Source organism: Henckelia pumila, chromosome 1 (assembly GCF_033568475.1).
Source record: "Henckelia pumila isolate YLH828 chromosome 1, ASM3356847v2, whole genome shotgun sequence".
Taxonomy (NCBI): Eukaryota; Viridiplantae; Streptophyta; class Magnoliopsida; order Lamiales; family Gesneriaceae; genus Henckelia; species Henckelia pumila.
In genome coordinates this window covers 45,720,399-45,792,487 of record NC_133120.1, presented here as the reverse complement: position 1 = coordinate 45,792,487, position 72,089 = coordinate 45,720,399, and the positions used below count along the sequence as shown (strand labels likewise).

At 37.9% G+C, this 72,089-nt stretch overlaps 2 protein-coding genes across 3 annotated transcripts; both read left to right on the top strand.

The window, feature by feature from the left end:
- Nucleotides 1-34,199: 34,199 nt before the first annotated feature.
- Nucleotides 34,200-37,465, top strand: LOC140875008 (uncharacterized). 2 transcript variants are annotated; one of them, XM_073278517.1, is made up of 9 exons: nucleotides 34,200-34,354; nucleotides 34,436-34,620; nucleotides 35,446-35,627; nucleotides 35,713-35,997; nucleotides 36,094-36,152; nucleotides 36,254-36,290; nucleotides 36,397-36,468; nucleotides 36,571-36,895; nucleotides 36,968-37,465. In XM_073278517.1, the coding sequence occupies exons 1-9, from the start codon at nucleotides 34,234-34,236 to the stop codon at nucleotides 37,304-37,306; spliced, it is 1,605 nt and encodes a 534-aa protein (XP_073134618.1). In that variant the 5' UTR covers nucleotides 34,200-34,233; the 3' UTR covers nucleotides 37,307-37,465. The 2 variants fall into 2 exon arrangements, with proteins under 2 accessions (XP_073134618.1, XP_073134619.1); XM_073278518.1 differs by lacking the exons at nucleotides 34,200-34,354; nucleotides 34,436-34,620 and adding an exon at nucleotides 34,675-34,985.
- A 3,271-nt stretch (nucleotides 37,466-40,736) lies between these two features.
- LOC140861935 (uncharacterized) lies at nucleotides 40,737-41,327 on the top strand. The gene has a single exon (XM_073264936.1). The coding sequence runs from the start codon at nucleotides 40,737-40,739 to the stop codon at nucleotides 41,325-41,327; it is 591 nt and encodes a 196-aa protein (XP_073121037.1).
- Nucleotides 41,328-72,089: the final 30,762 nt, after the last annotated feature.

Genomic DNA, 72,089 nt, shown 5'->3' with positions numbered 1-72,089 from the left:
CAAATGATACTACTATCATTATAGCGCTCTAAAAGCCTTAACTAAGCTAAAGCATACTCTTAAATATTTTTAGGAAGCAAAAGCTATACCTTCGTCCGTCGTTAGCCCTTTGATGCCGATGCCTCCAGAACTTGGGCACAACTCCGCTACAACTATCGAACGCCTCGACGACTCCCGGGGCAAGCCTAGGAAGGCTAGAACAACTCGAATACAACTAGAGTAGAGAGAAAATCCGGAATTGGCAATTGAAAATGAATTCTCGGCCTTCTATTTATAGACAACGATCGGAATCTCCGATCCTCGGTCGGAACGTCCGAACCTCGATCGGAACGTCCGATCCTGCCATTGGAGCTTTCGAAGATCCTGATCTGCCACGTGTCAAAATATCACTTGTTGACTTCGGATAGGGGTGATCGAAGCTTCCGATCCTGATCGGAGCTTCCGATCTTGCCACACGTCATGCCTGACGTAATACCATCGGAGCTTTCGATCCTGTTCGGAGCTTCCGATCCTGTTCGGAGCTTTCGAACTCACCTTCGGAGCTTTCGAACTCTACCCAAGTAATTATGATTAATTCCTTAATTACTGATTTTGGGTTACGGGCTACTACAAAACCAACAGTAAAAATACTCAAGAGTAAATAAACATAAGTACTAAAGTAATAAAAGGTTGCACATACAAACAGATTCAGATGTTGTCACTAGGTGTTGACAACATCTTCAATAACACCTTGATTAACATGCATCAGAATTTTTTAAAGCATGAATAAAATAAATAAACAACCAAATAAATCAGACTCAAATATTTAAGCAAGAGTATAAAATACTCTTGCAGCGCCTCAGGGCAAAACTTTCACTAGAAAATAATCAAAGAGTTTTACAAACCCTAAAACTAGTGAATTATTTCAAAAATCAATTTTCTCAATCATGTGAGAAAATAAAGAATAAATAAAAACAACTCCCTTAAAAGTCTACTGAAAGTAGAACAAGAAAACCCAAGATAGGAGTTGATCCTTGATGCCAAAATACGAGAACAACACAGCTTCGATCACCAATCTTCAATGCTCTCAAACCTTCAAGGCATCAACGGAAATCACGAAAAGCAAAACGATAAAACCAAAAAGAATTGATCCTGATTGCCGAAATTCGAGAACCACAAAAGGTCTTTCGATCAACACTTTTGCAAGTGTAATCTTCAAGTGTTCTCGAAAAGCTTCACGGCAATACAGAAAACTTCAATCTTCTTATGTAATTCAGAGCTCTTGATTTCTCATGAATGAGTCTTTGAATTTTCTACGTGAAACTCTCTCTTGTGCAGTATATGTGTTTCTCTGCTCTCGCTCGCTCTATTCTGCACTACGTTCTGCACCTCATGCTTCTCGATCAGCTCTCCTATTTATTCAACGTGAAGGACACCAAATTAAGCTTGAACAATCTTATCTCCAATAAACCTTGATCTTTTTTCCTTTCAAAGTCGAATCAATCTATAAAGATAAGGAAATAAAGATAAGTTAGGAGATACAGATATATTATGATAAGTGAATAATATCTCCTACAAAATAATAGAGTAAATACATAAATATTTAAACTCTTTCAAATATAGGAAATATCATTCTATAATCCAATCAACCATATTTTAAATCTAGGAATATTATATTATCTCAATTCAAATAAAAACTATTCCTAGTTTAAAATATATCAAGCATATAAATAAGAAACACAATATTAACTATCAATCATAGAAAGGCAAAACACAATATTATAATATTTTAAAACCTAGAAAGATATCAAGGAATAATTAATTCCTTTCAATCTCCCCCTTTTTGCCTTTCTGGAAAAAACACCTAAAAGCAATTCAGCAACTCCCCTTGAATATTAATTCTCAGAACTCCCCCTGAGTTCAAACTTATCAAATCAGTTCTCCCCCTGAATTTGATCTTTCAATTCTGAGTGTTGTCAAGGATGTTGGCAACATCTGAACACAATACTTAGCGATATCAGAAAATACTTAATACCTATTCAAAAGTGAATCACAAAACACATTTAATCAATTCAGTACACATCACAACTCCTCTGAATATCAATTCTCTCCCTGAATACGAAAATACATTCTCTCCCTTAGTCTAAGCACAGATGTTGTCGAGGATGTTCCCAACATCTCCTCACAACACTTAAGTCAGGGCAGAAAAAAAACTTAGAACAAATCAGAGAATCATAATCAAACAAGCTAACATTGATTAGAACCAGATCAGAGCAAAAACATAAAGACAAATCAGAGCAGAGCAAAATAAACCACAAAAAATTAAACTTAATGCTCTATGATGATCTATCATTTGCTTCGCCAGAACTAGCTTCTTCTCCTTCAGAACCAGAGTCACTATCTTCTCCATCAGAGCTAGAGCCACCAGATTCAAAATCTTCTCCCCCTTTTTGTCCAGAAGAGGTACCTACACCAAGAAAAATTCGATATTAAGACATAAGAGATTCATAGTAAGCAATGTATTCTTTGGCTTGTAAAATCTTCTGTTCAACATGCAGCATATGAGATTGAATAAAGATAGAATCCCGTTGTTGAAGTAGGAGGAACAAATATGGCAGTGGCAGGGGAGTTGTTGGCAACATCTGCCACAGCATCTGCAGCAGCACCTGTTTCTGACCAAGGTAGGTCCAATTTCATGTTACCTCTAAGTAATGCTGGTGCAAGATTCAGTACCTCAACAACAGCAGATAAAGGATCATCATCATGGTTTTCAAAATATTGAGATACTAGCACATCAAATATCAAATAAGGAAACATGAGCATGTAAGATACCAATCCACAGTTTTCATATTGCATAACTGTAGTAAAACACAAGCTTTCCAAAGTTCAAAACTGCTCCAGTTCCTACAGCAAATATCACACCAGTTTGTTGTTTGGTGACAAACGTGAAATTTGTGGACGGAGTCCAAGTCTTGATTGCAGTCTTGTAAAGAACATAAGCTATCTTATAAGAGCAGGCTGCACATCTTTTTCCACCTTTGGTGAGTTAAAGAATCCATTAATCACAGTAGGACTAAACTCGAAAATATGAACCCTCACATGAATTTTCCCAAATTTTGCAAAAGAGGGTTTGACACAGCTTTAGTCAAATTTCAGTATAATTCCAAGACCATAAGTCTAAAGTAAAGAGTAGCATATATCACAGTAGCGAACATATTTCTGAGTTGGAAAATTCTTACCAGACTTTGTGCGCCATATGCTTTCAAATCAATGGTGTGGTCCTCAAAGAAGTCACAATTGGCATAGTGTTGACAATCGTTTGCAGCATTCTCAAAAAAAAAAAAAAACAGAGGAATAGGATTGGCTTACTCGGTATTTTTCATCTAAGGTGTTGTCCAGGGTGTCAGCAATACCTGCAAAAACATCTTCCGCAGAAACAGCAACACCGGCTTCCTACAAAAAGGTGTAATAACAGTGACAGTAGCCAGCAAATTCCGAATTCTGAAAAATTCTACAATATTCAAATACTCCTCATCTAAGATGCCAGCAAGAATGTCAGCAGCATCTGATGAAACATCTGCTTCTGAGGCAGATTCCTCAGAGCCTTCATCAGAGAATGCAAGGGATGGATCAGCAGCAGTAAAAATGACCATCAAAGATGAATCAACAGCAGTAACAATGACCATCAAATATCTCAAAAAAAATCATCCTCTAAGATGTTGTCAGATGTGTTGTCAACATCTGGCTCAACATCTTCTTTGTAGCCCATCTCTGTTTCAAAATCAGTGAATCAAAATTCTTTCCATAAAATATTCTGATGATAAGATCAAATCTAAACACAAACCCTTCACCTCTTAACACTCGGTCGCAGTTAATATTCTCTAACAGTAACAATTGCCAACGTTAAAATGGAGTTTGAAATCATTATGGCAACAAATTTCCGAATTAAGGAAATAACTCAAGCCAATTGATTTTCACAAGATTTCCATAAAGAAACTCCACATCGAAATAAACTCCACTAAAAACACTTTCAATCACAAATCAATTCGAAATATTAGTGGATTGAGCAAATCACTAAATTTTGCTTATTTCGAAATTCAAACTTCTCAGCAAGATATATTCACCATAAAATAAATATGCATGTCCTAATTATGTCTAAAAACAGAGTGTAACAATGCAATAAAATGCAATCACATGCAAAAAAAATATGTTGACAAATGAGGTGTTATCCACGATGTTGGCAACATCTTCCAGCAACACTTCAGGATCAAATTTTTTTTTATTATTTCCAGACAGCCATTAAATTCATTATTACAGAAGTGGTAGCCTGCACACTAAAGGAACGATCTTCAACGGACCCCTTTAGGTAGCTTTTTCCATTTGCTTCTGATTTTCAATCAAATTTGATGATTGAGATGATCTCTTTTAACCATTTTTTTATTTTGAGTTTCTGAATTTGCGAAATCACTTTTCACTTGGGACAGGATCATGGAATACACGAACATCCCTCCACTACTTCGTGATTTAGTCAGAACTCTTCTTCAATTAAATCTCATTAAACTGTAAAACAATTTGCAAAGAATCCTGAGTGAAAACTGGTCAATGATTACAAAGTATCAAACACTTCACAAAACAGAGTGTATGCATGAATGCAACATGCCTAATGATCCTAAAGATGCACATGCATGAAAAGGTGTTGTCGCAGGGTGTTGGCAACACTCCAGACAACATATCAGTTATGTCTATAATGCACACAAACTGAGAGACTTCCTTAGACTGGAAACTCTCTCGAAATACAATGCTTTGGTGAAAATATCAGCTAATTGGCTATCAGTTCTAATAAACTCAATACAGATCATGCCATTCTCGACCAAATCTCTAATGAAGTGATGTCAAATGTCTATGTGTTTGGTTCGAGAGTGTTGTACTGGATTTTTGCATATATCAATAATGCTTGAATTATCACAGTACACATTGAACTAAGCATGATATCTAGCCCAGTAGCACAAAAAACAAGATACTTCCAATTATGCTTCTATAGAGGGTGTTGTCAACACCTTCGACAACATCTTCCCTCGACAGTTTTTCACTTGGCCTCATTGGTGTACGCATGTGTTTACAATTTTCATTCAAATACTTTTTCAAAAGATTTCTAGCATACTGTATTTGACACATAAATATTCCACCATGCATTTGTTTCACTTGCAATCCCAAGAAATAATTCAATTCACCAACTATACTCATCTCAAAATTAGACGACATGCACTTCACAAATTCATCAAGAAGTTTTTCACAAGAAGCACAAAAGATTACGTTATCCATATAAACTTGACAAATAAGAATATTACCTTGAGACTTTTGCACAAACAATGTCTTACACACCTCATCTTTTTTGAATCCAAGATTGAGCAAGTATTTGATTAATCTTCCATACCATGCACGTGGTGCTTGCTATAATCCATACAGTGCCAACCTTTTTGGGTTCACTGTTTGACACAAACAATTATAAAATACTCTTGCAGCGCCTCAGGGCAAAACTTTCACTAGAAAATAATCAAAGAGTTTTACAAACCCTAAAACTAGTGAATTATTTCAAAAATAAATTTTCTCAATCATGTGAGAAAATAAAGAATAAATAAAAACAACTCCCTTAAAAGTCTACTGAAAGTAGAACAAGAAAACCCAAGATAGGAGTTGATCCTTGATGCCAAAATACGAGAGCAACACAGCTTCGATCACCAATCTTCAGTGCTTTCAAACCTTCAAGGCATCAACGGAAATCACGAAAAGCAAAACGATAAAACCAAAAAGAATTGATCCTGATTGCCGAAATTCGAGAACCACAAAAGGTCTTTCGATCAACACTCTTGCAAGTGTAATCTTCAAGTATTCTCGAAAAGCTTCACGGCAATACAGAAAACTTCAATCTTCTTATGTAATTCAGAGCTCTTGATTTCTCATGAATGAGTCTCTGAATTTTCGACGTGAAACTCTCTCTTGTGCAGTATATGTGTTTCTCTGCTCTCGCTCGCTCTATTCTGCATTACGTTCTGCACCTCATGCTTCTCGATCAGCTCTCCTATTTATTCAACGTGAAGGACACCAAATTAAGCTTGAACAATCTTATCTCCAATAAACCTTGATCTTTTTTCCTTTCAAAGTCGAATCAATCTATAAAGATAAGGAAATAAAGATAAGTTAGGAGATACAGATATATTATGATAAGTGAATAATATCTCCTACAAAATAATTAAATAAATACATAAATATTTAAACTCTTTCAAATATAGGAAATATCATTCTATAATCCAATCAACCATATTTTAAATCTAGGAATATTATATTATCTCAATTCAAATCAAAACTATTCCTAGTTTAAAATATATCAAGCATATAGATAAGAAACACAATATTAACTATCAATCATAGAAAGGCAAAACACAATATTATAATATTTCAAAACCTAGAAAGATATCAAGGAATAATTAATTCCTTTTAATCTCCCCTTTTTTGCCTTTCTGGACAAAACACCTAAAAGCAATTCAGCAACTCCCCTTGAATATTAATTCTCAGAACTCCCCCTGAGTTCAAACTTATCAAATCAGTTCTCCCCCTGAATTTGATCTTTCAATTCTGAGTGTTGTCAAGGATGTTGGCAACATCTGAACACAATACTTAGCGATATCAGAAAATACTTAATACCTATTCAAAAGTGAATCACAAAACACATTTAATCAATTCAGTACACATCACAACTCCTCTGAATATCAATTCTCTCCCTGAATACAAAAATACATTCTCTCCCTTAGTCTAAGCACAGATGTTGTCGAGGATGTTCCCTACATCTCCTCACAACACTTAAGTCAGGGCAGAAAAAAAACTTAGAACAAATCAGAGAGTCATAATCAAACAAGCTAACATTGATTAGAACCAGATCAGAGCAAAAACATAAAGACAAATCAGAGCAGAGCAAAATAAACCACAAAAAATTAAACTTAATGCTCTGTGATGATCTATCATTTGCTTCGCCAGAACTAGCTTCTTCTCCTTCAGAACCAGAGTCACTATCTTCTCCATCAGAGCTAGAGCCACCAGATTCAAAATCTTCTCCCCCTTTTTGTCCAGAAGAGGTACCTACACCAAGAAAAATTCGATATTAAGACATAAGAGATTCATAGTAAGCAATGTATTCTTTGGCTTGTAAAATCTTCTGTTCAACATGCAGCATATGGGATTGAATAAAGATAGAATCCCGTTGTTGAAGTAGGAGGAACAAATATGGCAGTGGCAGGGGAGTTGTTGGCAACATCTGCCACAGCATCTGCAGCAGCACCTGTTTCTGACCAAGGTAGGTCCAATTTCATGTTACCTCTAAGTAATGCTGGTGCAAGATTCAGTACCTCAACAACAGCAGATAAAGGATCATCATCATGGTTTTCAAAATATTGAGATACTAGCACATCAAATATCAAATAAGGAAACATGAGCATGTAAGATACCAATCCACAGTTTTCATATTGCATAACTGTAGTAAAACACAAGCTTTCCAAAGTTCAAAACTGCTCCAGTTCCTACAGCAAATATCACACCAGTTTGTTGTTTGGTGACAAACGTGAAATTTGTGGACGGAGTCCAAGTCTTGATTGCAGTCTTATAAAGAACATAAGCTATCTTATAAGAGCAGGCTGCACATCTTTTTCCACCTTTGGTGAGTTAAAGAATCCATTAATCACAGTAGGACTAAACTCGAAAATATGAACCCTCACATGAATTTTCCCAAATTTTGCGAAAGAGGGTTCGACACAGCTTTAGTCAAATTTCTGTATAATTCCAAGACCATAAGTCTAAATTAAAGAGTAGCATATATCACAGTAGCGAACATATTTCTGAGTTGGAAAATTCTTACCAGACTTTGTGCGCCATATGCTTTCAAATCAATGGTGTGGTCCTCAAAGAAGTCACAATTGGCATAGTGTTGACAATCGTTTGCAGCATTCTCAAAAAAAAAAAAACAGAGGAATAGGATTGGCTTACTCGGTATTTTTCATCTAAGGTGTTGTCCAGGGTGTCAGCAATACCTGCAAAAACATCTTCCGCAGAAACAGCAACACCGGCTTCCTACAAAAAGGTGTAATAACAGTGACAGTAGCCAGCAAATTCCGAATTCTGAAAAATTCTACAATATTCAAATACTCCTCATCTAAGATGCCAGCAAGAATGTCAGCAGCATCTGATGAAACATCTGCTTCTGAGGCAGATTCCTCAGAGCCTTCATCAGAGAATGCAAGGGATGGATCAGCAGCAGTAAAAATGACCATCAAAGATGAATCAACAGCAGTAACAATGACCATCAAATATCTCAAAAAAAATCATCCTCTAAGATGTTGTCAGATGTGTTGTCAACATCTGGCTCAACATCTTCTTTGTAGCCCATCTCTGTTTCAAAATCAGTGAATCAAAATTCTTTCCATAAAATATTCTGATGATAAGATCAAATCTAAACACAAACCCTTCACCTCTTAACACTCGGTCGCAGTTAATATTCTCTAACAGTAACAATTGCCAACGTTAAAATGGAGTTTGAAATCATTATGGCAACAAATTTCCGAATTAAGGAAATAACTCAAGCCAATTGATTTTCACAAGATTTCCATAAAGAAACTCCACATCGAAATAAACTCCACTAAAAACACTTTCAATCACAAATCAATTCGAAATATTAGTGGATTGAGCAAATCACTAAATTTTGCTTATTTCGAACTTCAAACTTCTCAGCAAGATATATTCACCATAAAATAAATATGCATGTCCTAATTATGTCTAAAAACAGAGTGTAACAATGCAATAAAATGCAATCACATGCAAAAAAAATATGTTGACAAATGAGGTGTTATCCACGATGTTGGCAACATCTTCCAGCAACACTTCAGGATCAAATTTTTTTTTATTATTTCCAGACAGCCATTAAATTCATTATTACAGAAGTGGTAGCCTGCACACTAAAGGAACGATCTTCAACGGACCCCTTTAGGTAGCTTTTTCCATTTGCTTCTGATTTTCAATCAAATTTGATGATTGAGATGATCTCTTTTAACCATTTTTTTATTTTGAGTTTCTGAATTTGCGAAATCACTTTTCACTTGGGACAGGATCATGGAATATACGAACATTCCTCCACTACTTCGTGATTTAGTCAGAACTCTTCTTCAATTAAATCTCATTAAACTGTAAAACAATTTGCAAAGAATCCTGAGTGAAAACTGGTCAATGATTACAAAGTATCAAACACTTCACAAAACAGAGTGTATGCATGAATGCAACATGCCTAATGATCCTAAAGATGCACATGCATGAAAAGGTGTTGTCGCAGGGTGTTGGCAACACTCCAGACAACATATCAGTTATGTCTATAATGCACACAAACTGAGAGACTTCCTTAGACTGGAAACTCTCTCGAAATACAATGCTTTGGTGAAAATATCAGCTAATTGGCTATCAGTTCTAATAAACTCAATACAGATCATGTCATTCTCGACCAAATCTCTAATGAAGTGATGTCAAATGTCTATGTGTTTGGTTCGAGAGTGTTGTACTGGATTTTTGCATATATCAATAATGCTTGAATTATCACAGTACACATTGAACTAAGCATGATATCTAGCCCAGTAGCACAAAAAACAAGATACTTCCAATTATGCTTCTATAGAGGGTGTTGTCAACACCTTCGACAACATCTTCCCTCGACAGTTTTTCACTTGGCCTCATTGGTGTACGCATGTGTTTACAATTTTCATTCAAATACTTTTTCAAAAGATTTCTAGCATACTGTATTTGACACATAAATATTCCACCATGCATTTGTTTCACTTGCAATCCCAAGAAATAATTCAATTCACCAACTACACTCATCTCAAAATTTGACGACATGCACTTCACAAATTCATCAAGAAGTTTTTCACAAGAAGCACAAAAGATTACGTTATCCATATAAACTTGGCAAATAAGAATATTACCTTGAGACTTTTGCACAAACAATGTCTTACACACCTCATCTTTTTTGAATCCAAGATTGAGCAAGTATTTGATTAATCTTCCATACCATGCACGTGGTGCTTGCTATAATCCATACAGTGCCAACCTTTTTGGGTTCACTGTTTGACACAAATCATGAAAATCTTACCTGTGAAAACGTGGAGCTCATGCAAATTAGTCCAGCCATATTTCGATAATCCACATTTTCTTTCCTTCGGGTTTGCATATCTCCATGCACATCTCCAATTACTTGTGAGGTTGGACGATTCTTCTGAATTCTGCTTGGAACATTCTTTTCAACTTCGTTTACCTCATTGTCCTTATCAATATTCTCATCAGTAGGCTTTTCAACTTTTGTTTCTGGAATCTCAGCAGGAGGTGTTGTCGGAGGTGTTGGCAATACTCCTTGGTCAACATCTGAATTTCCAGATTTATCCAGCATATCATCAACTTCATCATCAGCTGTTTTCTTCTTTAGATCTGCAAAATCATCAAATACAACATTAATAGACTCAAAAAATTTTCGAGTTCTTAAGTTAAACATCATGTGAGCTTGAATATCCGAAGAATAACCTAAGAACAAACACTTGTTACTTTTAGCATCAAACTTTGCAAAATGATCAATATCATTCAAAACGTAACATACACAGCCAAAAACAAGAAAGTACTTAAGGTTCGGCCTCTTTCCCATGAGAGTTTCATAAGAAGTCATAGTAGAACCATTCCTCAAGTATACTCAATTTGAAATGTGACGTGCTGTGATTAAGGCTTCTGCCCAAAAATGTTTTGAGATATTTTCAGAACTTAACATCACTCTATCCATATCTTGCAAAGTTATATTCTTCTTTTCAACAAATTCATTCTGTTGTGGAGTTTTAGGAGCAGAGAATTCATGAGAAATACCTTTCTTACCACATAAATTCTCAAAAGAAAAGTTTTCGAACTCCTTACCATAATCAGTGTGAATTCTGGTCACCTTCAAGATTCACAATCCTTGTGAGCAATTTCTTAAAAACATCAAATGTATCTGATTTTTCTCTCAAAAAAAAACTTACCCAAGTATATAGTGAAAAATCATCTACACAAACACCAGAATATGTCTTACCTCCACAGCTTTTCACATCCATTTAACCCATCGATTCCATATATACAAGCTAAAGACAGAGTGTTGTCTCAGATGTTGGCAACATCTGGTGCAACACCTTGGTTTCCTTTGTTTTGACATGCCTCACAAACAAATGGAATTCCAGATTTTAGATTAGTCATACCTCTAACAGCATCAAACTTACTTAAGTTCTTCAAAGTCTTGAAGTTTTCATGTCCCAACTTCCGATGCCAAGGGTTAAATTCATCCATCTTTGTATGTGTACAAGTAATCTCTTCTCCAAGTTGGTAGCGATTATCAGATGACCTCGTACCTATCATCACACACATGTTAGAATTATCAAAAACTTTGCATGATTTCTTATCAATCTGTACAAGCAAATTATCATCACAAAGTTGGCTAATGCTTATTAGATTTGCAATTAGTCCTTCAACATGTAGCACGTTGCGAAGCTTAGGAAGTCCAGCAACTTTCAGTGTGCCTTTTCCTGCAATATTTCCCTTTGAACCTCCTTCATAATCACTTTCTCACTCTTTTGTTCAACATAATCTGTGAGAAACTTTCTAGAACCTGTCATATGGTGTGAACTTCCACTATCAAAGTACCAAGCACCTGAAACATTAGTTTTCGAAACAGTATAAATCATATAGCAGTGAATTTCATCTTTTGGTACCCAAACCTGTCTTACAGTAGATTTGTTTTTGGAGATGTTGTGGAAAGGTGTTGGCAACACCTTAGGCAACACCTTTGATGCAGATCTCTGTCTGTAATCTTCCTGCAGCTTAAAACAGTATGGTTTGATATGACCAGGTCTATGACAGTAATGACAAACAAACTTACGTTTTCTTCCAGATTTTATAGGAACAGTAGGCTGTGGCTTTGGTTTTGGGGGATTGGTTGTTGTGACCTTTTCTATTAAGCTTCCTGGACAACTACTTTCTTTGAAAAACACAGGAGCTTTTGAACATTCACCAACCTCAAATTTACTATTCTCAAAACCTAGTCCAGCCTTACCATCTCTTCCCATCATGAGCAAAGAATCAAGCTTGGTTGTGCTTGAATTAAACTTGGCCAATGTAGCTTTGGCTTTCTCGAGTTCTTCCTTTACCTGACACAATTCCAGGTCCTTCTTACTCAGCACAACTTCAAGTCTTGACACAGCAGCCTTCAAAATAGTATTTTCCTTTGAAAGAATAGTGTTCATTTTGTTTCTTTCAGTCCAGTCAGCATATAGCTCTTCATATTGCATTCGCACATCTTCAAGAGACATTCTTTCATCACCTGCATCAGTATTACACACATTATCAGTAGTAAAAGAATTTAAACATACTGACCTTTGGGAGATGTTGCGGCCAGGTGTGGCAACACCTGCGGCAACACTTAAAGGATTGACTTGCATAAGCTTCTTTCTTTCCATCAAAGCTGTCAGGGATGTGTGGCTTTCTTCTTCATTCTGTTCTTTACCTTCTTCAGAATATTCACCACCCAAAGATGTGCTCATCCATTTCCGAATCCTGTTTGCACATTCATTGGCAAAATGACCATAGCCTTGACATTCATGACATTGCACCATGTCAATCTTCTTTGCAGTAGGCTTTTTCTTTCCTTCCAGCATAATTCGAGGCTTTTGAGGATCAGGAAACTTCCTTGATGATTTATCAGGCTCGCCTATTCTCAGAGTTTTGTTAGAAGCCGGAAAAAGTGGAGCTTTGAGTTTCTGATCGGTCTTCTTTGTCTCCCTCATCTTCTTCAGATAATCACCAAACTTCTTTGTGATGAGTGACAACGAGTCATCTCCCAAATCTGATTCAAAGACTTCTTGAGGTTTGAAGAATGAGTTTGCTGTTGTTGACTCCATAATATTCCTGAAAAAAAATAATCCAGAATCAGCTCTTAGTGTATCAAGAGTAGGCTCTGATACCACTTGTAAGGGATATCATGGCTCATAAAAATTATCAGAATCAGATATTATCACTAGGTGTTGACAACATCCTACACAACATGCAGCGGAAATATTAAAATGTGAATAGTAACAGCAAACCAACAGTAAAAATACTCAAGAGTAAATAAACATAAGTACTAAAGTAATAAAAGTTTGCACATACAAACAGATTCAGATGTTGTCACTAGGTGTTGACAGCATCTTCAATAACACCTTGATTAACATGCATCAGAATTTTTTAAAGCATGAATAAAATAAATAAACAACCAAATAAATCAGACTCAAATATTTAAGCAAGAGTATAAAATACTCTTGCAGCGCCTCATGGCAAAATTTTCACTAGAAAATAATCAAAGAGTTTTACAAACCCTAAAACTAGTGAATTATTTCAAAAATCAATTTTCTCAATCATGTGAGAAAATAAAGAATAAATAAAAACAACTCCCTTAAAAGTCTACTGAAAGTAGAACAAGAAAACCCAAGATAGGAGTTGATCCTTGATGCCAAAATACGAGAGCAACACAGCTTCGATCACCAATCTTCAGTGCTCTCAAACCTTCAAGGCATCAACGGAAATCACGAAAAGCAAAACGATAAAACCAAAAAGAATTGATCCTGATTGCCAAAATTCGAGAACCACAAAAGGTCTTTCGATCAACACTCTTGCAAGTGTAATCTTCAAGTGTTCTCGAAAAGCTTCACGGCAATACAGAAAACTCCAATCTTCTTATGTAATTCAGAGCTCTTGATTTCTCATGAATGAGTCTCTGAATTTTCGACGTGAAACTCTCTCTTGTGCAGTATATGTGTTTCTCTGCTCTCGCTCGCTCTATTCTGCACTACGTTCTGCACCTCACGCTTCTCAATCAGCTCTCCTATTTATTCAACGTGAAGGACACCAAATTAAGCTTGAACAATCTTATCTCCAATAAACCTTGATTTTTTTTCCTTTCAAAGTCGAATCAATCTATAAAGATAAGAAAATAAAGATAAGTTAGGAGATACAGATATATTATGATAAGTGAATAATATCTCCTACAAAATAATCAAGTAAATACATAAATATTTAAACTCTTTCAAATATAGGAAATATCATTCTATAATCCAATCAACCATATTTTAAATCAAGGAATATTATATTATCTCAATTCAAATCAAAATTATTCCTAGTATAAAATATATCAAGCATATAGATAAGAAACACAATATTAACTATCAATCATAGAAAGACAAAACACAATATTATAATCTTTCAAAACCTGAAAAGATATCAAGGAATAATTAATTCCTTTCATTCTTTCCAGTGTGCTTATATTCTTACTCACATGCATCTTAAAAAACTTAACGCGAGATAATTTGTCACATAATTGTTCCAAGTCAAACATACTTAATTTTTGAGTTCTTATGAAATGAGAACTCGAAATAAGATGCACATTGTTAGTATCAGCAGTACCTATCAAATCTTTGGTATATATCTAATTCTGGTGTAGGATCGGTTAATTCATGCTCTTATTTGTCCATTAATTGGTGGAGTTTCAATCTTTTAGGCACTAATCACTCATTTTAATTAAGAACCATGTATCATCCTAGGGAGTTGGCTTCATGTGTCACGATTGAAATTCAAAATAAAAATCACTCTAAATATAATTGTTTTTTCACACAACATTTCCCTTGATACTGGGACATGTTAAGAATCACACATAGTTACACACTGAAAGATAAATATTATTCCCAAAGCATGCTGGATAAATGTAACCTCATCAATGTTGTTGGGTTATAAACCTAAGGGTGTTCGATCTCAAAAGATTTGTCTATTGGGTAATGTAACCTCATGGGTTTATAACATGTAACTCTTTTATTAATTTTAATATTTGATATAAAAAAATTATAACATTCTCGAACCCTAGAGAAACCAACACCCATGACGTTCTACTCTAGATGACTTTCACTCACCTGAATACAATCTATAATGTGTATTTTTTCTTCTTTTTTAATATAACTATCGACAATGATTCGATGGTAGCCATTTACTATGTCGTCCCATATTTTTCTATCTCGCATTTTAACTATGCATACTTTTTTTTTACCTAATTATTATCGCCACTTATTTGATGAAAGCGTTTTATAGGTCGCCTCTTCCGCTACACAAGCAACGAGAACACTAATGTTAGGTAATAAACCAATAGGTTTTTATCCCAAAAAGCTTGGATCATACTTTCAATTTTTACATCTACCACATAACTACCTTTTTCTGCTACAAATATAGTCGAGAGTCAAGACTACCTAATCTGCATAATAAGACGAGATACGAATATCTTAATAATTGTTTTCTAGTGTATATTGAGAAGCAAATTGCTAAAAAGTTTAATATAAATTCAATTGTAGATGATTTTCGTGATTTGTAAGAGAAACGTTTTAAATTCTAATATATTTGGAAAATAATGATGTATTTTAGAATTTTTGATGATAGGTATTAATTTATTATTTGTTGAAAATATAATATATTCAAACTTTATTGTTATATATAATAAATATTTCATCTTTCTTACTTTCGTTATCGGCCTCTAATATGTAGTTCTGGCTCCACACACAAATAGAGCTGTCAAAACGGGTCGACGGGACGGGCCAACCCGCAACTCACCAAAACCCGCCGATTGACGGGGCGGGGCTGATCGGCCCACTATTTTGGTGGGTTGAGAAATTATCAACCCAACCTGTCTAGCGGTGTGGGGTAGTCAACCCGTCAATTTTTAGTTAAATTTGACGGATTGGGGCGGGTTGGTCTGCAACTCACCACAATCCATCACTTGGCGGGGCGGGGTGGGCTAACCCACTATTTAGGCGGGTTGAAAATTTATCAACCCAACCACCTACATAGCGGAGTGGGGCGGACCAACACAGCGAGCTCAACCCACTTTGATGGCTCTACACACAGACAAATAAATACCATACCCCGACACATGCTAGATAAATGTAACCTCGTCAATGTTGTGAATAATTATTAATTAATTTTCTTCAACAATGAAAGATAAGTTTACGGGCACCATTCTTCAGAGCCATGCTCTTTCCAAGGTTCAATTTCTATATCCAATCATTTTTATCCAAAATTCGGATTCGTGTGTACTTATTTAGTACTAAATATTCTATAATCGTTTTTTTACTTTAAAATACTTATATAATGTAATTAGGGATAATTTTTTTTGTTTCCATTCTTTCCACATGACACTAGAATTAGGATATTTATACACTATTTCACTGTCATTCAACACTATATATATAGAGAGTTTCCTAAGTTTTAAATTTGGGTTTATTTTAGATATAAGTATTAATTATTTGTTGAAAATATAATATATTCAAACTTTATTTTTATATATAATAAATATTTCATCTTTCTTACTTTCGTTATCGGCCCCTAATATGTAGTTCTGGCTCTACGTTCGCACGCAGATAGAGCTGTCAAAACGGGTCGGCGGAACGGGCCAACCCGCAACTCATCAAAACCCGCCGATTGACGGGGCGGGGCTGATCGGTCCACTATTTAGGTGGGTTGGAAAATTATCAACCCAACCTGCCTAGCGGTGTGGGGTAGTCAACCCGTCAATTTTTAGTTATATTTGACGGATTGGGGCGGGTTGGCCTGCAACTCACCACAATCCATCACTTGGCGGGGCGGGGTGGGCTAACCCACTATTTAGGCGGGTTGAAATTTGTCAACCCAACCACCTATATAGCGGAGTGGGTCGGACCAACACAGCGAGCCCAACCCATTTTGACGGCTCTACACACAGACAAATAAATACCATACCCCGACACATGCTAGATAAATGTAACCTCGTCAATGTTGTGAATAATTTTTTAGGTTATAAACCTAAATAGGTGTTCCACCTTAAATGACTTGCCTATTATATGGTGTAACTTTATGAGTTTATAAGTTAATTTTTATTAGTTTTAATATTCGATGTGAAACAGTTGTAACATTATCAACACCTTGAAAAGCCAGCATCCGCGACAGTCTATTCTAAACGGCTTTCACTTTCTTTTTCAGTGTTAAATGCATGCACACCATTCACCTTAACCCAACCTATAAATTAATTAGAATATGTCATTCTTCTTCTTCTTCTTCTTCCATAAATATCGGCAATAATTCGATAGTAGCCACTTTCTATATCGCCTCTTGTGCTACTCCTACTTTTTTTTGGGACATAATTATCGATACTGATTCGATATAAGTCATTTTCTAAGCCAGCCCTTCTGTTATGCGAACAAAAAGAAAACCAATGAACAATGTTAGGTTATAAACCTAATAGATGTTTCATCCAAAACAGGGGCAATCCCAAGAATTTTGTTCAGAGAAGGTACAATTGCTATAAAATACAAATGTATAATTTATATCAACTTAAAAACGGGCAGAAAAATTAAAACATTATCATCAATTCAAATGTGACTTACTATTTTAATAATAATTTACGATACAATCATCTGAAAAGTTAGTAAATATATCATTCCAGTATATATCACCAAATATATCATTAACAAAGGCAATATTAAAACCTTAATAGTGTAATCAATTTATGTGTTTGTATTTGTGAGACAAGTCGATCTGATCCAAACATTAAGTGAAAAGTAATACGTGTGATTTAGATATGAGATTTGTCTCATAAAATTGACTCTTAAGATGATCTTACAAGAGTTTTTGTATTACAAAAAACTTCGGATTGGAAATAAACTTTATTTTTTTTCTAAGCAACAATTATATAAATGAGTTATTGGATTTGAAGAAAATAAAAATAGTAATCTATCTTCAAAAATAAAACGTAAACACAAATAATTGTAGAAACAAAAACAATTGATGTTATCAAATAAATCCTCACAATAACACGGAGACGAGGGAAAAAAATATATTCTTATTTTTTAAGAAAAATTTAAAGCATAGATTACAAAAAATCATTTTTTTTTGGTGACGTGGGAACCCGCAGCCGCTACCTTTCGGTGTGCTCTGGGTAAACCCTCGAACTAACGCAATAGCCTGCAAATTACGCTAATCAGATAAACCACACTAGGCAAGCCATGTGTGACAGGCTAGTCCAAGAAAGTATTGACAGGGGAAATCGAACTTCTGGCCTATGGCTAAGAATTCACCTAATACACCAACTTGGACATCCCTTAGAGCAAATCACTTTTTTTTTGTCTTTAGAAAAATTGTTTCTTAATATTAAAAAAAAATTGTTTCCTATAAATAAAATGACTTTTTTTAAGATAATAAATAAAATAACTTTTACATCAAAGTATCATCAAGAAACGGACACAAATTTCGGGCCTTTTCATTATAAGGCCTCGGGTCAAATTTTTAAAAAAGATTAAAAATTTTGAAATGTTCTCACAAAATTTCGCTGCAGCTTTGGGCGTGGTGATAGGTAGGCAGAAAATAACGTGGTACTGATTAGAGCAGAGACCGTGGTTTTCGGTGTTCACTCTGACTTAAATAACCAATAGTATTCGGCATCCTCTTAATGAGATGGTATCCGTGATGGTGATGAACAGGCGATAAAAATAATATTTTTTTTATAGTTTTTAATGGTCGGAAAATTTCGTCATATGATATTGAGTCATGGGACGATCTCAAAACTATTTCAATGCTTAATTATTCCAAGCATCCCTGGCCCTTTTCTTTTTTTTTTTCCTCTAAGTTCTAACTCCATACATATTGTTTTTTTCGAAATTGACTCGATACATATTGTTGAATAGGGAAAAAAAACATTACAAGATAAAAAATCTAGAGACATGATGATACATACACACGATGCCCAAAAAAAAAGGGTAAGAAAAGATTTGAGCTGCTTTGTGGTTTAAAAGATTTGAGCTGCACCATTATCATCAGCTATAGCTTTTGGTAAAGCAGTAAGTGATCGGTCCTACAATTGGTATCAGAGCCAAGGTCATGGGTTGGATTCTCATCATGATTGCAAGGAGTGCAATTATTAAGAGGGAGATTTTTGAGATGCAATAATTGTCCCTGTTTGATAGAGCGGTCTAACAATGGCGCTTGGACTGCTGTGTGGTTTAAAAGATTTGAGTTACACCGTTAACACCAACTATAGTTTTTAGTAAAGTAGCAAGCGCTCGGTCCTACAGATAAATAATAATGAAAAAAGTGATAAGATATTTCTCAAGATAATTTTGATAGGTTGTTAAAAAAATTAGCATTTGATTATATTTATGTAAAAAAAAATCACTAAGTTGATGAGAAAATAAATTAAATAATAATCTTACAATTTTTGCATGGTAAATTAATTATTTGGAGAATTAATATATATACTAGTCGCATTCACACAAGCAATGCGTGTGTTGTTAAAATATGAATATTTATTAATTTTTTTTTTGTTGTTATATTTTTATTTCTACAAAATTTAAATTTAAAATTAAAATGGAAGTACAAAAAAATATAAAAATCATGGACACATGAAGTTTAAAATAGAGATAGAGATTTCTTTCCTGTTTTGTGAAAGGTATTTTAGATATGTCGTCTTTACCTTCACCAAATCAATTCTAATTCGGTTATAAATGATATCTTCTTTAATAATATATTATATTAAGATATATATATCTTAGTAAATTAATTTTTATATATACATATCTGAATGAATTTGTTTTTTTCCAGATATATAAAAATGAATATAACCTTGCATTTGGTTTTTCATTGAAATAAAATAAAAACAAGAAAGTAATAAATTTTTTTTTTGCCCCCCAAAATTCCACGATCAACATTTCATAATTATCTTTCCAAATACCTCTCGAAATTATGTGAAGATAATTCAAAAAAATACAAAAACTTTATGTGAGACGATTTTATGTGTCAATTTTATGAAATACATCTTTTATTTTAGTCACTCATAAAAAGTATTATTTATAATTTGTAAATATGGACATAAAATCATCTCACAAAAGACGTACTCTACAGAAAAAGTACATATTCTAGTGTTTTGTATATTTGATGAGCACATGTATAATCATTTAAAATGGTGAAATTTTTATGATTTTAACTTGGAACAAAATTAATGTAACGTTTGATTATTGTCTCCACTATACCAACATAGGTCTTTCCAATGTGCTTATATTCTTACTCACATGCATCTTAAAAAACTTAACGCGAGATCATCCATCACATAATTGTTTCAAGTCAAACATACTTAATTTTTGAGTTCTTATGAAATGAGAACTCGAAATAAGATGCACCTTGTTAGTATCAGCAGTACCTATCAAATCTTTTGTGCATCTAATTCTGGTGTAGGATCGGTTAATTCATGCTCTTATTTGTCCATTAATTGGTGGAGTTTCAATCTTTTAGGCACTAATTGTAATGCTCCGATTTTATTATAATTGAGTTTAATCAAGATAATCAAAATTGTTAGTGATTGGGGATCGTTTTGATATTTAACAGGGGATTACTTTGCAACTTGAAGAAATAAAGGACTGAAATGCAAAAAGTGGGATTTTATATATTATCTTTGGCAAGTTGACTTTCAAGTCACTTCAACCCATCACCCTCACTCTCTCCTTCCCTCTCCCTTCACGTACCGAACAGGAAGCCATGGGAGACGCCATTTTGAGCTTCTTCTTCCTTCGATTCGCTCGATCCGACCGTTAGATTTCAATTCCGAGTTGAGATTCACGATCACCGCAACGAGGGCTTCATTTAGACGTAAGTTTTGCTACGATCTCTTGAACTTCAATTTTGTTGGGTTGTCAGAATTTGATAATATTGGAGTATATCGTTCTTGAGCTAGTATAGATCGTGTATTCGAAGTAGGTTTGGAAAAAAAAAACGAAGTTTGGATTTTATATGATTTTAGAGGTGAAATTCGAAAATGATTATTTTGATTGAAGTTGGATTTGAGTTGTTTTGATGGATTGTGATGATGATTGAGTTACTGTGATTGTTGTTTGATGGTTTGTATTTTCGGATAGTCAGTTTATAGCCGTTATGCCGTCGAAATCGAGTTTGAGTTATCGGATTTGGTTCGGCTCGATTTGTATATCGAATTTGATTGAGTTTGAATTCCGAGTTGATATTGAGTCCGTATTCGATGTTTTGACAGTTGATTGAGGATTCGGGAGATTGATCGAACTTGGAGACTTATTTATCGATTGAAGAATTGAAGACGGTATATTATTGATTGTTGTATCGACTTTGAGTTTGTTATCCGAATAGACTATGATATCGAGTTATCTCTTGTTGACAGGAATCACTTGAAGTTTCGAGAAAAGGTAAAAGTCGACAATGAAACGAATGGGAACGAATACTCGAGATTGACTTATTCTCGAGTTCCCGAAAATCACATACTACATGTTTATTTGCTTGAGTGAATTTGATTGTTATTCTATTTTCACTTGCATTCATATTGAGCCGATTTCTCGATTCGTTTTGAAATTAGACGATTTAGGGAGCTATATTGAAGTGGCTTTGGATTTCGAGTTTTTCCAATTGCCAGAATACTTCTTATAGTTGCTCTGAAGTCTAGAGGTTGAGTTGAACGACATCCACCCCGAATGGGTGTGTGGGTGAGTTGTTGTGAGGACTTGGCCCCGGGATCCCAACCGAATAACGATTGATATTTCGATTATCTGATTTGATAGTCCTGAGTTTTGAAGTCATGCATTCATTCATTCTCATTTTAATTTGTTACTGATTATTACATTTCAATATGAGGTGTTTACTTGATATTGCATGCCTGTCTCTTTTACTTAGAAAGTTATATTTCTAACCGGTTCATCCGATTGTTGTCTTTGTTTGTATGTGTACTTGGCAACAGGAGGATCAGGAGCTGGACCAAGTCATTTGGGTTAGCTCGGGGTGTGATGATAGAAGTGAGACACCGTATATCCTAGGGTCGTACCTTTTGGATTTGTACTGTTTTGTTTAGTCGAACGAATCCCTATCGTCAAACTTGTACTGTTAAACATTGTTTTGTTGGTGTTTCAACTCCTTAGATCTCATGTATTTATGATGTTTGAACCTTGGTTGCTTGAGTTTTTGAGTTTAGTTTGTTAGACTTTTCTTTTGTGCCCTGGAGTTCAGCAGTTCGAGAGGTTAGCGCGGGCGCGCCGTTGATTTGCGAAGCAAGGGCGCGGACGCGCCGTTGATTCGCGAAGCGAGGGCGCGGGCACGCGGTTCTTGGTGCGGGCGCGCCGTTGTTTTGCGAAGGCTCGGCGCGGGCGCGCCTGATTATGGCGCGGGCGCGCAGTGCTTTTAAAAAAAAAAAGGAAAAAAAAATTTTTGATTCGTTTTTACGTGGCTCATCGTGTTTGATTTTGTTTAATTATTCGAGAATAGAAGATTAGAAACGGGGTCTCACATTAAGTGGTATCAGAGCGATAAGATTCTTGGATTTGAACTAGAGTGAGCGGGGTAGATCGAGTCCGCATAAATTGAACTCTCGCATGTGATTGATTTAATTAAATGATTATTTTTAAATACGTGCGAGCATGCTTTATTGATTTTTGAATTAATTGAATTACATGATTAGTGATTTAATTTATAAAGCATGAATTACGTGATATATATTTGTCCTTGTACTATTATCTGTTCTCGTATATCATTGAGATTCATGAGTACTCAGAGCAGAGCTTTGAACACCGAGGTTATGAGATTGAGAATAAGTCTGAGATATTGTGTCCTAACCCTTGATATCAGATGGCACCTCGATGATCTTTGAGAAGGAATCAACCATCTTTGACTCCTCCTTTTACTGAGAATCCGCCGCCAGTGATAACTCCTCAGAATGATCAGGGTAGTACTGGAATGGATCAGTTTGATGCAACTGCAACCCCGATGGAGACTCTACTGAAGAGGTTTCAATCTTTCCGACCGCCTACTTTAACGGGTACCGAGAACTCCGTTGCTTGTGAAAGTTGGCTGGATGAAATGGATGAGCTCTTTGATTCCCTCGACTATACCGATGACCGCAGAATTAGGTTAGTCAGTCATCAGTTGCAGGGTGTTGCTAAGAATTGGTGGACCACAACCAAGAGAGCGAATGAGAACCGAGGCACTGCCATCACTTGGAGCTTGTTCAAGACTGAGTTCTTTAAGCGTTTCTTTCCTGTCTCGTATCGAAAGGAAAAGGGTGCCGAATTTTCGAATCTGAAACAAGGGAACTTGAGCATTGAGGACTATGTGAGCAAATTTGACAGTCTCCTGAGGTTTGCACCTCACGTTGCAGATAACGAGGAAGCCAAGGCCGACCATTTCATCAATGGCTTGAACCCTGAGATAATTACCTTGGTCAATACCGGAAGACCCAACAACTTTGCAGATGCTATGGATCAAGCAAAGGGAGCCGAAGCCGGATTCTTGATGCAACGAGGTAATCAGGTAGCTCCTCAGCAGCAGCAGAGATCTTTTCCAAATCAGCATGTTCAGTTTCAGCCTCAGCAGTCTCAGTATCAGTACCAACCTTCTCAGCAGTCGAATCAGTCTCAGAGGGTTGAGGGAGGCAACAGTGGCAGAAACAGGAGAGATCAGTATAGACCGAAGGGGAAGCAATTTAAGAAGTTTGGGAGCAATTCATCGAGTTCCAGTGGCTTTAGGCAGTTCAGTTCTGGACAGAATTCTGGGTTTTTTGGAGCTTCGTGCAGCAAGTGTGGAGGACGTCATCCCAGTGATCAGTGTCGAGGCGTGTTTGGTAGTTGCAATATCTGCCAGCAGCCGGGTCACTTTGCTAGAGTTTGTCCTCAGCGAGGATCCGATAGAGCTCAGAGCGGCAGTTCTTCTCGACCGCCAGCTCAGCCCGAGAGATCAGCTTCTGCAGTTCATTCCTTTCAACCTCAATAGCAGACTCGTCAGGGAGGTAATCAGAATCAAAACCAACCTCCTCGACAGCAGGCGAGGGTGTTTGCCTTGATAGAGGATCAAGTCAATGCAGCCCCGAACGACGTGATAGCAAGTAACTGTTCGATTTTTGGTTATCCTGCGCTTGTGTTGATTGATACGGGTGCTTCTCACTATTTTATTTCTGAAATATTTGTCATGACGCATGATTTATTTGCTGAGCCATTATCTGATGTTGTTTCTATTACTTCACATTTGGGTGGAGGAATTGTTTCGGTGAGAATGGTCCGAAATTGTGTAATAGAATCCGAAGGGAATTCGATTGAGATTGACTGCATCGTACTTGGATTATCTAATTTTGACTGTATTGTCGGTATTGATGCTCTGACAAAGTATAGGGCGACAGTAGATTGCTTTCAGAAAGTGGTTCGATTCAGACCTGAGATGGCAGACGATTGGAAGTTTTTCGGTAAGGGTTCTCGATCCAAAATTCCGTTGATTTCTGTGTTATCCATGTATCGTTTGCTACAGAAAGGAGCAGAGGGATTCTTGATTTATGCAATGGATGTTCAGAGGTCTAGTTCTGAGTTGTCTGAGATACCGATTGTTAGCGAGTTTCCTGATGTTTTTCCAGACGAGATTCTTGGTTTACCGCCTATTCGAGACATCGAATTTAGCATTGAACTTGCACCAGGTACTCAGCCTATTTCGAAAGCACCTTACCGTATGGCTCCGTTAGAGTTGAAAGAATTGAAGGAACAGTTAGAAGATTTGATTGCCAAGGGATACATCCGACCTAGCGTATCGCCTTGGGGTGCACCAATGCTTTTTGTGAGGAAGAAAGACGGTTTTATGTGACTTTGCATCGACTACCGCCAGTTGAATCAAGCGACGGTCAAGAACAAGTATCCTCTACCAAGAATCGACGATCTTTTTGATCAACTGCAAGGTTCTTCAGTGTATTCGAAGATAGATCTGCGATCAGGGTATCATCAGCTGAGAGTTCGCGACGAGGATGTGCCAAAAACAGATTTCAGAACCAGATATGGGCATTTCGAATTCATAGTCATGCCGTTTGGTTTGACCAATGCTCCAGCAGTTTTTATGAATCTGATGAATCGTATCTTTCAGCGGTATCTAGATGAGTTCATCATCATCTTCATCGACGACATTCTGATCTATTCGAAGAACCGTTCTGATCATTCCGAGCATTTGAGGATTGTATTGCAGACCTTGCAAGCCGAACAGTTGTATGCTAAGCTATCAAAGTGCGAGTTCTGATTGGACCGAGTTGTTTTTCTAGGCCACATTGTATCAGAAGATGGAATATCTGTGGACCCCAGTAAGATCGAAGCAGTTATGAATTGGCAGAGACCGACATCAGTGCCAGAAAGCTTCATGGGTTTAGCGGGGTATTATCGCCGATTTATCGAGGGCTTCTCTTCCATTGCAAAGCCGATTACTCAGTTGACCCAGAAGAATGCACCGTTTGTTTGGTCCGAACAGTGTGAGGCTAGTTTCATTGAGTTGAAGAAGAGATTGACCAGCGCTCCGATCTTGTCTATTCCATCAGGTACTGGAGGTTTCTCTGTGTACTGCGATGCTTCTCACCGTGGTCTTGGATGCTTTCTCATGCAGAGGAAGCACGTCATAGCTTATGCTTCGAGGCAGCTAAAGCCGCACGAGACTCGTTATCCGATCCATGATCTCGAGCTAGCTGCAATCGTGTTTGCTTTGAAGACTTGGCGCCATTACCTTTATGGTGAGTCGTTTGAGATATTTTCTGACCACAAGAGCCTGAAATACTTGTTTTCCCAGTCCGAGCTGAATATGAGACAAAGGAGATGGATGGATTTGCTTAAGGATTTCGACTGTGAGATCAAGTATTATCCTGGAAAGTCGAATGCAGCTGCAGACGCTCTTAGTCGGAAACTTTGTTCATTGTCTCTTACTACGATGGGTGTCTCTCGATTAATTGAGGTTTGTTGTACTTCTGGTTTGGAGTTTGAGACCGATAGGAGATCTATCAGAGTTTTTGCGATTCAGGCCGAGCCAGAGTTGTTTCAGTTGATCAGAGAGGCACAGAGATCAGATTCGAGTATTCAGAGTTCGATAGAGAGAGTCCGATCAGGTCATCAGTTAGAGTTTCAGGTCAAGGATGATGTTTTGTTTGTGAACAGCCGTATAGTTGTGCCCGACGTTTCTGAGTTGAGACAGAGTATTCTTCGAGAGGCGCATTGCAGTCGGTTCAATGTTCATCCTGGAGGCCGAAAGATGTATAATGACTTGAAGACTCAGTTTTGGTGGAAGCAATTGAAGGGAGACATCACGAGGTTTGTGTCCCATTGTCTGAATTGTCAACTAGTGAAAGACGAGAGGAAGAAACCAGGTGGATTGTTGCACAGTTTACCTATTCCAGAATGGAAGTGGGATCACATCTCTATGGACTTCGTCACCAAACTACCGCGTTCAGTCAGAGGTTGTGATGCGATTTGGGTAGTGATTGATCGGTTGACAAAATCTGCTTGTTTCATTCCATACCGTATGACATACCATCACGATCAGATGGCCGAATTGTATGTCAGAGAGGTTGTGAGATTGCACGGCGTGCCGAAGTCGATAGTATCAGACAGAGATCCGAGATTCACTTCTCACTTTTGGCACAGTTTGCAGGAGGCATTGGGTACTCGTTTGCACTTGAGCACAGCGTATCACCCTCAGACCGACGGTCAGTCCGAGCGTACGATCCAGACTTTGGAGGATATGCTTCGCGCAGTAGTGCTTGATTTTGGTTCAGGTTGGCAAGATTCTTTGCCTCTAGTGGAGTTTTCGTACAATAACAGCTTCCAGGTGAGTATTGGAATGGTACCTTTCGAAGCCTTGTACGGGAAGAAGTGCAGATCTCTGTTATTTTGGGATGAGATTTCAGAATCACCTGAGTTGGGTCCAGATATGATTCGTGATATGGCGGAGCAAGTGAAGCTGATTAGAGTCAGAATGAAGACAGCCCAGGATCGACAGGCCAAGTATGCGAATGTCCGACGCAGACCACTGTCTTTTGATCAGGGAGACCGTGTGTTTTTGAAGATTTCTCCTTTCCGAGGCACTGTCAGATTTGGAAAGAGAGGAAAGTTGTCGCCGAGGTTCATTGGCCCGTATGAGATTCTGGAGAAGATAGGCGATCTTGCCTATAGGATTGCTCTTCCTCCGTCTCTTTCAGGCATCCACGATGTGTTTCACGTTTCGATGCTACGGAAATATCATCCGGATCCGTCTTACGTTCTTCAGCCGGACGAGGCCGAACTTGATGAAACTCTGAGTTACTTCGAGCGACCGATCCAGATTCTCGATAGGAAAGAGAAGCAGCTCAAAAACAAGTTGATTCCCTTGGTGAAGATTCAGTGGAGTCGTCACGGAGTTGAAGAAGCGACTTGGAAGACCGAATCCGATATGAGGCAGCGATTTCCAGAGTTATTCGATTGAGGTGAGTTCGTCTTCAGTTTATTTCGTTCTTGTTCAGTCTGTGATCTGTCAGATTTCGAGGACGAAATCGAATCTTAGAGGGGGAGAATTGTAATGCCCCGATTTTATTATAATTGAGTTTAATCGAGATAATCAGAATTGTTAGTGATTAAGGATCGTTTTGATATTTAACAGGGGGTTACTTTGCAACTTGGAGAAATAAAGGACTGAAATGCAAAAAGTGGGATTTTATATATTATCTTTGGCAAGTTGACTTTCAAGTCACTTCAACCCATCACCCTCACTCTCTCCTTCCCTCTCCCTTCACGTACCGAACAGGAAGCCATGGGAGACGCCATTTTGAGCTTCTTCTTCCTTCGATTCGCTCGATCCAATCGTTAGATTTTAATTCCGAGTTGAGATTCACGATCACCGCAACGAGGGCTTCATTTAGACGTAAGTTTTGCTACGATCTCTTGAACTTCGATTTTGTTGGGTTGTCAGAATTTGATAATATTGGAGTATGTCATTCTTGAGCTAGTATAGATCGTGTATTCGAAGTCGGTTTGGAAAAAGAATGAAGTTTGGATTTTATATAATTTTAGAGGTGAAATTCGAAAATGATGATTTTGATTGAAGTTGGATTTAAGTTGTTTTGATGGATTGTGATGATGATTGAGTTACTGTGATTGTTGTTTGATGGTTTGTATTTTCGGATAGTCAGTTTATAGCCGTTATGTCGTCGAAATCGAGTTTGAGTTATCGGTTTTGGTTCGGTTTGATTTGTATATCGAATTTGATTGAGTTTGAATTCCGAGTTGATATTGAGTCTGTATTCGATGTTTTGACAGTTGATTGAGGATTCGGGAGATTGATCAAACTTGGAGACTTATTTATCAATTGAAGAATTGAAGACGGTATATTATTGATTGTTGTATCGACTTTGAGTTTGTTATCCGAATAGACTATGATATCGAGTTATCTCTTGTTGACAAGAATCACTTGAAGTTTCGAGAAAAGGTAAAAGTCGACAATGAAACGAATGGGAATGAATACTTGAGATTGACTTATTCTCGAGTTTCCGAAAATCACATACTACATGTTTATTTGCTTCAGTAAATTTGATTGTTATTCTATTTTCATTTGCATTCATATTGAGCCGATTTCTTGATTCGTTTTGAAATTAGACGATTTAGGGAGCTATATTGAAGTGGCTTTGGATTTCGAGTTTTTCCAATTGTCAGAATACTTCTTATAGTTGCTCTTAAGTCTAGGGGTTGAGTTGAACGACATCCACCCCGAATGGGTGTGTCGGTGAGTTGTTGTGAGGACTTGGCCCCGGGATCCCAACCAAATAACGATTGATATTTCGATTATCTGATTTGATAGTCCCGAGTTTTGAAGTCATGCATTCATTCATTCTCATTTTGATTTGTTACTGATTATTACATTTCAATCTGAGGTGTTTATTTGATATTGCATGCCTGTCTCTTTTACTTAGAAAGTTATATTTCTAACCGTTGTTAGCTCGGGGTGTGATGATAGAAGTGAGACACCGTATATCTTAGGGTCGTACCTTTTGGATTTGTACTGTTTTGTTTAGTCGAACGAATCCCTATCGTCAAACTTGTACTGTTAAACATTGTTTTGTTGGTGTTTCAACTCCTTAGATCTCATGTATTTATGATGTTTGAACCTTAGTTGCTTGAGTTTTTGAGTTTAGTTTGTTAGACTTTTCTTTTGTGCCCTGGAGTTCAGCAGTTCGAGAGGGCGGCGCGGGCGCGGATGCGCAGTTCTTGGCTCGGGCGTGCCGTTGATTCGCGAAGCGAGGGCGCGGGCGCGCGGTTCTTGGCGCGGGTGCGCCGTTGTTTTGCGAAGGCTCGGCGCGGGCGCGCAGTGCTTTTCAAAAAAAAAAAAGAAAAAAAAATTTTTGATTCGTTTTTACGCGGCTCATTGTATTTGATTTTGTTTAATTATTCGAGAATAAAAGATTAGAAACGGGATCTCACACTAATCACTCATTTTAATTAAGAACCATGTATCATCCTAGGGAGTTGGCTTCAGGTGTCACGATTGAAATTCAAAATAAAAATCACTCTAAATATAATTGTTTTTTCACACAACATTTCCCTTGATACTGGGACATGTTAAGAATCACACATAGTTACATGCTGAAAGATAAATATTATTCCCAAAACATGCTGGATAAATGTAACCTCATCAATGTTGTTGGGTTATAAACCTAAGGGTGTTCGATCTCAAAAAATTTGTCTATTGGGTAATGTAACCTCATGGCTTTATAACATGTAACTCTTTTATTAATTTTAATATTTGATATAAAAAAATTATAACATTCTCGAACCCTAGAGAAACCGACACCCATGACGGTCTACTCTAGATGACTTTCACTCACCTGAATACAATCTATAATGTGCATTTTTTCTTCTTTTTTAATATAACTATCGACAATGATTCGATGGTAACCATTTACTATGTCGTCCCATATTTTTCTATCTCGCATCTTCAACTATGCATACTTTTTTTTACCTAATTATTATCGCCACTTATTTGATGAAAGCGTTTTATAGGTCGTCTCTTCTGCTACACAAGCAACGAGAACACTAATGTTAGGTAATAAATTACCAATAGTTTTTTATCCCAAAAAGCTTGGATCATACTTCCAATTTTTACATCTACCACATAACTACCTTTTTCTGCTACAAATATAGTCGAGAGTCAAGATTACCTAATCTGCATAATAAGACGAGATACGAATTTCTCAATAATTGTTTTCTAGTGTATATTGAGAATCAAATTGCTAAAAAGTTTAATATAAATTCAATTGTAGATGATTTTCGTGATTTGTTAGAGAAACATTTTAAATTCTAATAGATTTGGAAAATAATGATGTATTTCACAATTTTTTATGATGGGTATTGATTTATTATTTGTTGAAAATATAATATATTCAAACTTTATTGTTATATATAATAAATATTTCATCTTTCTTACTTTCGTTATCGGCCCCTAATATGTAGTTATGGCTCTACGTCCGCCCACAGATAGAGCTGTCAAAACGAGTCGACGGAACGGGCCATCCCGCAACTCACCAAAACCCGCCGATTGACGGGGCGGGGCTGATCGGCCCACTATTTAGGTCGGTTGAGAAATTATCAACCCAACCTGCCTAGCGGTGTGGGGTAGTCAACCCGTCAATTTTTAGTTAAATTTGACGGATTGGGGCGGGTTGGCCTGCAACTTACCACAATCCATCACTTGGTGGGGCGGGGTGGGCTAACCCACTATTTAGGCGGGTTGAAAATTTGTCAACCCAACCACCTATATAGCCGAGTGGGGCGGACCAACACAGCGAGCCCAACCCACTTTGACGGCTCTACACACAGACAAATAAATACCATACCCCGACACATGCTAGATAAATGTAACCTCGTCAATGTTGTGAATAATTATTAATTAATTATCTTCAACAATGAAAGATAAGTTTACGGGCACCATTCTTCAGAGCCATGCTCTTTCCAAGGTTCAATTTCTATATCCAATCATTTTTATCCGAAATTCGGATTCGTGTGTACTTATTTAGTACTAAATATTCTATAATCGTTTTTTTTTACTTTAAAATACTTATATAATGTAATTAGGGATAATTTTTTTTGTTTCCATTCTTTCCACATGACACTAGAATTAGGATATTTATACACTATTTCACTGTCATTCAACACTATATATATAGAGAGTTTCCTAAGTTTTAAATTTGGGTTTATTTTAGATATAAGTATTAATTATTTGTTGAAAATATAATATATTCAAACTTTATTTTTATATATAATAAATATTTCATCTTTCTTACTTTCGTTATCGGCCCCTAATATGTAGTTCTGGCTCTACGTTCGCACGCAGATAGAGCTGTCAAAACGGGTCGGCGGAACGGGCCAACCCGCAACTCATCAAAACCCGCCGATTGACGGGGCGGGGCTGATCGGTCCACTATTTAGGTGGGTTGGAAAATTATCAACCCAACCTGCCTAGCGGTGTGGGGTAGTCAACCCGTCAATTTTTAGTTATATTTGACGGATTGGGGCGGGTTGGCCTGCAACTCACCACAATCCATCACTTGGCGGGGCGGGGTGGGCTAACCCACTATTTAGGCGGGTTGAAAATTTGTCAACCCAACCACCTATATAGCCGAGTGGGGCGGACCAACACAGCGAGCCCAACCCACTTTGACGGCTCTACACACAGACAAATAAATACCATACCCCGACACATGCTAGATAAATGTAACATCGTCAATGTTGTGAATAATTTTTTTAAGTTATAAACCTAAATAGGTGTTCCACCTTAAATGAATTGCCTATTATATGGTGTAACCTTATGAGTTTATAAGTTATCTTTTATTAGTTTTAATATTCGATGTGAAACAGTTGTAACATTATCAATACCTTGAGAAGCCAGCATCCGAGACAGTTATTCTAGACGGCTTTCACTTTTTTTTTTCAGTGTTAAATGCATGCACACCATTCACATTAACCCAACCTATAAATTAATTAGAATATGTCATTCTTCTTCTTCTTTTTCCATAATTATCGGCAATAATTCGATAGTTGCCACTTTCTATATCGCCTTTTGTGCTACTCGTACTTTTTTTTGGGACTTAATTATCGATACTGATTCGATAGAAGTCATTTTCTAAGTCGGCCCTTCTGCTATGCGAACAAAAAAAAAAACCAATGAACAATGTTAGGTTATAAACCTATTAGATGTTTCATCCAAAACAGGGGAGATCCCAAGAATTTTGTTCAGAGAAGATACAATTGCTATAAAATACAAAAGTATAATTTATATCAACTTAAAAACGGGCAGAAAAATTAAAACATTATCATCAATTCAAATGTGACTTACTATTTTAATAATAATTTACGATACAATCGTCTGAAAAGTTAGTAAATATATCATTCCAATATATATCACCAAATATATCATTAACAAAGGCAATGTTAAAACCTTAATAGTGTAATCAATTTATGTGTTTGTATTTGTGAGACAAGTCGATCCGATCCAAACATTAAGTGAAAAGTAATATGTATGATTTAGATATGAGATGTGTCTCATAAAATTAACTCGTAAGACGATCTTACAAGAGTTTTGTATTACAAAAAACTTCGGATTGGAAATAAACTTTATTTTTTTCTAAGCAACAATTATATAAATGAGTTATTGGATTTGAAGAAAATAAAAATAGTAATCTATCTTCAAAAATAAAACGTAAACACAAATAATTGTAGAAACAAAAACAATTGATGTTATCAAATAAATCCTCACAATAACACGGAGACGAGGGAAAAAAATATATTCTTATTTTGTAAGAAAAATTTAAAGCATAGATTAAAAAAAATCACTTTTTTTTGTGACGTGGGAACCCGCTGCCGCTACCTTTCGGTGCGCTCTGGGTAAACCTCCGAACTAACGCAATAGTCTGCAAATTACGCTAGTCAGGTAAACCACATTAGGCAAGCCATGTGTGACAGGCTAGTCCAATAAGGTGTTGGCAGGGAAAATCGATATCATGACCTATAGCCAAATTCATCTAATCCACCAACTTGGATACCCCTTAGAGCAAATCATTTTTTTTTTTGTCTTTAGAAAAATTGTTTCTTAATATTAAAAAAAAAATTGTTTCCTATAAATAAAATGACTTTTTTTTTTAAGATAATAAATAAAATAACTTTTACATCAAAGTATCATCAAGAAACGGACACAAATTTCGGGCCTTTTCATTATAAGGCCTCGGGTCAAATTTTTAAAAAAGATTAAAAATTTTGAAATGTTCTCACAAAATTTCGCTGTAGCTTTGGGCGTGGTGATAGGTAGGCAGAAAATAACGTGGTATTGATTAGAGCAGAGACCGTGATTTTCGGTGTTCACTCTGACTTAAATAGCCAATAATATTCGGCATCCTCTTAATGAGGGTTTAGTATATGCCGCCTGCGGGGCACTACTCTGCGGGTGACGTGTAACCCCATGATTGGTCAAAATTAGTGGGTCTCATGTAGGGCCCACTGATTTTAACCAATCATGAACCGCCATGTCACCCGCATGGCACTACCCTGCGGGTAGCATCGACTCAACCTAATGAGATGCTACCCGCAGGGTAGTACCCTGCGGATAACGTGGCGACTCAAGATTGGTTAAAATCAATGGGCCCCACGTGAAACCCACTAATTTTGACCAATCATAGGGTTACATGTCGCCCGCAGGGTAGTGTCCTGTGGGTGGCATATACTAAACCGTATCCGTGATGGTGATGAAACAGGCGATAAAAATAATATTTTTTTATAGTTTTTTATGATTGGAAAATTTTGTCTTATGATATTGAGTAATGGGATGATCTCATAATTATTTCAATGCATAATTATTCCAAGCATCCCTGACCCTTTTTTTTTTTCTCTAAGTTCTAACTCCATACATATTGTTTTTTCGAAATTGACTCGATACATATTGTTGAATAGGGAAAAAAAAACATTACAAGATGAAAAAATCTAGAGACATGATGATACATACACACGATGCCAAAAAAAAAAAAAAAAGGTAAGAAAAGCGTAGAGCGTGGGACGTGGCTCAACACAAGTCAAAAAGTGCGCAATTGGGGGACTGGGATTGTATTTTGTATCGATTATTTTAATTAACACCTGCCCCCCTCTCTCTCTATTATTATTTCCATCTAAACCCAATCATTTATTTCCATTATCCAACCACCGCCGATTTAAGCACGTATATAACATTACCATCTGTACTCCAAATTTCTTTTGTAAAACATAAAAGGACGAGACACCCATTTTTCTACGTCCCACGAATCAATCCACAGCCATGTTCTCTTCCAGGTCTCTGTTACTTTCCCTTGTTGCCATCTTTCCTCTTCTTTCATCAGATTTACCATTCGCATCTTCTTCAAATGGGGAAGACCCTTATCATACATTCCTAGCTTCAGGTCAGAAACTCTTCTACATTCCTGACTAGTTTTCCTTTATTTAGCGTCGAGCTGCTGCCCAATTTCTTGAAACTCATGCAGGGAAACACAATGAGGGTGATGGTGGGATGGTTAATGTGTCTTGGGGTAGACCCGAGAGGTTGCTTGCTGATAATCTAACCCAGCCTCTTGCGCTTGCTGCGCAAAGAACCTACAGAAAAGACCCTCTTGATGATTTTCATAAATACACTGGAGGCTGGAACATCAGCAATCGCCATTACTGGGCTGTAGGCCTTTAAAGATTTTAACTTTTTTTTTTAACCAAATTGTATATGCTCGTTCATTGATGTGTGTTTTTTCGGGCTTCACATAAGTGACTTTTTGACTTCCTCCACCATGAAATCGTGTAGTTTTCGAGTCTTTTGTCTCTGAAAGTAGTCTTTATTCTCTGTATTTCTAGAATTATTTGTTTAAGACAGATCATTACTCTCATATGGGTCCGTGGCGAAGATACATTGCTCATCCATTAGGCCTTGTTTCCCATTTTCCCCCATAGTTATGGTCTTCGAATACAAATTTTGAGGAATCGGACACGGTAGCTTAAGCTTTCAGGAAAAGAGGCATGCCCCTGTGCCAAAATTGCCTAATGCATGTGAGCTATACTAAATTACTTTAGGTCTCAAGTTTTTTTGGTTCTGTGATCATAGAATGGGAAGTATTCTGCTGGTTTTAAGCCCGGACTCCCTGTGAGTACATAGTGGTAAAAAGGAGGCAGCTGAACTATTTCTGAAAAAAGAATTACCGGACATCTGTTCTTTGATGTGAACTTCAATCTTATGTTGACCTAAAATAGTGGATATCAAATGGTTGTTTGGAATTAGCACTGAATATGGTTGCAGTGTTGTGATGCCTCAAACGCACGCAGACATTTTGATCATGGCATGGTGACGAGTTTCAAGTCATTTGATAAACAACAAAATTTCTTTTTTTATTGAAGCATCTAACTCGTTGCAGCTTGATCTGAAATGTGTAAATTTTATCATATGGGCTGATCTAAGAGAACAATTTATTCATGTTTTCATTAATTGATATTAATTCATATTTAATTGCAGTCAGTGGCATACACCGCCATTCCATTTTTTGTTGTGGCGATAATCTGGTTTGCGGTTTTTGGGCTTTGTTTGTCTCTCATCTGTCTCTGCTACTGTTGCTGCCGGAGAGAACCTTACGGCTATTCTCGAATCGCTTATGCACTCTCTCTCATTTTCCTCGTATTCTTTACCATCTTTGCAATGTACTCTCTCGCTCTCTCTCTGTTTAAACACGTGTATGCACACACAATTGGGAGTGTAAAACTAATTTCTGTCATGCTTGTTCAGCGTTGGATGTGTTGTATTATACGTTGGTCAGGGGAAATTTCATAGTAGTACGATGAATACTTTGGAATACGTCGTCCATCAGGCAGATACCACATCCGAGAATCTTAGAAATGTGTCAGAATATCTTTCTGCAGCCAAGCAAATTAACGTGGAGCAAGTTTTTCTACCTTCGAATGTCCAAACGGACATTGATCAGATCCAATCCAAGATAAACTCTTCAGCTAGTACCCTTGCAAGCAAAACAGAAGATAATTCAAAAGACATAAAAGATTTAATTCGATCAGTGTGAGTTCGAATCCCGGTTAGAATTCTCGTCCATTACACACACATTTTTTTTGGTCTCGCATTTAGTTTGATAATTATGTGAAAATGTCCTTTCAGGAGATTGGCTCTAATCATACTCTCTGCGGTCATGCTTCTTTTAACATTTCTTGGATTCGGTATGACTAATCCATTTCTCAAACCTGAAAATAGATGATTGAACTTCTGTTCACTGATATTTAACTTACGCCTGTCCAACTTTGGAATCTCCTCTCTGCAGTGTTCTCAATTTTTGGCATGCAGTTTTTTATGTACATGTGAGTGTTTTGGCTAATCTACCTTTGCCTGTCTCTCACTTAATTTGATTATTCAATTTGTGCCTCGACAGGTGATTGCATTAATTTCACGATCTTTTGGTTGCAGCTTGGTGATTACTGGATGGATTCTTGTGACAGGGACATTCATACTGTGTGGAATTTTTCTTCTCCTGCACAAGTTAGAATTCTATTACTTCAACTAATTTTGTCACTGTTCTTAGTACTAAAATCGAATGTTTATGTGATCTTAATTGACATTTTCCTTTGGTATTGATTTTAGTGTGACTGGAGATACATGTGTGGCAATGAATGAGTGGGTCCAAAATCCCACAGCTCATACAGCACTTGATGATATATTACCTTGTGTGGATAATGCCACTGCACAAGAAACCTTGACAAGAAGCAAGGAAGTAACATCCCAATTGGTCACCTTAATCAACACAGTAATATCTAATGTCTCTAACATCAATTTTGCCCCCAATTTTGTTCCTCTCTACTACAATCAATCTGGTCCGCTCGTACCAAACCTTTGTAACCCATTTAATGCTGACCTGACTCCTCGAACTTGTGCACCTGGTGAAGTGGATTTGAACAATGCAACACAGGTATAAAGTTTTGGGGTGTATTATTTAGATGGTCTAATGCAGCTTTGAAATATCTACGAACACGATATGCAGGTGTGGAGCGGGAACGTGTGTGAAGCATCACCAAATGGGATCTGTCTGACGACAGGACGTCTGAATCCAACCATTTACAGTCAGATGGCTGCTGGTGTAAATGTGAGCTATGGTTTGTATCAGTACGGTCCATTTCTGGTTGATCTTGAAGATTGCAGTTTTGTGAGACAAACATTTTCTGAAATAGATGGAGTGTATTGTCCTGGACTAAGAAAATACAGCCAATGGATATATGTTGGCCTGGTGATGGTTGCAACAGCGGTGATGTTGTCTCTAGTATTTTGGGTTATATATGGAAGAGAGAGGCGGCACAGAGTGTATATGAAAGAGCACGTGTGAGGAGAGATGGATGATTTTGAAGGTGATCATAGTAAGCACACTTGACCTGAGGTGGGCATGGTTTTTGTGTGTTGATGTTGTTTTTCGACATTTATGGACTACAGGATCTGTGAATTTGTAATGCTTGTTGGGGGTTCAATGAAAACAAGATTTGTACGACATACATTTTTAAATCTTTCTCAAAGAATTTTGTTTAAACATTATGGTACTTAATAATGTATGTATCGTTAAGTGTCGTGTGCGGTGTTATAACACTTAACAACAAATAATTATGCACAAGGGTACACACTTGTACACTTGTCCGATGACTAATAGAAATAATCTATATATATACCAATTATACCTATCTCATCTCAATAGAAATAATCTATATATATACCAATTATACCTATCTCATCTCAATTATAAAAGTGTAAAACAAGGGTAAATTTACATTGTGTATTATTAACTTTATTCTTTATTTATACATATTTTAAATATTTTGCGAGGATGTTTTTGTAAAATTATTTATTATGATAAGGTTAACATTGTCAAACTACGTGCATATTAGGTAAGGATTCAATTTTCAAGAAGATTAAAATACCAAATTTTTTGGTTTTTATTTGTTTGTAGATAGATGAATTGAACCTAAATCTTTTCACAAAAATCTTAATTTGAGAATATTGAAATTCTAAAATTCGTTTGTTTTATTTGTTCGTAGATGAAGTGAAATTAATTTTTATACAAAAACTTAATTTGTAGAAGATTGAAATATTGATTTTTTTTATTTGCTTGTATATAGAGTGAAAATATTTTTTCACACAAAAACTCAATTTGTTTAAGGACATGACGTTAATATCCTTTATGTGACATAAATTAAGATTAATTATTTTAAAACGATGAATTAAAACAACAAATTCAAATAATTAAATCGTGTGTTATCAAGGTTGGTGTAACGCTCAGAAATTCGTCACGTAAATCTGCATGCATAACTAGGAGATTTAATGATTTTAAAATAAAGTAAAACCGTGTTAAATTAATTTTATGTGTTATTATGTGAATTATGTGATTTAGTTGCATGTTATAAATATTATTGCGGCATTTAAACCGTTAGGTGGTAATTTATGAATTTATTTGAGAAAGGTTATTTTATGATCGCGTAGGCGAGACCGTGGACGGACGAGATATTAGTTTTTCACCCAAAATATTTTATGAGATTTTTAGGAGCTTTAAAATATTATTTTAAGGTATTATTTCAAAAAAATTATAGTATTTATATATATAGATGTGCCCGTTTTTACCCTGGGGAGGTTTTGCCGGCGGCTCTCCGGCCATGGGTGGCCCGAGCTGGGCAAAAGAAGCAAGAAAGGATGGGCCAGCCATGAGGTTTTGTGAGCTTGAGAAGCACGTACAGTGTGGGTTTTGGGTTTTAGGTGGGCCAGGTTCAAGTTTTGGGTCCGGGTCGGGTCTAAAATTTAAATGGGTCAAATAATTTTAGTCTGGGTCTAGATTTTTATTATTTGGGCTTGGGTATTTTATTTTAATTAATTAAGAGTTTAAGTAGTTAATTAATGGGTTGGGCTTGATTAATTAATTAATTGGACTAATTTAATGGGCTTTATTAATTATTGAGTTGAGCCCACTAATTTGTCATGGGTCATTGATCCATGAGAATTATTGGGCCAAGTTGTGTCGAATTTAGTAATTTTAGCGATCTAATTTATAAGTTAATGGTTAGTTAATAATTTTATTAATTTAATTTTAAGTTAATTAGTTAATGGGTCTAAATTATGTTTTATATGAGCCCATTAATTTTCCATGGGCCTGGGGGCCCATAAACTTAATGGGCCAGGTCAGATTGGGCTTAGGGGTTTTTGGGCCAGTCTAGGAATTTTTAAGTTTAAGTCTAGTAGTCAGTTGCTCGAACAAGTCCTTGGAAAATAAAAGGTCCGTAAATATATATTTAATTCATGCAGGTATTTTATTAGTTATATACGGATGATTTTTAAGAAAATAAATTAAATATATATTTACGGGCAAATTTTCATGAAGTAAAAGAATAAATGAGAATTTTAAGTTCATGCATCATTAAGAATTTTTATGATAACTTTAAATGTATGTTAAGAAAAATACATTTTATGGAAGTTGAAGTGAAGGTGGAAAGTGATGTGGTTGGAGGCCGCGATACCTGGGCCCAATGACCTTCCTGATAATGTTTATGTATGATGAGCTTATGGATCCAGCTGAGAGGGCTGGTGAAGTGACAGCACAGATGTGGAGACCCCACCGTCGCGTACGTTAGTTTTAAGATTGATCAATCGCTTAGTATGAAGCCATCGACATGGATACGACCTGTTAAGAACTAAGAAATCATGTTATGTCATTTTATGAGATTTATTAAGTATGATGATATATGTTATAGCATGATGATTAAGCAGTATAATTATTTATTTCATGTTTATATGCATAAAATTTTAAGATCATGTACGTATAGTTATATTCACGTATTTTATATGATTTGTGTTTGTATGTGATTTCATATTGTTATTTAAGGATAGAACGTGCTGAGCCTCTAGACTCACTAGATTTAAATGGTGCATGTGAGCAAAATGTCAATGAGGATAATGTGTTCCCGACTGACGGCGAGGGTGTATGAGCATCTAGACGGCTAGAACCCGTGACCATTTCTCTATGATAATTTTTATGTTGAGATTTAGAACACTCATTTTCGCACATGTTTTATTACTTTTGATTTTTAGTATATGCATGGATGTTAGATTTAACTATTTATTTTAAAGTTTGCATGGATTTTGGTGTAGAATTATTATTTAGGAATTTCATTATGGAATTTTTATAAAGGATTATTTAGTAATTAATTTTAAGCATTTAATTTCATGTGTGTACTTTCATTGTATTTATTGTATATATGTATATTAAATTAAAAAAAGTTATTTTTAAGTATTATATATATATATATATGCAGATTTGATATTATGAGCACCCATGGTGTGCACTTTTGTGTGCACCGCTGACATGACATCCTCTATATCCATTAGGTAAATGCCACATCAGCAGGTACACATATAAGTGCACATGATAGGTGCTCACCATATCAAAACTCTATGTATATGTATGGGCATATATATATATATATTTATATTTATTATTTTATTGTTAGAGAGTTATTAAAAAAATTCAGTAGGTGTTCTAGAATGTTTCATTTGGTATCAGAGCCATGGTCCTTGGAGGGTGACTAGCCTGCTTCACGGAGCTCAGAAGCCGCACTGCTAGTCTGTAAGTTTTAAATGATTTAAATTATGTTTTAAGCATGGAACACATTACTTATGTTTTAATGATTTATGAAATGAGAATTTTAAGTTATGACAGTTTTAAAGTTAAAAATACTTAGTTATGCATTGCGATTTACGTGAAGAATGTGTGGTGATGCAGTATGGCCCCTAGACGTATGAACCGACGTGGGGATCCTCATCCTCCACCTCCACCTCCACCTCCTCCATGCGATCAGCTTTCAGCATTGGAGAAGGACAATGCTGATATGATGGTGGGGATTACTAGGTTGTTGGAGCATCAGATCACGCGACCTGGGATGTCCCACGATGAGGCTGTAGCTGAGCGGTTTCAGAAGAAGGGATCGAAGGAGTTCACTGGCACCACAGATCCACTCATTGCTGAGGGGTGGATTCGATCACTAGAGAGCATATTCTCCTACATGGGTTTGACAGATGCAGATAAGGTGCGATGTTCCATCTATATGATGAAGGACGATGCAGCCCTTTGGTGGGAAGACGCTGTAAGAGGGGTGAATTTGGAGACTCTGACCTGGGAGGACTTCAAGAGGACATTCTTTGCCAAGTACTTCACAGAGGATGTGCGCAGCCAGATGATTAGGGATTTTATGAGTCTCTGGCAGGGATACAGGTCCGTTGTGGAGTACATCAAGCAGTTCGAGCGGGGGTGTCACTTTGTGCCCCTGATTGCGGGGGATGAGAGGGAAAAAATGCGGCAGTTTGTGATGGGCTGAGGGCTGATATTAAGCACGATGTGCGTATGCTGGATGTGGCCCCTTATGAGGCGGCAGTGAACACGGCTATACGATCTGAGAGTGGCAGGAGAGAGATCCTCAATGAACAACAAAAGAAGAGACCATTCCAACCATCGTTCCATGAACCGTCTTCGCAGCAGCATGCGAAGAAGCAGTCCACTGGGCCGTCGAAGGGCCCAAATCCACTGAGGCAGCAGCAGGGGGCTATTGTCCCTCGTACCGAAGTACTACCCTCTGCCAGAAGTGCCAGAGATCCCATCCGGGACCATGCATGGCGGGATCAGGCAAGTGTTACCATTGCAAGGAACCTGGACACATTATGCTGAACTGTCCCAAGTAGAATGCCGTCGGGCGAGTCTTTGTGATGCAGGCGGAGAAGGCAATGTCGGATACTCTGCGCATTACAGGTAATTTAATTAATGCATTTAAATTGTCGTATTTGGAAGGCTTGATTAGGAACTACATGAGAAAATGACTCTTTCCAGCATTCGTTTCAATTTTGAGGACGAAATTTCATTTAAGGGGGAGAGAATTGTAGCACCCAGAAATTCGCCACGTAAATCCGCATGCATAACTAGGAGATTTAGGCTGCGTTTACTTTACGGGATGTGATTACATGTAGATAAATCATACTAGGAGTATTAAAATGCATTTGAAGGATGTTGAATAATGATGGATACACAATAACATGTTTACTTTGAGTTATTAATTTTGGGATTAAAATAATGATTGATGGACGAATTAGAGTTTTACTCTCTACCTATGATAAATGATATTATGTTTAATTTTGTATTCATATAATTTGGATTGAATTATTGTTGAATATTGTAAATTATTATTGATTCAAATGTGAGTCATTTTCACTTATCGAAATTATTGGGTATAAAATTATGTATTCTTTAAAAAATAGATAAAATTGATAAAATGAGTCATAAAAAATATGAGAAATTGGGAGGAAAACAAAAGAATTAAAGAAGGGTATAGTAGGATTTCTATAGAATTTTTTTTCCATAAATATTGTAAAGGATATGTTATACCTCATGTAATTAAGGATGAAAAATCTCATGAAATCAATGTATAATTACGGGCCTTGAGATTTGAAGAAAAACGATTTTTTGTAAGTAAACAATGGATTAGATTGGATTAATAAACTCATCTTATGGTTATCAAGTCAAGTAAACGCACCCTTAATGATTTTAAAATAAAGTAAAAATGTGTTCAATTAATTTTATATGTTATTATGTGAATTATGTGATTTAGTTGCATGTTTTAAATATTATTGCGGCATTTAAACCGCTAGGTGGTAATTTATGAATTTATTTGAGAAAGATTATTTTATGATCGTGTAGGTGGGATCGTGGACGGACGAGATATTAGTTTTTCACCCAAAATATTTTATGATATTTTTAGGAGCCTTAAAATATTATTTTAAGGTATTATTTCAAGAAAATTATAGTATATATATATATATATATATTTATGTGCCCGTTTTTACCCAAAATAAGTTATTTTTTTGACTTTTATTAACCTTTAAAAATCCCTTAATTATATATTTCGGGATTTTCATGCTATTATCAGATTAATATGTTTTTTTATGAGTGTTAAATTCTATTTTATTATTATATATTATCTTTATAACTTATTAGTGTATTTATCCCAAAAATACTCTACCCTAATTCCTCCCTAACCTCACGTAAACTGCCCTAGCCGCCTCCCTCATCCTTCCTCCACCATTTTCACGTTCCAGCAAGAGTTTTCACAGCCCCATAGCCGAACTTATTAAGGTTTTATATTGGTTTGGAGATCCGTTCGTCCCGAAGAAACCGTACGCGCGATATAAACGTTACTTCTTGCAAATAATCATCGAGACACGTTTCGAATCCATTTTTGAACACCATTTAAATTATATTAAAAAAAATTTTAAGCATGAATATTCTGTTAATACATGATATTTAAGTTTTGAATGAAGTTCTTTGAAGATCATGAAGTTACTCATGTTTTTCATGTGCATGGTCGGTTTCTTTTGCGATTTCTGCTTAAGGCTGGTTTGAGAGGCTAACCAAGGGCTAGGGGTCTGATCTAGGGTCCTTAGGGTCGGGTTTGGAAGGCTAGTTCAGGGCTGGAAGTGGCTGGAACCATGCAAGAATGGGCTTTGACAGCAGCTAGGCGAGCAAATTTTTGTATGGGATTTAGGGGCCTTGGCCGAGCCATGCATGGCTTGGCTCGAGCCAGGGCTGGGTCACGTGTTGTGACTGGACCCTGGGAGGGTCCAGTAATCGGGGCTCCGGCCGGTGGTGGCCGGAGCAGGTCAGAAAGTTCATGGTTTGTGGACTGCGCAGTCTGTGCAGCAAGGGAGAAAAGATGGGATCGGGTTGCTCGGTTAGGGGGCTTGCTGGACCAGGGCCTGGTCTGGTCGGTTTGGCAGGACCCTGGGCTTGATAATTAATTAATTAGACTAATTTAATGGGCTTTATTAATTATTGAGGTGAGCCCACTAATTTGTCATGGGCCGTGTGATCCATAAGAATTATTGGGCCAAGTTGTGTCGGGTTTAGTAATTTTAGCGGTCTAATTTATAAGTAAATGGTTAGTTAATAATTTTATTAATTTAATTTTAAGTTAATTAGTTAATGGGCCTAAATTATGTTTTATGTGAGCCCATTAGTTTTCCATGGGACTAGGGGCCCATAAACTTAATGGGCCAGGTCAGGTTGGGCTTAAGGGTTTTTGGGCCAGTCTAGAAATTTTTGAGTTTAAGTCTGGTAGTCAGCTACTCGAACAAGTCCTTGGAAAATAAAAGGTCCGTAAATATATATTTAATTCATGCAGGTATTTTATTAGTTATATAAGGATGATTTTTTAAAAAATAAATTAAATATATATTTAATGGCAAATTTTCATGAAGTAAAGGAATAAATGAGAATTTTATGTTCATGCATCATTAAGAATTTTTAAGATAAAATTAAATGTATGTTAAGAAAAATACATTTTTATGGAAGTTGAAGTAAAGGTGGAAAGTGATGTGTAACCGGCTAAATCGGTTTGATTAAAAATAAACTGGCAAGCGTACCAGGACAAATTATAGATAGTGAATAAAATTCGGATGTCGAACCCACAGGGACTGTATAATTTTGACTACTAGAATATATTTATTTCTACTTAATCTAGACTAATCAAAAAGAGCAATTTCAGATTGTAAACTAATAATAAAAAATTGCAATTAAAATTAAATTAAGTAAAACACAGCTGAAAAATTTGGATTAATTAAAATATGGGAAAAGTTCGATCAAGGACTCACGTAGGTACCAGACAATTCATGTAACAAGCAGTCGATCTAAGACATCAGACTTAATATTAATTCACGGGAATTTTTCTAATTTTTTCGAAGGACTATTTCTAGAGCAATCAAACCTATTCAAATATTGATGAACTAATCTTTCGTAATTCTAATCAAATTTGAATGCATGAATAACTGTGAAAATTCAGTAAACACCTAAACCGCATAATGAAACTGAATTCTATTTCTAGTCAGTTTTACACTATGTTGAATATCAAAGTGATCAAAATCAAAACCTCCTCTGTCGAATTGGAATCAATTAACATGAAGCAAATAACTGGCCAGGAAATTCACAAGACAAATATAAATTCGATAAACAATAAAATCAAATCAAGTCTGAAAATCTCAAATAAGCAAACGAGTTTTATACATAAATTGTCTGACCCAATCACGTGGCCTAGATCGAAGAAAGAAAAACTACTCAATAAATAAAATCATGATTCAAACAAGGTTTTTAATCATGAATAATAAAAAAAAATAAGAAAAGAAGAAGAAATCTTCTCTCCCAAGCTTGAGTAGTAGTCGCCTCTGCGTTGTGTTCTCTCTACTGCGATCCGGAACCCTCCAAAGTAATAAAAATCTCCTATATATAGCGTCCGGATCCCATACACATAAATTCCTTCTGCCACAAGGATTTTTTTGGACTAGAAAAGCTCTTGAATTCGCGCTCGAGCGAGTAGAAATCTCGCTCAAGCGCGCTATGTAAAGCAGAATTCTGAAACTCCGATTCGCGCTCGAGCCAAGACAATTCTCGCTCGAGCGCGCTATGTAAAATTTTTTTCTGGAATTGCAACTCGCGCTCGAGCGAGTTCAATTCTCGGTCGAGCGCCTGAAATTTTTTGCTCCGCGCAACGATTTTGAAAAATTTACATTTTGAGTTCTAACCGTCGGATCGAGCTGAAATTTGGACAGAACCTTCAAAACATCTTGAAATTCTTTTTGAACGGTGAGGATCGGATTTGGTTGTCCCTAAAATTAAATTTGAATTTTTTAACAAGGCTGCTCCGTAACTCACTCTTCAAAAATTTATTTTCCTACAAAATCAACCCGGAGAGTGAAATACACACACATGCACTAAAACACATAAAAACACATAAAAACAATATGAATGCAAACAAAATAGACATAAAAAATAACACGAAATAATGCACACAAAATGCACTTATCAACACCCCATACTTAAACCTTGCTCGCCCTCGAGCAAGACATGCAAAAACAATATGCAAACAAAAATATAAGTAAGGATGATTCATGAATGTGCACAGCCTCCGAGAAGTTCAATCACAAACACAAAAAATCACAGACATTCTCTCAACTTTTCATAATACAACTTCAGTTTAACGTGAACGTGTGTGTGTGAAATGCCATTCCAGTTTCATACAACTCAGACCGAATCTGTTTCAAAACTGCTTAGCGACCTATGACAAATCAGTGCAAGTTTCACTTTTCAAGTGTCCATTCCTTCCAACGACCTCTAGACAAACCCACCTCCCTTGAGATAATGAATTACACACTTCCGGATTTTGCTCCCGATATTGCTTTAGCCCCAATAATTACCCGCTGACTTAGCTATAACTGGCTTGGATACGAAAATTCATTCTATTTTTTCTTTCTAATCCCTTCGTCTATAGCCCGGATGAAGCATCAATCCCATTTAATCCGCATACTTAGCCTTAAATTTAATCTTTTATAGGATTTTAATCCTTTCAAGGCCCGGATGGAATTGTATATAAAATTTTTTCTAGGTGCGCCCAAGATCATAAGCGTCTTACTAGACCCTCATCAAAATTCATAGAACACAATCAAGATCCACAAACCACCTATTGTCGTGCAATGGTCAAATAGACAGAAACTTCATCAAATATTTCGTTACACTCCACTGGTCTAACACAAGTGCTTATAAATATTCTCGGTTCAACCTACAGTTTCTCATGTCCAGTCAAGAACAAATTTTTTTTTTTAAAAAAAAAAAAAAACTTCATCATCATAGGCTACCATGACTCATCCTACTCATAACAATGCAAACAACAACAAACACAAACTGTATGCAAACAAATATGAAAAACGACAGATGCAAAACAAACACAACCAACAATAATGCAATAACTAGTCTATCCCCCCATACTTATCCAAATCATTGCCCTCAATGCTTCAGAAAGATGAACAGAATGCAAAAAACACACAAATGCAGGACAAACAAAAACACAATAAAAACAAAAATAAAACTCCCCTGGTTTTTGATGCATCCTCTTCCTTCTTGACAGTATCCTTTGGGATGGTATCAACAGTCTAGACATATCAGCAGTCATGACAAACTGGCATGGAAAAGAAACAAAAATCAAATAAAAATAAAGATAAAAACCAAAAACAAAATAAAAATCAAAAGCAAAAACACTGGGTTGCCTCCAAGTCAGCGCTAAATTTATAGTCTATAGCCTGACTATACTCCTTTCTGAGTGGCGAAATTCAACGTGGTTTATCCACTGTCTGTGAAAAACTCAGGTCAGTCCTGCACTTTCATGCCATACCAGTAAAGAAATTGTGCAAGGGACTAATTCCTACAGAAAGTTGTACCTGCAAACATTCATCATCATAATCATGAGTCTCATCAATCACATAAACAGCAGAGCAAGATTTTAAAGTTGGGCTCTCAGTAGCCGACTTAGGCATATTAAACACCACTTGCTCATTATTCAGTCTTAACACTAACTCCCCCTTCTCAACATCAACTAAAGCCCTACTAGCAGCAAGAAAAGGACGTCCTAAAATTAGCGGAACCTCACAATCCTCATCCATGTCAAGAATAACAAAATCTACAGGATATATAAAACGTTCTATCTTGACTAGGACATTCTCTACTACTCCTCTCGGATATTTAATAGATCCATCAGCAAATTTAAGAGAGATAGCAGCAGGTTCAATATTTTTTACACCTAATTGTTGAGCAATAGAATAAGGCATTAAATTTATGCTCGAACCTAGATCACACAAAAAAATTTTCAAAATATAGACTTCCAATTTGACATGGTATAGAAAAACTCCCTGGATCCTGAGATTTTTGTGGAAATTTATCTTTCAGCACCGCCGAGCATTCCTCATTCATTGTAAACTGCGTCAGATCATTCAATTTCTTCTTGTTCCTCAATAAATCCTTCAGAAATTTTGCATAATTAGGCATCTGAGCTAAAGCATCTGCAAAAGGTATGTTAATATGTAGTTTCTTGAAAATTTCAATAAACTTTTTAAATTAAAAATCAAATAATAGTTGCTTAGCTCTAAGGGGAAAATGTAAGGTAGAAATATCATCATTATCATTAACTTCATATTTTGAAGTCTTACCTTTCTTACCTGCCTTGGAGAAATTTTCAGCACGCACATCCTCCTTGATTTCTGACTGTTTTGGCCTCTCCTCCATCTTTTCCTCGTCCCTCTGCTCCTCAGGTTGTGCTCGAGTCATGACCATGATAGCATTCATGCCTCTGGGATTTTGTTCAGTGTTGCTAGGAAACGCTCCAGTAGGACGAGTAGAGAGTTGGGTTGCTATCTGAGCCATCTGAGTCTCCAACTTCTGTAGCATAGCTTCTTGATTTTGTAGCCGAGCTTCTGTACCAGCCACATACTTCATCATGATCTTCTCAAAGCTCAGCTTTTTCTCCTCTTTCTTGGGCTGCCAGTTCTGATTATAGTTGTTGTAGGAGTTGTACGGCTGCCGTCCTTGATTTCCTGCAAAATTAGTCACTTTAACTTCAAACAACTGATGCTCTTCTTGCAGATTCCCTTGTGCATGATTTACTGGCGCTGCTTTCATAAGCGCTACTTGATGTGTTAGAGCATCGATCTTAGCATTCATGGCCATTAAAACATCGACCTCTAGAACTCCAGCCTTCTTCTCTCTCTTCACATCCGGCCATCCAATGTTACTCTCTGCCATGTTGCTAATGATCTCTTAGGATTTAGCTGGCGTCTTCCTGAACAAACATCCATTAGCCACAGCATCCAGCATAGATCAAACCGATTGATCGGCTCCATTTTAGAACGTCTGAGTCTGCTGGCTTTTAGATAAATTATGCTGAGGACACATCCTCAACATCTTCTTGAATCTGGTCCATGCCGCATGTAAAGATTCACCCTCCTTTTGTTTGAATGAAATGATATCTGAAAATAATTTTGTCATCTTCGTAGGAGGGAAATACTTGTTCAGAAAAGTTTGAACAAGTTGGTTCCATGTAGTGATGGAACCCGCAGGCAGATCATCTAACCACTACGTAGCTTCGCCTTGTAGAGAAAATGGGAATAACCGCAGTCGCACTACATCAGATGTTACCCCATTAACCTTGAACGTGTCGCAGATCGACAGAAAACGCTCCAGATGAGCGTAGGGGTCTTCCCCAGATGTGCCCCCAAATCTCGCTTGCAGTTGGATCAGCTGAATAGTAGAGGGATTCAGCTCAAAATTGTTCGCCTCAACAGCGGGGCGAACGATGCTAGATCCATAGCCTTCAGTTGGTGGACGGATTAAATCAAGAACAGTACGGTTGTCTGCCATGTCTTCTTCTGATTCAGATTCTGTTTCAAGTACTAGATTAAAATTCTTCCTTGCTTTCCGGATCTTGCTGAGCGTGCATTCGATCTCCAAATCAAGTGGTAGAAGCTCCTTAGATCGAATGTTATGCATGCACAACAAGCTAGTACCTGAAAATCACAAAGAAAAGAAGAAAATTCAGAATTTTAATAAAATAAAAACAGTCTAATCTCAAGCGAAATAAAAATTCTGATATCAAAACAGTCCCCGGCAACGGAGCCAAAAACTTGACCGGCTAAATCGGTTTGATTAAAAATCAACTGGCAAGCGTACCAGGACAAATTATAGATAGTAAATAAAATTCGGATGTCGAACCCACAGGGACTGTATAATTTTGACTACCAGAATATATTTATTTCTACTTAATCTAGACTAATCAAAAAGAGCGATTTCAGATTTTAAAATAATAATAAAAAATTTCAATTAAAATTAAATTAAGTAAAACGCAGCTGGAAAATTTGGATTAATTAAAATATGGGAAAAGTTCAATCAAGGACTCACGTAGGTACCAGACAATTCATGTAACAAGCAGTCGATCTAAGACATCAGACGTAATCTTAATTCACGGGAATTTTTCTAATTTGTTCGAAGGACTATTTCTAGAACAATCAAACCTATTCAAATATTGATGAACTAATCTTTCGTAATTCTAATCAAATTTGAATGCATGAATAACTGTGAAAATTCAGTAAACACCTAAACCGCATAATGAAACTGAATTCTATTTCTAGTCAGTTTTACACTATGTTGAATATCAATGTGATCAAAATTGAAACCTCCTCTGTCGAATTGGAATCAATTAACATGCAAGCAAATAACTGGCCAGGAAATTCACAAGACAAATATAAATTTGATAAACAATAAAATCAAATCAAGTTTGAAAATCTCAAATAAACAAACGAGTTTTATACATAAATTGTCTGGCTCAATCACGTGGCCTTGATCAAAGAAAAAAAAACTACTCAATAAATAAAATCATGATTCAAACAAGGTTTTTAATCATGAATAATCAAAAGAAAATAAGAAAAGAAGAAGAAATCTTCTCTCCCAAGTTTGAGTAGTTGTCGCCTCTGCGTAGTGTTCTCTCTGCTGCGATCCGGAACCCTCCAAAGTAATAAAAATCTCCTATTTATAGCATCCGGATCCCATACACATTAATTCCTTCCGCCACAAGGATTTTTTTGGACTAGAAAAGCTCCCGAATTCGCGATCGAGCGAGTAGAAATCTCGCTCAAGCGCGCTATGTAAAGCCAAATTCTGAAACTCCGATTCGCGCTCGAGCCAAGACAATTCTTGCTCGAGCGCGCTATGTAAATTTTTTTTCTGGAATTGCAACTCGCGCTTGAGCGAGTTCAATTCTCGGTCGAGCGCCTGAAATTTTCTGCTCCGCGCAATGATTTTGAAAAATTCATATCTAGAGTTCTAGTCGTCGGATCGAGCTGAAATTTGGACAGCAGCTTCAAAACATCTTGAACTTTATTCGGAACGGTGAAGATCGGATTTGTATCTTTCTAAAAGTAAATATGATTTTTTTAACAAGGCTGCTCCGTAACTCACTCTTCAAAAATTCATTTTCCTACAAAATCAACCCGGAGAGTGAAATATACACACATGCACTAAAACACATAAAAACAATATGAATGCACACAAAATAGACATAAAAAATAACACAAAATAATGCACACAAAATGCACTTATCAATGTGGTTGGAGGCCGGGATACCTGTGTTGTAGAACGCGGCGATCAGATCAATTAGGATTGATACCCAGTGTAGCGGAAGTTTAAAAATTTTATATATGAAATGATTCCATAATGGGTATCAACCTTACGATTAAATTGTGTGTGTAAAAATTAAATAACGATTATAAATTTTTACCTCAATCTCGAATCGAGATTATGGACACCAACAGATTGCTCTGCTCTTGTTGTATATCCCTGGAACTGATGGACGAACTGTTCTTCAATCAGGTCCACGAACGGATATTTAATCCCTCTGATAGATTGCACTAGAAAATCTATCAGAAGTTTCTACGAAGAGATTAACGAATTTGATCCGTTAAACCAGACTGCAAATTCAAAATTCACAGGCTGGGTTTTTCGAGCAGAGAGGGGAGAGGGGGGCGGCGGCCACTAGGTCTCAAAACCCTAGTTAATTTCGAAAATTATGCATGTTGTGTGTAATTTCTGTACTGCAATAACTTATTTATAATGTAGGCCACTAACAGCTTAGGGCCCATTAGTCATAAGTTCAAGCCCGACAAGCAAAGCCCGCATGTTCAGAAATTAATATAAAATTCATCGTGACTTCGATTGATAAACCGATTTCACCAATGTGCACAGAAACCATTTCTGCACCTTTTAAAGTCAAGATAAATTTTTCTGAATCCGAATTCAGTGGTTTCCAAAAATGTCCATCCCTATATCATTTTAGAAAATCTTACTCCTCTACTCATAATTAAGAAGTCCAACTTCTTTGTTCATTAAATTTAACTCTTTAAATTTAATTATCTCAACGGGGATTAAAAATCCATTACTCTGTGTGACCCTCAATGGTTCAGGGATACAGCTAGCCGTGGGCTCACAACTCCTTGTGACTCGGAACAACAATTTCCGACTTGCCCATCGAATCATGGTATGAGCGCCTAGCAACATCGCCCCATGATTCCCTAGGTATCAATGATAGTGCCTGCAAGAACCAATAGATTTTGGTTAGCATACAGTACGGTCCCTTCATCCATATATCCCGATCGAATCAACAACCATTGGTATATCGAGAGTCGTTCGAGATTCGATAACTATGCAATACATCTTGAAGATCAAATAGTGACATCGCATGTGCTACTAAGAAACCATTTCTTAAACCACATCATGTACTCTGGCCAGAGATTCGTCACACTAATATCTCCTCAGATCGCATAGGATATCCACACTTGCAAGTATGTGGTGAATCCTTGACAACAAAGCATCTGTAAGAGTGGGTGCCCAGTGAGCCAACTGTGTGGCTATGGGCTTTGTTGACTCTTTGTATAAACAATCTTTTGTTTAATATTATTTACACTTTTATGGCAATGACTTTATATTACTTCATATTGTTATATTGTGATATACTATTGTTGTTTTGATAAAGACCTTGAATATACTATAGTGTATGTAAGATGTGGTAGAACATGGAGATGTCTATCATGAAATACATCTTATAGTCACTGTATATTCTAAAACCGTTCCTAGTCGATTGAGCCGTCCGATAATAAGGATAAGGATCGCTCGAGTTTGAGACTAGCATTTGCGATGCGGAGTACCACGTTTCATTGGTAGGGAACATGGAGATGTTCGAAGCATGCAAATGGATATTCATAGGATGAATAGTCGAACTACCCTATCCGGACTTTCCAAGTGGTTATCACTTATCGAGTGGATAAAGTCCGCGGTTTTGGTTGTACACCATTAGTCCTTACGACTTGAAACATCATGGAGACTCTATATGCTAGTACTGTGCTTTGACTCGTTTACCGACTCTGAGGGGGTCATCAGGTGTCGAGATTGGGTACAGTTACGACACATATAGGAGTCAATGCATTGTTGTCAAGGATTCACCACATACTTGCGAGTGTGGATATCCTATGCGATCTGAGGAGATATTAGTGTGACAAATCTCTGGCCAGAGTACTTGATGTGATTTAAGAAATGGTTTCTTAGTAGCACATGCGATGTCACTAATTTGATCTTCAAGATGTATTGCATAGTTATCGAATCTTGAGCGACTCTCGATATACCAATGGTTGTTGATTCGATCGGGATATATGGATGAAGGGACCGTACTGTACGCTAACCAAAATCTACTGGTTCTTGTAGGCACTATCAGTGATACCTAGGGAATCATGGGGCGATGTTGCTAGGCGCTTTACCATGATTCGTTGGGCAAGTCGGAAAGTGTTGTTCCGAGTCACAAGGAGTTGTGAGCCCACGGCTAGCTGTATCCCTGAACCATTGAGGGTCACACAGTGTAATGGAGTTTTAATCCCCGTTGAGATAGTTAAATTTAAAGAGTTAAATTTAATGAACTAAGGAGTTGGACTTCTTAAATAAGAGTAAGGGAGTAGGATTTCCTAAAATGACATAGGGATGGACATTTTTGGAAACCACTGAATTCGGATTCAGGAAAATTTATTTTGACTTTAAAACGTGCAGAAATGGTTTCTGTGCACATTGGTGAAATCGTTTCATCAATCGGAGTCACGATGAATTTTATATTAATTTCTGAACGAGCGGGCTTTGCTTGTCGGGCCCCAGCTTATGACTAATGGGCCCTAAGGTGTTAGTGGCCTGCATTATAAATAAGTTATTTCAGTACAGAAATTACACACAACAGGTCATAATTTTGAGAGACAAAATTTCGAAAAACCCTTGCCCCTATTTCTCTCAATTCGGCCGATCACCCTCCCACTCTGTCAGAGAAAATTCCGGTCTGTGATTTTGAATCGCAGTAAGGAATAACGAATCAAATTCGTGTATTCTCTTCGCAGAAAACTTCTGATAGATTTTCTAGTGCAATCTATCAGAGGGATTAAACCTCTGTTCGTGGACCTGATTGAAGGCGTTCATCGGTTCCAGGGAGAGACAACAAGAGCAGAATTGTTCTGTTGGTGTCCATTAATCTCGTTGCGAGATTTGAGGTAAAATTTATTTAATTGTTATTTAAATTTTACACACACAATAATTCAATCGTTGTATGGTTGATACCCACACCATGGAATCGTTCCATGAGAAAATTTTAAACTTCCGCTGCACCGGGTATCAATCGTAATTGGTCTGGGAACTCGCCAGTTTTCCAACAGTGGTATCAGAGCCAGGTTGCTCAGATCAAACGATTGAATTAATCAATTGTACAAAATTTTTGAGTCTCGGTTTTTGAAACAAAATAAATATTTTTAAATAAAAAAAAATTTTTTCGGGGCAAAACCCGGGCAGCGATTGGATCGCTGCCCGGAGGGGGCGGCGATGGTCGCTGCCCCCGGGGGAGGCGCACGGCGCCGCCCAAAGGGGGCGCACGTCGCCGCCCAGGGCAGCGCTGTGCGCTGCCCAGCGCAGCGCTGGGCAGCGCTCGGCGCTGCCCAGGGGCGGCGCACAGCGCCGCCCAGGGGCGGCGCCAGGCGCCGCCAGGGCAGCAATTGTTGCTGCCCTAAGGGGGCAGCCGGGCTGCCCCCGGCCCGCGCCCCGGGTGCGGGCCAACCCGGGAGTGTCCCGGGCGGCCCGCGAGAAAAATTTATTTTTATTAAAATTAATTTTAATATTTAAAATTTTATTTTTGGTCCGGTCAAAAATTGTTTTTGATTGGTTCACGAGATTTCGGATCGAATTGTTCGAGTCCGTAAATTTTAAAATTGATTTTGGATAAATTTGAATTTTTGGAAAATTTTAATATTTTATCCGCAAATTGAATTTTGAAATCAATTATTTTGGTACAATTGATGATAAGATATGATCTTATGATATATTGAGTAAAATATGATTTTATTTGTAAAATTGGATTTTATAGATAAAATATGATTTTATTTGATATGGAGATAAAATATGATTTTATATGTGAAATGTGATTTTATATATAAAATATGATTTTATCTTGTTTAAATTTGAATTGCCACAGCATGTTATCCAATAAATTAATTTTGAATTAAATGTTATTGGATAAGGATGATCGATTGCCATGACCAATTTTGTAGGTGTATGTTAGGAATTTACATTTTGTCTTTATTGTTGTTGGTTTTATTAATGGGCCTGGTTTATGGCCCGATATGAATGTCATATGTAATAAAAGTGGGCTTGGTTTATAGCCCGTTCCCACCCCCTAAAAATGTATCCCCTACTTGTCATTGTTATTTATTGTAAATACATTAGATTTAGTGGGAGATCAAGATTTGAAGATGGTGGGCCCAGCAGACAATGAAGACTGAAGAAATGTAAATTGGAAGCATATGTAATAGGATTGCATTTGCATACTGCATATTACCTAGGATTGGACTAAGACCCGTGATTGGCAACCACGGGTCAATTAGAAATGGAATCGATCATCCTATAATATGTGATATTATGATTGTATGCATGTTTAGACATAAATTGCGTGAATCCGGCAACGCATGCAATAAATTAAATATGATGAGACAAATATTTTTATAAATAAAATCCCTCATTTTAAATATGATTTAAAATTTATATCAAGATAAATAAAGGAAATTTAAATATTGTTTAAATGTTCCTACCTTCCATCAACGGTCAATGTATGTGATGCTACCCGCGGATACGGTCCGGCTCATATTATTGGGGGGGCCCGTCCGTCGGAAAGCTGTACATTGGATCGACAAATGTTGTAAGTTGGGTGGAACTCCCATGGGATCGGCTCATATTATTGGGGGATCCACATGGCGACCGTCCATCACAACTTAATATTGATGGGTCATCTTGACATGTCACTTTAAACGGCGTCATATTATTGGGCCCTTATTGGACATGAGGTAAACACATGGGGGTTGCTTTGGAAGCAATTGGGCTCTACCTTTTGAGAATTATGGTTGGCTGATATTATTCGGGACCATAAGTTTGTCAATTGGACTCCATGTTCTCACTAAGGAAAAAGTTTCCCGTTTTCACTAGAGGGTGGTGAAATCGTTAAAATAGTGGGAGTGAGATTCATAAAATTAAATTCGCCTATTTTATGTCTTAGTAAATTGTTAAACAATCATTGATATATGTCTGTTTTCCTTTTCAGTATTTCATACAATGAATTCGCGAAATCCTTTATTCTCGATCCTCGAACAAAACAAGCTGACTGGCGCCAACTATACGGAATGGTTCCGGAAGTTGAAGATTGTCTTAACTTCGGAGAAAATGCTCTACGTGTTAGAGAAAGCACCTCCGAAGGAAGCACCAGCTGACATAAGTCCGGAGGAATTGGCCAAACTTGATGCATGGTGTGACCATGACATCAAGACCAAATGCTATATGCAAGCCTCGATGTCTGATGAACTCCAGAGGCGATTTGAGGACACGGTGAATGCTGCTGACATTCATACGCAACTCAAGGAACTTTTTGGGGCTCAGTCGAGGGCTGAAAGGTTCTCTACTGTTAAGGAGTTGATGACGTGCCGCATGCGTGAAGGGACTTCGGTCCGTGATCATGGGGTACGAGTGATTTGGCTCATACAGAAGTTAGCGACCCTTGATTTGGTGTTGGAGCATGAACTCAATGTGGACTTGTTGCTTCTATCTCTTCCTTCCTCATTTGATGGATTCGTGATAAATTTTAATATGAACAAGATAGAGGCCACCCTTGAAGAGATGGTCAATATGCTCGTTACATATGAATCCACACTTAAGAAGGATAAGCCAGCTTTCTTGGTGGGCTCCTCATCTTCTGCTAAGAAGGGGCCAAGTATGAAGGGCAAGAAACGTTCTGCCCCACCCAAGAAAGTGGAACCCGAGAAGAAGCAAAAGACAAAGGCTTCAAACAATGGAAAATCCAAGGATGTTTGCCATTACTGCAAGAAGCCGGGTCATTGGAAGCGCAACTGCAAGGAGTATCTTGAGCAGTTGGGAACTGCAAAGGGTATGTTCTATATCGAAATAAACATGTCACTTAATACAACTTCTTGGGTATTGGATACCGGATGTGGATCTCACATTTGCAATGATTTGCAGGTGATGACAAGAAGTCGCAGGCTTAGAATGGGTGAGACCCAGCTGAGGCTCGGGAATGGTTCCAGAGTTGAAGCTACGGCCATTGGAGATGTTTGTTTGATATTGCAGAACGGTTTTAAATTATTGTTGAGAGATGTTTTATTTGTGCCAGATTTAATTAAAAACATTATTTCTATTTCTATGCTTGATAGAGATGGTTATTCTTGTAATTTTGTGAATGGGATTTGCAGTATTTACAAGAATGAATGTTTAATTGGAAATGGACAACTTGAAAACGATCTATATAATTTAAAACTAAAAGACGTTCCAGTGAATTGTATTGACAAACCGGCAACAACAAACAAAAGGAAAATCGATAGTCAAAACCCGGCAAGCCTTTGGCACGCTAGGCTAGGTCATATTTCCTCAAGGAGGATGAACAAGCTAGTGGGAGAGGGCATGTTTGATATGTCTGATATTAACTCTCTACCTACTTGTGAATCCTGCCTAAAAGGAAAAATGACTAAATCTCCTTTTAAGGGGAAACCTGAGCGTAGTCAGAATCTGTTGGATTTGATCCATACAGATGTTTGTGGTCCATTTAGAGTAGGGACTCAACATGGCCACACCTACTTCATTACCTTTACTGATGATTATTCAAGGTATGGGTATTTATATTTAATGAAATATAAGTCTGAAGCATTTGAAAAGTTCAAAGAATTCAAGGCTGAAGTAGAAAACAAGCTAGGTAAAAGTATTAAAGCACTTCGATCGGATCGAGGTGGAGAATACTTGAGTACCGAGTTTTTGGACTATCTAAAAGAGAATGGGATTCTCTCTCAGTGGACTCCTCCTATGACACCACAGCTTAATGGTGTATCGGAGCGTCGTAATCGAACTTTGTTGGACATGGTTCGATCCATGATGAGCTTCACTGAGCTTCCACCTTCGTTTTGGGGCTATGCGCTTGAAACGGCGGTATTTTTGTTGAATAACGTCCACACTAAAGCAGTGGACAAAACACCATATGAGTTATGGAATGGCAAAGCTCCTAAGTATTCGTACTTGAGGATTTGGGGATGTCCTGCTTACGTGAAGCGGACAGTGGGAGATAAGTTGGATAGTCGATCCAGCTTGTGTTATTTTGTGGGGTATCCGAAGAATTCAATCGGATATTATTTCTATTATCCTGCTGAAACAAAGGTGTTTGTTTCACTGAATGCCACCTTCTTGGAGAAGGAGTTCTTATTGGATAAGAAAGGCGAGATGATGGAACTCGAAGAAGTTCGAGAAGAACCCGAAATACAAAATAACGATCCTACACCTCAGGAACCATTGCTGGACACGCCTGCACCTAGAAGATCCGAGAGGACTTCTAGACCTCCAGTTCGATATGGTCTTCTTCTTGAAGAGGGTCAAGATGAACCCGACATTGGATGTGATCCAAGAAGCTTCAAGGAAGCAATTTCTGATGCGGATTCGAATTTATGGCTTGAAGCTATGCAGTCTGAATTGGATTCGATGCATACTAACCAAGTCTGGTCTTTAGTGGATCCTCCCGATGGAATTGTTCCGATAGGGTGTAAATGGATCTACAAAAGAAAGCTTGGGCCTGATGGTAAGATATTGACTTACAAGGCGCGATTGGTGGCGAAAGGTTATACTCAAAGGCAAGGAGTTGACTATGATGAAACCTTTTCACCAGTCGCAATGTTCAAGTCCATAAGAATCCTGATTGCCATAGCTGCATGGTATGACTATGAGATATGGCAAATGGATGTGAAGACTGCTTTTCTTAATGGAGACATTAAGGAAGAAATCTATATGAAGCAGCCTGAGGGGTTCACATCCATGGGAAGCGAGCATAAGGTATGCAAGCTTCAGAGATCAATTTATGGTCTAAAACAAGCATCAAGAAGTTGGAACCAGAAATTTGATGAAACAATAAAAGATTTTGGTTTCATCAAGAACCCGGAGGAACCGTGCGTGTACAAGAAAGTAGTTAAGGATGCTGTGACATTCTTAGTACTTTATGTTGATGACATCCTACTCATTGGGAATGATGTAGGGATGTTGCAGTCAACAAAGATATGGTTATCAGGTAGATTTTCGATGAAGGATTTGGGTGAGGCATCCTACATTCTTGGGATACAGATCTATAGGGATAGATCTAAGAGAATGATAGGACTCACTCAATTAACCTACATCGATACCATATTGAAACGGTATTCAATGGATGGGTCCAAGAGAGGACATCTACCCATGTGTCATGGAGTTTCTCTATCCAAGTCTATGTGTCCCAAGACTGATGCAGAGATAGAGAATATGACACATGTACCATATGCGTCAGCTATAGGTAGTATCATGTATGGGATGATATCTACCAGACCGGATGTAGCATTTGCTCTGAGTGTCACGAGCAGATATCAGTCTAATCCTGGTCAGATGCATTGGAAAGCCGTGAAGGACATTCTTAAGTGTTGGAAAACTGGCGAGTTCCCAGACCAATTACGATTGATACCCGGTGCAGCGGAAGTTTAAAATTTTCTCATGGAACGATTCCATGGTGTGGGTATCAACCATACAACGATTGAATTATTGTGTGTGTAAAATTTAAATAACAATTAAATAAATTTTACCTCAAATCTCGCAACGAGATTAATGGACACCAACAGAACAATTCTGCTCTTGTTGTCTCTCCCTGGAACCGATGAACGCCTTCAATCAGGTCCACGAACAGAGGTTTAATCCCTCTGATAGATTGCACTAGAAAATCTATCAGAAGTTTTCTGCGAAGAGAATACACGAATTTGATTCGTTATTCCTTACTGCGATTCAAAATCACAGACCGGAATTTTCTCGGGCAGAGAGGGAGGGGGGGGCGACGGCCAAGCTTGAGAGAGGGGACTAGGGTTTCGATTTTTTTCTCTCAAAATTATGAGCTATCGTATGTAATTTCTGTACTGAAATAACTTATTTATAATGCAGGCCACTAACACCTTAGGGCCCATTAGTCATAAGCTGGGGCCCGACAAGCAAAGCCCGCTCGTTCAGAAATTAATATAAAATTCATCGTGACTCCGATTGATGAAACGATTTCACCAATGTGCACAGAAACCATTTCTGCACGTTTTAAAGTCAAAATAAATTTTCCTGAATCCGAATTCAGTGGTTTCCAAAAATGTACATCCCTATGTCATTTTAGGAAATCCTACTCCCTTACTCTTAAGAAGTCCAACTTCTTTATTCATTAAATTTAACTCTTTAAATTTAACTATCTCAACGGGGATTAAAACTCCATTACACTGTGTGACCCTCAATGGTTCAGGGATACAGCTAGCCGTGGGCTCACAACTCCTTGTGACTCGGAACAACACTTTCCGACTTGCCCAACGAATCATGGTAAAGCGCCTAGCAACATCGCCCCATGATTCCCTAGGTATCACTGATAGTGCCTACCAGAACCAGTAGATTTTGGTTAGCGTACAGTACGGTCCCTTCATCCAAATATCCCGATCGAATCAACAACCATTGGTATATCGAGAGTCGCTCAAGATTCGATAACTATGCAATGCATCTTGAAGATCAAATTAGTGACATCACATGTGCTACTAAGAAACCATTTCTTAAATCACATCAAGTACTCTGGCCAGAGATTTGTCACACTAATATCTCCTCAGATCGCATAGGATATCCACACTCGCAAGTATGTGGTGAATCCTTGACAACAATGCATTGACTCCTATATGTGTCGTAACTGTACCCAATCTCGACACCTGATGACCCCCTCAGAGTCGGTAAACGAGTCAAAGCACAGTACTAGCATATAGAGTCTCCATGATGTTTCAAGTCGTAAGGACTAATGGTGTACAACCAAAACCGCGGACTTTATCCACTCGATAAGTGATAACCACTTGGAAAGTCCGGATAGGGTAGTTCGACTATTCATCCTATGAATATCCATTTGCATGCTTCGAACATCTCCATGTTCCCTACCAATGAAACGTGGTACTCCGCATCGCAAATGCTAGTCTCAAACTCGAGCGATCCTTATCCTTATTATCGGACGGCTCAATCGACTAGGAACGGTTTTAGAATATACAGTGACTATAAGATGTATTTCATGATAGACATCTCCATGTTCTACCACATCTTACATACACTATAGTATATTCAAGGTCTTTATCAAAACAACAATAGTATATCACAATATAACAATATGAAGTAATATAAAGTCATTGCCATAAAAGTGTAAATAATATTAAACAAAAGATTGTTTATACAAAGAGTCAACAAAGCCCATAGCCACACAGTTGGCTCACTGGGCACCCACTCTTACAATCTCCCACTTGCCCTATAGCCAACTAGTCATACTACGTAGACCCATTGCTTCGCGATGTTTGTCAAACAATGGTCCTGGCAAAGGCTTAGTAAGTGGATCAGCGATATTGTCTGCAGAGGCCACTCGTTCGACACTGATGTCTCCTCTTTCCACAATCTCCCGGATTATGTGGTATTTCCTCAGTACGTGTTTGGATCTTTGATGAGACCTTGGTTCCTTTGCTTGAGCAACGGCACCCGTGTTGTCGCAGTACACCGGGACTAGACCAACAAATTCAGGAATGACGCCCAACTCTTGGACGAAATTCCTCATCCAAACGGCCTCTTTAGCAGCAGCTGATGCTGCAATGTATTCAGCCTCAGTGGTGGAATCCGCTGTGGTGTCCTGCTTGGAACTCTTCCAAGAGACAGCACCGCCATTGAGCATGAACACAAATCCAGAGGTTGACTTCGAGTCATCCACATCACTTTGGAAGCTAGAGTCGGTATAGCCTTCCAGTTTGAGTTCTCGTCCTCCATAAACCATGAACATATTCTTAGTCCTTCGCAAGTACTTAAGAATGTCCTTCACGGCTTTCCAATGCATCTGACCAGGATTAGACTGATATCTGCTCGTGACACTCAGAGCAAATGCTACATCCGGTCTGGTAGATATCATCCCATACATGATACTACCTATAGCTGACGCATATGGTACATGTGTCATATTCTCTATCTCTGCATCAGTCTTGGGACACATAGACTTGGATAGAGAAACTCCATGACACATGGGTAGATGTCCTCTCTTGGACCCATCCATTGAAAACCGTTTCAATATGGTATCGATGTAGGTTGATTGAGTGAGTCCTATCATTCTCTTAGATCTATCCCTATAGATCTGTATCCCAAGAATGTAGGATGCCTCACCCAAATCCTTCATCGAAAATCTACCTGATAACCATATCTTTGTTGACTGCAACATCCCTACATCATTCCCAATGAGTAGGATGTCATCAACATAAAGCACTAAGAATGTCACCGCATCCTTAACTACTTTCTTGTACACGCAAGGTTCCTCCGGGTTCTTGATGAAACCAAAATCTTTTATTGTTTCATCAAATTTATGGTTCCAACTTCTTGATGCTTGTTTTAGACCATAAATTGATCTCTGAAGCTTGCATACCTTATGCTCGCTTCCCATGGATGTGTACCCCTCAGGCTGCTTCATATAGATTTCTTCCTTAATGTCTCCATTAAGAAAAGCAGTCTTCACATCCATTTGCCATATCTCATAGTCATACCATGCAGCTATGGCAATAAGGATTCTTATGGACTTGAACATTGCAACTGGTGAAAAGGTTTCGTCATAGTCAACTCCTTGCCTTTGAGTATAACCTTTAGCCACCAATCGCGCCTTGTAGGTCAATACCTTACCATCAGGCCCAAGCTTTCTTTTGTAGATCCATTTACACCCTATTGGAACAATTCCATCGGGAGGATCCACTAAAGTCCAGACTTGGTTAGTATGCATCGAATCCAATTCTGATTGCATAGCTTCAAGCCATAAATTCGAATCCGCATCAGAAATTGCTTCCTTGAAGCTTCTTGGATCACATCCAATGTCGGGTTCATCTTGACCCTCTTCAAGAAGAAGACCATATCGAACTGGAGGTCTAGAAGTCCTCTCGGATCTTCTAGGTGCAGGCGTGTCCAGCAATGGTTCCTGAGGTGTGGGATCGTTATTTTGTATTTCGGGTTCTTCTCGAACTTCTTCGAGTTCCATCATCTCGCCTTTCTTATCCAATAAGAACTCCTTCTCCAAGAAGGTGGCATTCCGTGAAACAAACACCTTTGTTTCAGCAGGATAATAGAAATAATATCCGATTGAATTCTTAGGATACCCCACAAAATAACACAAGCTGGATCGACTATCCAACTTATCTCCCACTGTCCGCTTCACGTAAGCAGGACATCCCCAAATCCTCAAGTATGAATACTTAGGAGCTTTGCCATTCCATAACTCGTATGGTGTTTTGTCCACTGCTTTAGTGTGGACGTTATTCAACAACAATACCGCCGTTTCAAGCGCATAGCCCCAAAACGAAGGTGGAAGCTCAGTGAAGCTCATCATGGATCGAACCATGTCCAACAAAGTTCGATTACGACGCTCCGATACACCATTAAGCTGTGGTGTCATAGGAGGAGTCCACTGAGAGAGAATCCCATTCTCTTTTAGATAGTCCAAAAACTCGGTACTCAAGTATTCTCCACCTCGATCCGATCGAAGTGCTTTAATACTTTTACCTAGCTTGTTTTCTACTTCAGCCTTGAATTCTTTGAACTTTTCAAATGCTTCAGACTTATATTTCATTAAATATAAATACCCATACCTAGAATAATCATCAGTAAAGGTAATGAAGTAGGTGTGGCCATATTGAGTCCCAACTCTAAATGGTCCACAAACATCTGTATGGATCAAATCCAACAGATTTTGACTACGCTCAGGTTTCCCCTTAAAAGGAGATTTAGTCATTTTCCCTTTTAGGCAGGATTCACAAGTAGGTAGAGAGTTAATATCAGACATATCAAACATGCCCTCTCCCACTAGCTTGTTCATCCTCCTTGAGGAAATATGACCTAGTCTAGCGTGCCAAAGGTTTGCCGGGTTTTGACTATCGATTTTCCTTTTGTTTGTTGTCGCCGGTTTGTCAATACAATTTACTGGAACGTCTTTTAGTTTTAAATTGTATAGATCGTTTTCAAGTTGTCCATTTCCAATTAAACATTCATTCTTGTAAATATTGCAAATCCCATTCACAAAATTACAAGAATAACCATCTCTATCAAGCATAGAAATAGAAATAATGTTTTTAATTAAATCTGGCACAAATAAAACATCTCTCAACAATAATTTAAAACCATTCTGCAAAATCAAACAAACATCTCCAATGGCCGTAGCTTCAACTCTGAAACCATTCCCGAGCCTCAGCTGGGTCTCACCCATTCTAAGCCTGCGACTTCTTGTCATCACCTGCAAATCATTGCAAATGTGAGATCCACATCCGGTATCCAATACCCAAGAAGTTGTATTAAGTGACATGTTTATTTCGATATAGAACATACCCTTTGCAGTTCCCAACTGCTCAAGATACTCCTTGCAGTTGCGCTTCCAATGACCCGGCTTCTTGCAGTAATGGCAAACATCCTTGGATTTTCCATCGTTTGAAGCCTTTGTCTTTTGCTTCTTCTCGGGTTCCACTTTCTTGGGTGGGGCAGAACGTTTCTTGCCCTTCATACTTGGCCCCTTCTTAGCAGAAGATGAGGAGCCCACCAAGAAAGCTGGCTTATCCTTCTTAAGTGTGGATTCATATGTAACGAGCATATTGACCATCTCTTCAAGGGTGGCCTCTATCTTGTTCATATTAAAATTTATCACGAATCCATCAAATGAAGAAGGAAGAGATAGAAGCAGCAAGTCCACATTGAGTTCATGCTCCAACACCAAATCAAGGGTCGCTAATTTCTGTATGAGCCAAATCACTCGTACCCCATGATCACGGACCGAAGTCCCTTCACGCATGCGGCACGTCATCAACTCCTTAACAGTAGAGAACCTTTCAGCCCTCGACTGAGCCCCAAAAAGTTCCTTGAGTTGCGTGTGAATGTCAGCAGCATTCACCGTGTCCTCAAATCGCCTCTGGAGTTCATCAGACATCGAGGCTTGCATATAGCATTTGGTCTTGATGTCATGGTCACACCATGCATCAAGTTTGGCCAATTCCTCCGGACTTATGTCAGCTGGTGCTTCCTTCGGAGGTGCTTTCTCTAACACGTAGAGCATTTTCTCCGAAGTTAAGACAATCTTCAACTTCCGGAACCATTCCGTATAGTTGGCGCCAGTCAGCTTGTTTTGTTCGAGGATCGAGAATAAAGGATTTCGCGAATTCATTGTATGAAATACTGAAAAGGAAAAACAGACATATATCAATGATTGTTTAACAATTTACTAAGACATAAAATAGGCGAATTTAATTTTATGAATCTCACTCCCACTATTTTAACGATTTCACCACCCTCTAGTGAAAACGGGAAACTTTTTCCTTAGTGAGAACATGGAGTCCAATTGACAAACTTATGGTCCCGAATAATATCAGCCAACCATAATTCTCAAAAGATAGAGCCCAATTGCTTCCAAAGCAACCCCCATGTATTTACCTCATGTCCAATAAGGGCCCAATAATATGACGCCGTTTAAAGTGACATGTCAAGATGACCCATCAATATTAAGTTGTGATGGACGGTCGCCATGTGGATCCCCCAATAATATGAGCCGATCCCATGGGAGTTCCACCCAACTTACAACATTTGTCGATCCAATGTACAGCTTTCCGACGGACGGGCCCCCCCAATAATATGAGCCGGACCGTATCCGCGGGTAGCATCACATACATTGACCGTTGATGGAAGGTAGGAACATTTAAACAATATTTAAATTTCCTTTATTTATCTTGATATAAATTTTAAATCATATTTAAAATGAGGGATTTTATTTATAAAAATATTTGTCTCATCATATTTAATTTATTGCATGCATTGCCGGATTCACGCAATTTATGTCTAAACATGCATACAATCATAATATCACATATTATATAGGATGATCGATTCCATTTCTAATTGACCCGTGGTTGCCAATCACGGGTCTTAGTCCAATCCTAGGTAATATGCAGTATGCAAATGCAATCCTATTACATATGCTTCCAATTTACATTTCTTCAGTCTTCATTGTCTGCTGGGCCCACCATCTTCAAATCTTGATCTCCCACTAAATCTAATGTATTTACAATTAAATAACAATGACAAGTAGGGGATACATTTTTAGGGGGTGGGAACGGGCTATAAACCAAGCCCACTTTTATTACATATGACATTCATATCGGGCCATAAACCAGGCCCATTAATAAAACCAACAACAATAAAGACAAAATGTAAATTCCTAACATACACCTACAAAATTGGTCATGGCAATCGATCATCCTTATCCAATAACATTTAATTCAAAATTAATTTATTGGATAACATGCTGTGGCAATTCAAATTTAAACAAGATAAAATCATATTTTATATATAAAATCACATTTCACATATAAAATCATATTTTATCTCCATATCAAATAAAATCATATTTTATCTATAAAATCCAATTTTACAAATAAAATCATATTTTATCTAATATATCATAAGATCATATCTTATCATCAATTGTACCAAAATAATTGATTTCAAAATTCAATTTACGGATAAAATATTAAAATTTTCCAAAAATTCAAATTTATCCAAAATCAATTTTAAAATTTACGGACTCGAACAATTCGATCCGAAATCTCGTGAACCAATCAAAAACAATTTTTGACCGGACCAAAAATAAAATTTTAAATATTAAAATTAATAAAAATATAATTTTTCCCGCGGGCCACCCGGGACACTCCCGGGTTGGCCCGCACCCGGGGCGCGGGCCGGGGGCAGCCCGGCTGCCCCCTTAGGGCAGCGCCTGGCGCCGCCCCTGGGCGGCGCCGTGCGCTGCCCTGGGCGGCGCGAGCGCCGCCCCTGGGCAGCGCCGAGCGCCGCCCCTGGGCAGCGCCGAGCGCTGCCCTGCGCAGCGCCCAGCGCTGCGCTGGGCAGCGCACAGCGCTGCCCTGGGCGGCGCCGTGCGCCGCCCTGGGCGGCGACGGTCGCCGCCTTGGGCGGCGCTGTGCACCCCCTTTGGGCGGCGCCGTGCGCCGCCCGGGGCAGCAACAATTGCTGCCCCACCGGGCAGCGATCCAATCGCTGCCCGGGTTTTGCCCCGAAAAAATTTTTTTTATTAAAAATATTTATTTTGTTTCATAAACCGAGACTCAAAAATTTTGTACAATTGATTATTCAATCGATTGATCTGAGCAACCTGGCTCTGATACCACTGTTGGAAAACTGGCGAGTTCCCAGACCAATTACGATTGATACCCGGTGCAGCGGAAGTTTAAAATTTTCTCATGGAACGATTCCATGGTGTGGGTATCAACCATACAACGATTGAATTATTGTGTGTGTAAAATTTAAATAACAATTAAATAAATTTTACCTCAAATCTCGCAACGAGATTAATGGACACCAACAGAACAATTCTGCTCTTGTTGTCTCTCCCTGGAACCGATGAACGCCTTCAATCAGGTCCACGAACAGAGGTTTAATCCCTCTGATAGATTGCACTAGAAAATCTATCAGAAGTTTTCTGCGAAGAGAATACACGAATTTGATTCGTTATTCCTTACTGCGATTCAAAATCACAGACCGGAATTTTCTCGGGCAGAGAGGGAGGGGGGGGCGACGGCCAAGCTTGAGAGAGGGGACTAGGGTTTCGATTTTTTTCTCTCAAAATTATGAGCTATCGTATGTAATTTCTGTACTGAAATAACTTATTTATAATGCAGGCCACTAACACCTTAGGGCCCATTAGTCATAAGCTGGGGCCCGACAAGCAAAGCCCGCTCGTTCAGAAATTAATATAAAATTCATCGTGACTCCGATTGATGAAACGATTTCACCAATGTGCACAGAAACCATTTCTGCACGTTTTAAAGTCAAAATAAATTTTCCTGAATCCGAATTCAGTGGTTTCCAAAAATGTACATCCCTATGTCATTTTAGGAAATCCTACTCCCTTACTCTTAAGAAGTCCAACTTCTTTATTCATTAAATTTAACTCTTTAAATTTAACTATCTCAACGGGGATTAAAACTCCATTACACTGTGTGACCCTCAATGGTTCAGGGATACAGCTAGCCGTGGGCTCACAACTCCTTGTGACTCGGAACAACACTTTCCGACTTGCCCAACGAATCATGGTAAAGCGCCTAGCAACATCGCCCCATGATTCCCTAGGTATCACTGATAGTGCCTACAAGAACCAGTAGATTTTGGTTAGCGTATAGTACGGTCCCTTCATCCAAATATCCTGATCGAATCAACAACCATTGGTATATCGAGAGTCGCTCAAGATTCGATAACTAAGCAATGCATCTTGAAGATCAAATTAGTGACATCGCATGTGCTACTAAGAAACCATTTCTTAAATCACATCAAGTACTCTGGCCAGAGATTTGTCACACTAATATCTCCTCAGATCGCATAGGATATCCACACTCGCAAGTATGTGGTGAATCCTTGACAACAATGCATTGACTCCTATATGTGTCGTAACTGTACCCAATCTCGACACCTGATGACCCCCTCAGAGTCGGTAAACGAGTCAAAGCACAGTACTAGCATATAGAGTCTCCATGATGTTTCAAGTCGTAAGGACTAATGGTGTACAACCAAAACCGCGGACTTTATCCACTCGATAAGTGATAACCACTTGGAAAGTCCGGATAGGGTAGTTCGACTATTCATCCTATGAATATCCATTTGCATGCTTCGAACATCTCCATGTTCCCTACCAATGAAACGTGGTACTCCGCATCGCAAATGCTAGTCTCAAACTCGAGCGATCCTTATCCTTATTATCGGACGGCTCAATCGACTAGGAACGGTTTTAGAATATACAGTGACTATAAGATGTATTTCATGATAGACATCTCCATGTTCTACCACATCTTACATACACTATAGTATATTCAAGGTCTTTATCAAAACAACAATAGTATATCACAATATAACAATATGAAGTAATATAAAGTCATTGCCATAAAAGTGTAAATAATATTAAACAAAAGATTGTTTATACAAAGAGTCAACAAAGCCCATAGCCACACAGTTGGCTCACTGGGCACCCACTCTTACATTAAGTACTTGCGAAGGACTAAGAATATGTTCATGGTTTATGGAGGACGAGAACTCAAACTGGAAGGCTATACCGACTCTAGCTTCCAAAGTGATGTGGATGACTCGAAGTCAACCTCTGGATTTGTGTTCATGCTCAATGGCGGTGCTGTCTCTTGGAAGAGTTCCAAGCAGGACACCACAGCGGATTCCACCACTGAGGCTGAATACATTGCAGCATCAGCTGCTGCTAAAGAGGCCGTTTGGATGAGGAATTTCGTCCAAGAGTTGGGCGTCATTCCTGAATTTGTTGGTCCAGTCCCGGTGTACTGCGACAACACGGGTGCCGTTGCTCAAGCAAAGGAACCAAGGTCTCATCAAAGATCCAAACACGTACTGAGGAAATACCACATAATCCGGGAGATTGTGGAAAGAGGAGACATCAGTGTCGAACGAGTGGCCTCTGCAGACAATATCGCTGATCCACTTACTAAGCCTTTGCCAGGACCATTGTTTGACAAACATCGCGAAGCAATGGGTCTACGTAGTATGACTAGTTGGCTATAGGGCAAGTGGGAGATTGTAAGAGTGGGTGCCCAGTGAGCCAACTGTGTGGCTATGGGCTTTGTTGACTCTTTGTATAAACAATCTTTTGTTTAATATTATTTACACTTTTATGGCAATGACTTTATATTACTTCATATTGTTATATTGTGATATACTATTGTTGTTTTGATAAAGACCTTGAATATACTATAGTGTATGTAAGATGTGGTAGAACATGGAGATGTCTATCATGAAATACATCTTATAGTCACTGTATATTCTAAAACCGTTCCTAGTCGATTGAGCCGTCCGATAATAAGGATAAGGATCGCTCGAGTTTGAGACTAGCATTTGCGATGCGGAGTACCACGTTTCATTGGTAGGGAACATGGAGATGTTCGAAGCATGCAAATGGATATTCATAGGATGAATAGTCGAACTACCCTATCCGGACTTTCCAAGTGGTTATCACTTATCGAGTGGATAAAGTCCGCGGTTTTGGTTGTACACCATTAGTCCTTACGACTTGAAACATCATGGAGACTCTATATGCTAGTACTGTGCTTTGACTCGTTTACCGACTCTGAGGGGTCATCAGGTGTCGAGATTGGGTACAGTTACGACACATATAGGAGTCAATGCATTGTTGTCAAGGATTCACCACATACTTGCGAGTGTGGATATCCTATGCGATCTGAGGAGATATTAGTGTGACAAATCTCTGGCCAGAGTACTTGATGTGATTTAAGAAATGGTTTCTTAGTAGCACATGCGATGTCACTAATTTGATCTTCAAGATGTATTGCATAGTTATCGAATCTTGAGCGACTCTCGATATACCAATGGTTGTTGATTCGATCGGGATATATGGATGAAGGGACCGTACTGTACGCTAACCAAAATCTACTGGTTCTTGTAGGCACTATCAGTGATACCTAGGGAATCATGGGGCGATGTTGCTAGGCGCTTTACCATGATTCGTTGGGCAAGTCGGAAAGTGTTGTTCCGAGTCACAAGGAGTTGTGAGCCCACGGCTAGCTGTATCCCTGAACCATTGAGGGTCACACAGTGTAATGGAGTTTTAATCCCCGTTGAGATAGTTAAATTTAAAGAGTTAAATTTAATGAACTAAGGAGTTGGACTTCTTAAATAAGAGTAAGGGAGTAGGATTTCCTAAAATGACATAGGGATGGACATTTTTGGAAACCACTGAATTCGGATTCAGGAAAATTTATTTTGACTTTAAAACGTGCAGAAATGGTTTCTGTGCACATTGGTGAAATCGTTTCATCAATCGGAGTCACGATGAATTTTATATTAATTTCTGAACGAGCGGGCTTTGCTTGTCGGGCCCCAGCTTATGACTAATGGGCCCTAAGGTGTTAGTGGCCTGCATTATAAATAAGTTATTTCAGTACAGAAATTACACACAACAGGTCATAATTTTGAGAGACAAAATTTCGAAAAACCCTTGCCCCTATTTCTCTCAATTCGGCCGATCACCCTCCCACTCTGTCAGAGAAAATTCCGGTCTGTGATTTTGAATCGCAGTAAGGAATAACGAATCAAATTCGTGTATTCTCTTCGCAGAAAACTTCTGATAGATTTTCTAGTGCAATCTATCAGAGGGATTAAACCTCTGTTCGTGGACCTGATTGAAGGCGTTCATCGGTTCCAGGGAGAGACAACAAGAGCAGAATTGTTCTGTTGGTGTCCATTAATCTCGTTGCGAGATTTGAGGTAAAATTTATTTAATTGTTATTTAAATTTTACACACACAATAATTCAATCGTTGTATGGTTGATACCCACACCATGGAATCGTTCCATGAGAAAATTTTAAACTTCCGCTGCACCGGGTATCAATCGTAATTGGTCTGGGAACTCGCCAGTTTTCCAACAGCATCGACTCCTATATGTGTTGTAACTGTACCCAATCCCGACACCTGATGACCCCAATAGAGTCGGTAAACGAGTCAAAGCACAGTACTAGCATATAGAGTCTCAATGATGTTTCAAGTAGTAAGGACTAATGGTGTACAACCAAAACCGCGGACTTTATCCACTCGATAAGTGATAACCACTTGGAAAGTCCGGATAGGGTAGTTCGATCATTCATCATATGAATATCCATTTGCATGCTTCGAACATCTCTATGTTCCTTACCAATGAAACGTGGTACTCCGCATCGCAAATGCTAGTCTCAAACTCGAGCGATCCTTATCCTTATTATCGGACGGCTCAATCGACTAGGAACAGTTTAGAATATACAGTGACTATAAGATGTGTTTCATGATAGACATCTCCATGTTCTACCACATCTTACATACACTATAGTATATTCAAGGTCTTTATCAAAACAACAATAGTATATCGCAATATAACAATATGAAGAAAGATAAAGTCATTGCCATTAATAAAGGTGTAAATAATATTAAACAAAAGATTGTTTATACAAAGAGTCATCAAAGCCCTTAGCCACAAGT

Coding starts and splice junctions, on each gene's coding strand:
- LOC140875008 (XM_073278517.1), top strand. CDS start 34,234: ATGTTCTCTTCCAGGTCTCTGTTACTTTCCCTTGTTGCCATCTTTCCT. Junction 35,628..35,712: donor TTCTTTACCATCTTTGCAAT/GTACTCTCTCGC, acceptor ATGCTTGTTCAG/CGTTGGATGTGTTGTATTAT. Junction 36,896..36,967: donor ATTTGAACAATGCAACACAG/GTATAAAGTTTT, acceptor CACGATATGCAG/GTGTGGAGCGGGAACGTGTG.
- LOC140861935 (XM_073264936.1), top strand. CDS start 40,737: ATGGCCCCTAGACGTATGAACCGACGTGGGGATCCTCATCCTCCACCT.